Source organism: Cupressus sempervirens, chromosome 11, assembly GCF_028749045.1.
Source record: "Cupressus sempervirens isolate cs-2001-9-10 chromosome 11, ASM2874904v1, whole genome shotgun sequence".
In the NCBI taxonomy this organism is placed as follows: Eukaryota; Viridiplantae; Streptophyta; class Pinopsida; order Cupressales; family Cupressaceae; genus Cupressus; species Cupressus sempervirens.
In genome coordinates this window covers 766,485,366-766,557,454 of record NC_143128.1, presented here as the reverse complement: position 1 = coordinate 766,557,454, position 72,089 = coordinate 766,485,366, and the positions used below count along the sequence as shown (strand labels likewise).

Genomic DNA, 72,089 nt, shown 5'->3' with positions numbered 1-72,089 from the left:
CTTAAGGGAATGGACATGTATGCTTATGTTAGCAAACATTTCAAATTGGTGCTTAAAATGAACTCACACAATCTTGAATGCCTTAAGAGAAATTGATTTCATTTTCAACATTTTGCTTATGCACATGCTCGATTTACTTTCTTGTTAACAAATTTGCATTTTCATTTACGTTGGCACTATTTCAAGTTGGAAAGAACATTGTATTCTTTAAACATGTGTGTCTTCAAGTAGATTACAAAACTTAAAATTTCATTGAGAACGAACGCGTGTCTTTTTGAATCCCAAGGCCACTTACGTATTCTCTCCCCTCACACCTTCAGGTGATCTTGGGTGCACAAGAAATAAGTGGTCTTGTTTTTCTTTTTTTTAGGAGGCCTACTTGGGGATTTCATCACCCCTTGGGACGACCTCAACTCTAGTGTTCTGGCGGAGTATAAAAATCAGGAGGTGAATCGAAAGACACCTCTCTTGGAAGAAAATTATTGTCACTCTTGGCTAAGCCCCAAAGAACTTTATACCTTTGGGAAGTGAAGGAGGAGATTTGGGTTACCATCTCTCCCCGGCTGTGTGGTAGTATTTTCTTTCATCTACAGATTTGGGCCTCACGTACCTTGCATATATCAAGGACTCCCTTTAGTTCATCCTTGTACATCCTAGTCAAACCTTATAGGATTGTTGGTGTATTTGACATTCTTGAGTGTTTGAAACAAACTTTCTTTGTACATATTTCATTGTATATTTTTTTTTTACATCTCATATTTGAAAAACCCAAAAACATCGTAAAACATAAAAACCCAAAAAAATCATAAAACTTCAAAAATCTAAAAAAATCAAAACAAATTTCAAAAACAACAAAAACACGTCTTGGTCTAGGTCTTCTTAGTCAAGTTGTCCACATCACTTCCACGTCACACCTTCTTTCCATCCAAGTCATCACCCTCATCCATCTCTTGTCTTCATCATTCAAATCATTACTTGATGCCTTCATCATCTCTATTCATCCAAATCATTTCCTCATCATTCAATCTACTTCCTAATCTTCATCCTAGTCATGCTTCATCATCATCCAACTTCAATTTCTTCCGCCAATCTCATAATGCATTCTTAATTCAATCCTCCACATCATCATTCTTCTAATTCAACCCCTTGTCAAATTCATGCATTTCTAATCAATTTCTAATTCAATCCATTTACATATTCCTCCATAATCAATCTTCCTAATTTCATTCGGCTTCCTCTAATTCAACTTTTCATCAAATATTCTACTTTGGTCATAGGAGCATTTTCATAAACATTGGACTTTAATTCAAATACCACATTCACTTGGTTAGGGTTTTTTTATCAAATCAAATCAAACCCTTATCCATATCATATCCAATCAAATCAAAATCAAATCAAATCAAATTCAATCAAATCATATCAAGTCCAATCCAATTCAAATCAAATCAAGTCAAAAGTCCAACATTTGCTCCCAGTCCTAGGTTTGTATCTCATCCTTCATCAAATCTTTCATCACTCTTCCTCTAACATCTATGGATTTGAATTTGCTTAATCAAATGGTTGACAATCTTCAATGACAATATGGAGTTATACCTCCCGTTCAACCTGAATATCAAATTCATCCTCAACATTTCATATCCGAATCTCATCCATCTCATGTTCATTATTCTTCTACCTTTGACAAGGGAAATCCACCTCATTATCCTTCAACTCCATGCTATTCCATTCATAGCCCACACCATTCCTCAAATGCAAATGATCTTGCCAAGGAAATAGAGCAACTAAAGAATTATCTCTTAGCAAGCCAACAGCAAGAGGCCACCTTCCATGCCATGTGTCCTCTTCCCCCATGTTTCGAAGATCCTAGTCCTCATGTCTCATCCAACCCCAACTCTCCATGTAATCCCCTACCCATAGTTCCACCTTCACACAATCCTAATCCTCCAAAAACCTCAACCCCACCTCATAAGGGGTTTTTCACATCACTCTTGGCTAAGTGTAAAGAACAAGATAAAGTGATCCAATCACCCAAAGTGATACCCCTAATTCCATCTCATGACCTTCATCCAAAGCATGACATTATAGATGCTTCTTCTCCTCTAGATCTGAGCATTTCTCCATCTCATTTTTCCCTTATTCCTCATTATCCATTTATCCCCCCTAGTCCATCTCATGATCCCCTTCCTAATCAAGATCAAGAAATTCCATGTACCACGCACCTTACCACTTCCATTCCATCTCAAGAGTTAGCATCCATAGACCCTCTACTTCATGCAAAACTTCCTTCCATGCCATCCATTAATATTCCTCCATGTCAAATCAAATCACCCTATCTCATGGCTCCATTCCCTCCACTCCATTCAATGATCCTATTTCATCTCATGATCCATGCATTCCACTCCATGAGCCTCTTCTAAGTCAAGATCAAAGCACCCCTTCATTTTCCTTTCATGATCCCACTCCATTTCCAAATCCTATTATCCCCCATAATCCCCTTCATGATCATAATCCTCCACATGATCCTATCACACCCATCCAATCCCCTCACGAATCCCATCTACCTAGATTCGCATCTTGTATTAAAAATAATAAGTATCCCATTGCAGAAATAATGTCTCAAGATGTTGGTACACCTTCCACAATTCCTCCATCCAAACCCAAATGTGCCCATCTTCCATATTCCAAGTCCATTCTAGGTCCTTATCTTCCATCCATTCTAGGTCCTTATGTTCCATCATCAAACCCTTCATCCCTTCCATCTATTTTGGGTCCTTACGTACATCCATCCACCACATCCATGTTTTCCCCTTCATTCTCTCATGCTCCTAAAGATCAACAAAGGCACACATCCTTGACTTCCTTCCAATGTTCACCATCCATACGCTCTCCATCCCACTTACCTTCATGCACCCATACCATAGCCAATGGAAGCAAATTGGATGCTAAAGAAAAAGTGAATGAAGCCAAAAATCCACAAAAATCTAAGGATCAACATGTCCCTTCTAAACGACATGTTCAAGAAAAGAAAAATTTGATCCAAAGCAAAATCAAAAGGCCACAAAGGCTGAAAATCAAAAATGCAAAAATTTTGTGGATACCAAAGCTACTTAATGTAGCAATGATTCAAAAAAGAAAGATTCAAAATGACATCCAATTTAACTAATCCAAATGCTTCCACATCCATTTTGGGTCCTTATATACCCAAGTCCATCATCCCAAACCCATCATCTCCTTCATCTATTTTGGGTCCCTATATCCCAAAATTCAAACTTTCTCCTACCTATCCTCCACAATTTCCTCCTTTCCATCACCCTTCAAGGTGTGTGCCAATGAAGATCTTTCCGCTTCCTTCACAAGTCTTCCAACCTAGGATCCATCAACCATATATTCCTCCCACCCACTCCACCCCCTTAATCCAACCTTTTTCATAAGCCATTTTCCTTCTTTTCCCTATCCTATCAACATCTATGAGCAAATAGTAAAAATTCCTTGAAAATAAAATTGAAAATGAAAAAAATATCAAGGGATACCATACATATATCTAGATGTTTGAGTCCTCCCTTCATTTTTCTATCATGTGTCCATTGCCTTCCACTTCCACTTATCCATCCATTCACTTTTCCTCTTCCACTTGCACTCTACACTGGGGGCAAGCTCCATCCATACCATTTTCCCTTACATATATCCCATACTTCCATTTACCATTCCTCATCCTCTTCCATCTTTGATCTTGACTTTCACTTTTCATCCATCCATATACACTTTCCATGTCCCTTTCTTGTTATCCATACATTATTCTACATACTTCCATCATCCTTCCATATCTTTGATCTTGACATGATATTCATATCTTGCATTCCAAAGTCCTTCTCATGTTCATCCATTTTCCATCCATACTCCTACATGCTTCCATCATTTTTTCATATGTCCTTGATCTTGGTCATCCCTTCCATTTCATCCATATCCTTCATGTCATTACCCATCTCTTTTTCATACCCTCCCTCCCATATCCCTTATTCAGTCGCTTTCGTCCCCATGCTCGTGATCCATACTAGAGGCACAATACCAAAAGGTTCATACATGCTTTGTAAGAGCACATGCCTCTCTTCCTCCACATGCTATCTTTCGTACCACCTTTCCATTTTCATGCATCATTTCCCACCATACTTCCTTCTATTTTCATACCCTTGGTATGGGGAATTTTGGACTCCTTTGAGACCTGGTCCTTGGCTCCACATTTTCCGATCCCATATCATTTGGCCCCTCATATCCTTCCACCATTCCTTTCATCCACCACCTCACATTGCTTTTCCTCCATTTACCATACCTTGACCCTCCCTTTTCATTGGTTCCATTCTATTCATTCTATCTCACATTCATTCAATCCATTCATTTTATCCATTCTCTCACATTTGTCTAATCAATTCATTTCTATCCATTATATGCATTCATTCATATCACATTCAATCTAATTCTTCCAATCACTTCAATCAAATTCATTTATCCTCTGATTCAATCCTTTTCAATTCTTCTAATCCTTTCACATCAAATATATTCTACTCTCATCATTCTTTATCCTATCAACATCATTCTTCCAATCTTATCCATGTTCATTCTTCTATTCGCCATAAAATTGCCAAAATGTGTTGCATAAAAATGTAACTAAAGGAATAATCATTAAGAAACTAATGCACATTCCTAAATTATCATGTAAAACCTCAAAATATGAAAGAAGACATGTAAATAAGCAACATGAAACAAAAAAGAGCATAAATGAAATCAAAATAGCACTATGAAAACCTCACAAATCACCAAGTGGAGATGATTTTCTTGCTCATGGGATGTGGTTGCTCACAATTCCTGCAGCATAACAATGGGGTAGATAGTGTTTGTGAAAATGAGGAGAGGGCTCTCCATTTATAGGAAAATGGATGCAATGGACGGCTAAGATTAAATGCAAGATGGAGGGCTAAGATCTCTCAGGATTGATGAGGTGTCAATGAGCTGGAGGCCAAGTAGACTCCACATGGATTAGGGTATTGACCATTCAAAGGGGGCAATATGCTCACACATGTGTGAGAAACCTTTAATGGTGACATGATTAATGAGGTGTGAGAAGCATGGCTTCTCACACATGTGTGAGACAACTTGATTCTCATGCAAGAGGACAAGTGTGCAAGGGGTGTGAGAAGGCATGGCTTCTCACACATATGTGAGACACCTTGACTCTCATGCAAGAGGACAAGTGTGCAAGAGGCATGCAAAACATGAGGGATGAGGAAAGTGTGAACATCTCTCACACATGTGTGAGGATTCCTCACACGTGTGAGAACACACTTAGGATTAAGAGGTGATTAGCTAGGTGATTATGCAAAGCAGGCATGATTAAGGAAGTGGGTAGGTTTAGCAAGGTGGGTTAGGTAGGCTAGTGAGGTTAGGTGAGGGTTAAATGTAGGAGCCATGTGCTCAAATAGGATTAAATGCAATATTTAATTCCTAGTGGGATTAGGAGGGAATTAATTAAGTAAATGACATACTTAATTAAAGTGAAAGGGGTTAGATGCAAGTGGGAATAGGTTAGGATTTAAATAAACTTTAGTTTATTTAAATCAAGGCAAGGCAAATGTAATTAAATAAATGCAAATATTTAATTAAGGTAGGGGAATTAAATAAATAATGAATATTTATTTAATTGGCTAGGAACGGGTTTTGGACAGTTTTAGGTGTCTACAGGGGGCACCATCGACTGGAGAGGTGCTCAGGCGGAGTGGAGTAGACCTCGACGGAGGCGCAGAAAATAAGTGGAGCCACCAGCAGAGAGCTACAAACGAGTGGTGGCTGAAACAGGCGGTGACCGAAACAAGCAGCAGGGCCAAACTCTGGCTGAGCGCGAGCAACCTCGCGGTGGCCACTAGGCGATGTGGTGGCGCGGCCCAAAAAAAAAAAATTAAATTAAATCATCCATACAACCATATAGTAGGGGCCTATAAGCAAAAAAATAATTTGCCTCCCAGAGCTCTGTCTCCAAAATTGACAAGTTTTATATGAATCCTGACTGTAAACGGCCTTCTGGATCTAATGGCAATGTCTGTTTGGGCCCAATGTGCTCTGAAAAATGTTGTTTCCCCGGATTGAAAAAAAATGCACAAACAAACTAGGGTTTGTGTCTTTGAATTACGGCTTCAAAAATCCTTCAAACAAGAAGCAGCAGGGAGGCTCTGATACCATGTAGGAGTTGATGAAATACAACTCTGCAGTCACCAAGATCACCTACATGCAAAATAACCTGTCGAAGGGAAACCAAGAAGGAAGAGGTGGAGCTTGGAAAAACCCTAAGCGGACATGAGAGAGAAAATATGTAAAACAATGAAATTGTATTCATAACTGAATGCAATGTGATTACAATGAGAGAGAGACCGCTTATAAAGGCCTCAAGGAAGCTTGTAGAACAAGCTGGAAAGTGGTAGAAGATAAGGTTGACAAATAAGCACTCTTCCGCAAAAAGGTGGAACATGCTAGAAGGGAACAAACTCCCGGGTTGTCAACAACTCATCACTACATGCAGTAAATACTAAGTATTAAATAAATGCATTAACCTAAGTAAGTTTAAGTAAATATAATAAATAATTAATTATTAATTATTTACTCTAACACATTCAAGTTGTACAAGGCCTGTGCAAGGCTTTGAAAAAAATTGGCCTTTTCCTTTTTTAATTTAAAAAATATGCCCTTCATGCATTAATAATAAAATGCATGTGTCCCTCTAAAACAAATTAATTTTTTTAAAGAAAACATTTTCCAAAGACTTTGTCGCATAAACCTTTTCATAAAATAAATTGCCACCTTGACTTTTGAGCCAAAATCATTTGGCCAGGGTACAAAAAAAATCCTGAAATTTCAGCATCGTCCAAACTAGATATATTTTATATGAAAATGTGGGTTTTCGAGAGCTCTGATCTCAGTAGTGATGTCCACTTAGACTCAAAGTGACCTAAAAAATAGTTTCCTCTAAATCCAGTAAAAAATCTTCTGAAAGCCGTAGATCTTTAAACTGATGTCAAATCTTTCACAAACAAAATAGGGGCATGAAGATCTAGTGCTCTGATACCATGTTGAAATTGATAAAAGATCAACCCACAACTCCCAAGAATCGCTTGCATGCAAACACCTGTCACAAAAAGAGAGGAGAAAAAGCTATGGAGACTGGAGTTTCGAGATCCACAAATGAGACATTCTTTAAGAGTAAAAAAGAGATTGTTATTAATCAAGAGAATGAATTTGTAAATAATAATGAGGGATCAATCCTTATAAAAGGATATCCAAAACCCTAAAAGGTAAAACCTAGGTTGCATTATAATAATTAATAAAAGAAATAATTATTAGATGCCTAAAGTTTAACTTCAGTAGAATACAATCAATTAAAAATATATAATTACACTAACATTAATGAAACGCCAATTTATGTTTCTTTAATTAAAATAGTTAGATGAGTTTAAGAAGTAATTTTACAGACTAAAAATATTTTTAAAAAAATTGAAGATGGTGGAATGTTGCAACCAATATATATATATATATATATATAAGTTAATTGATTAGAGAATTCTAGAGTCGGTTAAAAAACAATGTTGAATTCATGATAAAAATGTAGTCTTTCGCATGCAACACCACAAATAATTCAGCTAAACTATCTTTATTAAAAAAAAGTTTTGTTAAAAGTCTTTAACTCAAACCAAGGGTTATTTAACGTCTCAACTGAAATCATTGTTTATTTATTTAGCTGATAGGCTATGTGTGGGAACTTTGTTCCCATAAAATTACTTTTTGGCCAGAAAATTGTCAGCCCTTGTCATTAATTTTTTTTGACTTGTTTTCATCTCAGTCCACTTTTAACTCTTGTTTTTTCTATTTATTTAATTTAATTAACTTTTATCTACATTATTAACTCTTATATTTTTCTTATTTATCTAACTTACAAATTATAACTATAAAATAAATAAGATATGTCATACCTAATTGAAATATTTATATTTATTTAGCTTAATTATATATTATCTCTACTATTAACTTTCGTTTTTAAATTAGGGAAAATTTGAATGGCTCGTGGAAAATCTCTCATGTGTAGTGCCTCTCATGTTTGTAGTTTGGACCTCATTATATTTTGATTTGAGGGATAATTGATACTCTTGTTATGTTATTTTGAGATGACCTGAGGGTCGGATGTTATACTTTGATTTTGGTATCATAGATGCTTTACTGTTATGTTGTTTATTTTATCATATTTGCATGTTGATATCATTTTGAGATGATAGTAGGTCTATGATGATATTCGGTTATTTGGTATTTGGACATATCTCTGATTCTTTTATGTTATGGATATTTACTTCATTCTTGTTTCATTATGTTTTATGCGAACATGAGTGATGTGAATGGATTATTCCAATACAACTGAATAAATAGTTAAATTAGGTATTAATGCATTTATTGCTTCGACTATGTTATTATATGCAATTGCACTTGATTGTGTGTTTAGTGTGCAAGATTTATATCCCTAATAGTGGCATCTGGAGATAATGATTCAGTTATTCATATTTTATCAATGTCATCCCTATATGGTTGATGTATCCTTATTTCATTATTAAATTAAACCTTTTAATGATTATTAAATCCAAACTCATTTGCATTATGTGACTAGACCAGTGAGTGTGTCTATGCATTTAGCGGTTCACATTGTCACAAAGGTTGTTAAGGAAATTTCTATGATTTTTGGTTTTCAGGCTTTAAATTTTATTGAATTTAATTTCTAGCAGCTTCTCCATAGACGAATTCCTATTTCTAGGAATAGCCTATTTTTGTTTGGGTCGATTCAAGGTTTAACTAGGTTTGCCAATTATTTGCCCTAATAGATTATTCACTTTAAAAGTGAATAAGTTTTGAAAGAGGAAATTAATTCCTCACTTTTCACTTTTGCAATTTAGAAAATTGAAAGCTTTTTCTAAAATCCTTTTCTGAAGGATTGGTTTTATGCTCCTTGCGAGAGCTATGAGTGTGGGATCTTCATGAGGATGAACTAGTAGGGCCCATCTCAGGGAGACCTTACTTTGCCATCATTTTCATCTATATTTGTGAATTATTTATTTTACCTAGTTGTTTTTCATTTTAGCCCTTTTGGCTGTCAGGTGGGGCTCTCTTGTTTTCTTGTTTCAACACAGATTTTGTATCTATTTTTTGTAGTTATTTGTCTAGAAGCTGAGAACTAGTGTTCCCCTCTGTTTATATTTGTTGGTTCTGCCTGGTTGGTCGAGTATGAACATTTTTCTTATTTTTGGGATGAGGGTTTGAGGGTTTGCACTGTTATGCTGGTCGTTTTTGCATATAGTGTCTGAATCCAAATTTTATTGGATTTTTGAAGCTTTCGTGCCCAAAGACCAAATAGGTTTTAATTTTGAAGTTTTCCAATTTTTGAAGTTTTTACCTCATTTTGTGTGCCACCCTATTTTCTCAAGTTTTCTTGGCACGATGATTGGTCGTGGACCTGGACCATCTATTTGGATGTCAATCGGACCATTGTTGCACTTTTATGTTGCATTGGGATACGTGTCCATCCATTCTCCTGAATTGTTTCGGTTGAGTGATTTTTTTTGTGTTCTCATCCAGCACATGTGTTGATCTTCGTGATGGTGGTGCGCCACACACAAGCATGTGCGTGTGTATTTTTCAAGTGACTTGCAAGGCCCAATCTCCCGTTTGTATTTTGGTGGAGTTATGTTCATTTGGGGTTGGGTTTGGAATATGCATGCCTATAGGCATTCATTGTGTGATGAGTATGGGTATGTAGGGTAAGGTTGGTGGAGGGGCTTCTAACGCAACCATGGTGTCCTAACCTAGGTTGGCATTGAGGAGTTTCTAATAAGTGATAACTTAATTAATTGATAGAAAATTAAATAAGATAAGAAATTATGCTCAGCCTCCCAAGGGTGGTGCCAAGGGGAATGGTTATTTATTCTAGCACGTTAGCCTCCTAAGAGTGTACCAAGGAGAACGGTTGTCCTTGTGCTACAACTTGGGTGATTCTAAGTTACCAAATCTCCACTAGAGTCCCTACATAGTTACCCATAGAGTGTCTGACCAGGACCTGTTGTACTTGCATTGTTGCATGATCTTGGTTTCAGTCATCATTACTATTTGGCGTGAGTGATAGCCATGGATGTTTGCTTTGGCGTGTTTGTGGTGGGGTCATTGTCTCCATCAACATGGCAGTAGTGGGCCTACAGGTTCCACATGGCTGGGAGGCATAACTACCTTCACCACTGCTAGGGACCAATGTACAGAGATGGTTCTTTATTCCAATACGACTGTTGCTTGTGTTTCAATTGGTTCTTCAGGTTCCGGAGTATGTTATCTTGTGATTTATGCTTTCATTGGAATGCTTGGATATCATGTTAGATGATGTTAGTCTAATTGACGCATTCTTGTATTAGGATATTTAGCATATGTTAGATGATGAGTTTGATTTGTGGGAATATCTTATGCTTTACTTCTAGCATGTTAGATTTCCTTATTCTTATGGTGTAGTACATTTTAATGGTGACATCCTCATAAGACAGCTCTGACGATCTGGTTGATAGTCTAGGATGTTACATGCAGGGGATGGCTAGGACCTTCGAGGTCTCATGATGCTATTACGGTTGGGAGGAAACATGTACTTAGTTTGGTTGTTCAGTTCACTGCGATGTTGTTTTAGTACATTGTGATGTTGCTTTCTATTATTTTTCCTTCACTGCTATGTTAGATGGTTAGACGCAATTTCTGTCTAGTAGTTATTGTTTTGAGTGTATATGCCTTGGTTGTAGATTTGGTACTCCCCAGTGTGGAAGTTTTAACTTCTTGTTTCATCCCCGTGTTTTGCCTTGGTGTGTTTCTTTCTTTTCGTGGGCGACCATGCATCAACATTGGGTGATACTTTAAAGTATCGTATGCCCTTAGAAACTCTATTGTGCGACACTTTGAAGTATCGCATGCCCTTTGGAGAAAAGTCATACGATACTTGTGAAGTATTGCATGCCACCTTAAGAAGTTTTGCCCAAAACCTAAAAGTATCGCACTCCTTCATTAGAAAGGTTGTATGATACTGGAAAGTATCGCACAGTGTTAAATTAAAGTATCTCTTGGGTTTAGGAAAAAATTGTTCAAGCGGACAACGAGCACTTTTCGGTTTGAACAAAAAAAATTCGAAGGTGTTCTAGATACCCTTTACGATGTTCTTGAATACCTTGGAATTGCATTTTGAATTTGGAATGTTTTTGGATTTGAAATCGTTTGCATCCTTTTGTGGTTACTTGTTTTGGTAAGTAGTGGCATTTGGAGATCCATTGGTGTTTGGATGTTTGTTTAGTCTTTTGTTGTGATTGTTGTGATCCTTGTATGTTGTATGTTGTGTGCATCCATACTTGTTTATAAAAAAAATAATCTTGGCTTATATTTATCCTTACATGTAGGCTACCCTCCACTAGTCACAATTCTCCTGGGCTCCAACCTGCTACTAGCTCATTGGTGGAAGCGGGTTTTTTTCGTGGTTGTTCCTAAGGTGTTGGCTTCGTAGAGTAGTGGATTTCTTCCTCCCTATCCAAATACTACTCTTCCCCCTCATTCTAGGTACTTCTCTTCTCTATCGAGAGGGATTTAGAATGGTTCTTTGGTCTCTCATTCTGGGGTGGATGAGGCAATCTTGAATGAGGCTATTGCATGGAAGGAGGTTGCTTTGGGGGTTTGGGAGGCATGAAAGGGTGTGCCCATTGTGGTGGTGGGGGTTTGGGGATTGGTTCTAAGCCCTCTATTTCCAAACCCTTTCCCACTTGTAAATATATTTCAATTACAAATATTGCTTCTGTTGGTGTAATTAAATATTCACTAATTACATTTACTTAGGATAATGCATTGCATAGTAGTTTGTGATTGAGATACTTGGAAGTTTGCACCTCAATTAAACACATGGTGTACGAGAATTCCACTCTAGGTGGTCATAGTTGTTATCTCATTCCACCTTTAGTGTACTTATCACATTATCATCCTCATCATCACACATACTTCATTGCATAATGGAGGATGATCCACCTTTGGTGGACATATGATTCCACCTTGTGTGGGTGATAACTTATCATTGTCTCTTATCACCTCTCCTATATAAGGAGGCATAATATGTACATTTCAAATCAATCAATTGGATGTCAATCAAGTCCATTATCAATAATAGCATTCTTGCATCTTCAAGCAATTGTCTTGCCATTCTCTTGTCGAAGTTATCTTGGTCTTTCATTTGATCTTGGGAGTGTTGTAGAGTCACCTAAAACTCTAACAGTTTCGAACATTCAACAATGCAGTGCGGCCCTTGAGGTGGATGCAATTATCTATTATTTTAGGGGCTTCTAGTCCTTGCTAAAGAAGCTCCACACCTGGACCCAAGTTTTGGGATCCATAGCTTACAAACTTTATACAAATCTTTCCTCTAGTTAGGGGTTTTTTTATTGCCAGATTTGATAATGCGGACGATAGGAGAACCATTCTATGTGATCATTTCTTCACATGGGGAAATCATTTCCCTCTGACGATGAAACCTTGGCATAAAGACTTTAATCTAGCAATTGAATCATTCTGCAAAATACCTATTTGGGTGTGTCTTCTTAACATTCCTCTTCATCTCTAGCATGATTGAATCCTTGAGGAAGTAGGTGATGCTCTAGGTGATTTCTTGATAGTAGCCTCTGAATCCTTTGACATATTTCTTTCTACATATGCAAGGATTCTTGTTGACATCAATGCCTATGAGGGCCTTCCAATGTAGATCAAACTATGTAGTTCTATTGGTTCATGGATCCAATCTTTAGATTATGAAAGTCTTCCATTTAGATGTTGGAAATGCTTTAACACTGAGCATGTTGCAATGAAGTGTGAGGCTGGATAATCCAAATCCAAGAAACCCTCCTCCTAGTGGCAGGGTGCTTTATCACAATACTATACGCCTGTAAAGAAACCCACTTCGGATAGGGATGTCACCTCATATGACTATGTTGATAATCAGCAACAAGAGGATGGTTTTGATCCTGATCATGTTGGTTATGCTTAATTGTCTATTGTAGATGTGGTACTTCTTGTGTTTGGTGTTGGAGTTTCAGATGGTGCTAAATAGATTTCGAGTGATGTTGTTGGCTCTACCCAGCATAGTGGTGATGACCCTGTTTGAAGCCTAATAGGAAAATCTTAGATGTTGGTTCTGCCAAAACTTTTTGTTAGGAGGGTGGACCTTTTAGTACAGTTCAGAGTACTATTGTTGTTGGCAATGTTTATGCAGCTAGGGATACTTGTGTGGTTATTGCCCCCATAGGGAAACTATTGTCTCTGGTGGTGCTGCAAAAGTTACTTCTATTGGAGCTAGCTCTAATTATGCTAACTTTAAAGATGTTTTAGCTTAGCAGGCTAAGGCTGTAAAGGTGGAAGATGGATGGTTTAGAATCAAAGGTAAACATTCAAGGAAGCCTTCTCTTTCTTTTGACATATCCCTTAGATCTCACAAGTTGGAATCCAAGGGGAATTCTTAAGGTGGTTGTTGCTTCTTATCTGTAGGGTGGTTAGTGCTTAGTTGCTTCACTTTTTGTCACTGCTAGTTTATGATTGTGGGGTGCAGGTCCTTGTGTACAAAACTCGTTTTCATCTTGTCAATGGGTTGGACCTTCTTTAGTGTCAGGCCTTTTTTTTTAGGGATTCATTCTATCTGAGGGCTTTGTTTATCTTTTGATGTTTTGGTATGTTAAAGGGTTTTAGGGTCCTTTCAAAACCTATTTTCCTAATTAAAAATTCTTGTTTTTAAATTTATTTATTTAACTTAATTAGTTATTATTGGTTGCTTATTTAAAAGATTTTTTGAATATTATTTTATTTTAGTTAGAAATTGTTTATAATCTACTATAATCACATAAGATTTAATTTAATTTTTGAATTTTAATTTATCTAACTTTTAATTATTATTATTTTAATTAGTTGCTATCTCCACTTTTAACTCATGTTTTACTTCTTATTTATTTAACTTCAGAATTTTAAAATTGATTAAAATTTAATTTTTTAATTATTTTAATTTAAATTTTAAACTAGTTTAGTTTTTCGCATTACGTATTATTTTTGTTTAAATAGGATATTTGTGGGAAGAGTTGCTATTTTTTTAATATATTTTTTTATACTTCTCATATCAAAATTTTATATTAATTTTTCATAATAGATTTTTTGATGAAATTTTTTTTTAAATGATTATTTTACTCAGACTTAAATTAGTTTAGATTTTTAGTTTTTATAATTATTTTAATTTATTTTTTGCTCTTCACTTTATATATGTTATTTTTTCATGTTATTTTCCTATTAATTTTTCATAATAGATTTTTTATGGAAAGATTTTTTTAGAAGATAATTTGTTAATATATGATAATTAAATAAATAGATAATATTTATTTAGTTTATTAAAAATAATTTTATTTTACTTCAACTAAAAATTAATTTTAATTCAAAAGCACTAGCCAATAGACTTATAAGTACTACCAATGTTCATTTCGGAGGAACACTCAATAGTATTATCACAATCTAAGAATTAAGTAATTATGTACAAATTAATAAAGGATCTTGTATGCTAATGAAGCTAGATATCCAAAAAGCATATGATAAAGTGGATTGGAGATTCTCATATAAAACACTTGAAGTTCTTTTGTTCTCACGAAAATGGGTCAACTTGATCATAGAAAAAAAATTCTTTCATAAATGGCACCGTTGAAGGCTTTTTTTGTGTATTTAGAGGTATTAGACAAGGGGATCATATATCACATTTTTTCTTCATTATTATCAAAGAAGATTTTGGTAGAGATATAATTAAGGCTCAAACTGAAGGGAAAATTAGAGGAATCACAATAATTGAGGTCCGTAATAACACATCAACAATTTGTATATGATATAATTCTACCAGAAGAAGGCACTTTAAAAGAAGCTCAAAATTTTAAGAAAATAACATATAATTATATAGAAACAGTAAACGCAAACAAATCAGAGTTATTCTTTATTCTTTATTAATACCAAAGAAGAAGTTGAGAGATAAATTTGTAGAATACTGGAATTCAAAAAAGGAACCTTTCATGCAAATACCTTGGTATTCAACTTGAAAAAGACATTAGAGAAAGTAAAGCTTGTGATACAATTTTAAAATTAGAGTAAAAATGGAAAGTTGGAAAGGGGAATGGTTAACTAACGCTAGTAGAATGACTATGATCAAAGTGGTACTATCGACTATCCCCGCATATCACATGTCATGATTTCCCCTACCCAAATATGTAAAAAGGAAATTGGACTATAAACCTAAAAACTTCTTCTGGCAAGAAACTGGAGATTTAAAAAAACAAGCTTTTGTAAAATAGGGAAAAAAATATAGACCTAAAAGAATTTGAAGGCCTAGGCATACAAAATTTGAGTGGCAAAATGAGTCGCTAGGGGCAAAACTTATTTGGAGAATGTTTAAAGAACATAATAGTAAATGGGCCAATTTTTATGTCATAAATATTTAAACTATAATAATCCAATCTTTGTTTAGAACTATTAATCTACCAAAAGTATCAAGAATTTGGAACTTTTTGTTGAGTTGACGCCTATTAATAGCTAAGAACTTAACTTGGGATATTGGTTTAGAGTAGGATGCTTTGTTTTGAGAAGACTCATGTGATGGGCTCCCTTCCTGAGACAATGTAAATCTACCTATAAACATTTAAAAAACAATCTTTCATCTCTATGGGATAAGAATGTAAGTGATTATAAAAATAAAATTAATCATAATTAGTATGGAGGATGGCAATGGAAAGCCCTAGATGAGACTCCACTTTCATCACAAGATGGGTACATTTTTAATCAATTTTTAAAAAGTATATGGTCATACCAAATAGAAAGGAAAGATAAATTTTGGGAAGTCTCAAAAAATGGAAATTGTAAAGTCAAACTAGGCTATGAAAACTTATTAAATTGTCAACAATGGGATAAGATTGAAATCCCTCTAAATCTATATTGGGATCTAACATGTGTTCCGAAACCAGGCATCTTCCTTTGGGCCGCTCTTATGAAGAGAATTCTAACAGATAGGTTCACCAAGATGGGTTTTAAGGGTCATCTAGATGCCCACTTTGCAAAAAAAATCTAACACTTATGAACAATTGCTTTATGATAGTCCCTTTGCTAAGAATTGTTGGTATTGTTATAACCTATTAATTTTTTTAAAGTTGGCCAAAACATGGTTGTTATAAGGTTTACAGCAATTTATGGGAAATATCCCGTTTCATACTCCTACGTGAATTATGAATAGAAGAATTTTATGTAATGAGCAGGTGGATCTAACATCATTTTTTAATAAATTGGGGGCTTGTATTATGGAGGTAGCTAACAATAATATCATAAACTCGTATAAGGAGGAAAGTTCATTTTCATACTAGGATGTGGTTATGCGTAAAAATTGGTTCAAACTAATTAACCCGCCAATGATATACACAAAATCCAATAAGATTGCTAAAAAAGAATGTAAAAGGGAACCTCCTCCAACAAGATGGTCAAAGTTAAATTTTGATAGGGCCTCTAAAGGCATTCCAAGACCAGCAAACTTGGGATGTATTATTTGTTCAAATCACATATCATGCCTAACTAAACGCGTCAAACCTTTAAGAGTAATGTCTAATAACTTAGTTGAATTAGAAGCCCGAATAGAAGGCTTGATTCTAAGTAGAGAGATAGGTATTAACAAATTAATTATCGAATGAAACTCCCAAATTATCCTAAATGTACTAAGAAAAAGAAAGACCCCAAACTAGATCCTTAATTCTAAACTTCAATATGCCCTAACCATCGTTGATCAATTCGAAGAAACAATCAAAGAACATATTTATAGGTAAGGTAATAAAGAAGCAGATAATCTCGCTAACAAAGGAGCAAATGAAGAATAAATTCTAATAAGATAAGCTAATATAACAAGTTAGATACATGCTCTTAGAGTGAAATTGGTTTTAAAAATTTACTATCAAAATAAACATGTTAAATTTAATTGATATCATGGCAGTTTAATGTTAAGCAACAAATTTTCTATTACTCAAAACTTTTCATTGTATACCAATTGATTTTAAAATTAAAAATAATAGGAAATTAGTATCAATTTTGATTATGAAGCATATTTCTTTTCATTCTAACAATTTGATCATAGCCAAGTTTAATTTTCAGATTATATTCACAATGAAGTATCAAGAACCAAATTATTAATTTGGAAATAAAAAACGGGCGTTAAAATTGGATTAATCACGGTGAGATATTTATGTTAGGGTTACACCAAAGATACCTATCCATCTCTAATCTTTTGTGTGCTCAATTGAGATTATTTTTAGTCCTCTACACAATCTTGGACACGTCTTTTTAGCAATTAAAAAATTAACTAATTTCATTTACGCACATTACATTATAATTTTAAAATATATTAGCAAACACCTGTCAGCTCATCTTTACAAGCACAAAAGCTTGCAACTACTAGTTTTATTATGCAAGAAAAAAATATATCATATTTTATTAGACAAATTATAAACCGTTAAACGTAGTTTTGAGAATTGTGTATATATTAGAGGAAAAAACATTTATCAATTGAATATTGTATGATAAATTTTAATTTCAGTAGAGCTACTACTTATATAACCCCTTTAGGCTGTGAAAAATTCAGACTACATACAATATTAATTAAATTTAAATTTATGATTGCGTAATTTGGTTGCATCTATTTAGATGATCGATATAAATTTCTTCTTGCACCGCAAGACGATCTTGAGAATCAAAAATGGTTTAGTCCCATACGATTCCTGAACCCATGGAAAATTGTTAGAAGTTGTAATCTTTCCTTGGTGTGTTTATAAACCAAAGTTAGACCTTCTTCCTTTATTGTTGTAATATATTAGGATATAAGCCAAGGTATCCTAATATATTTCTTTTTTGTCCTTTTTCCACTACATCTTATTTTGTCCTCTAGTGGAATATGTGAGGACAAATATTTATTGTAAATTGTAATTTAGATTATTCCTCCTTAAGAGGAATCTCACACTTGGCCTCACACACTTATGAATGGTGGCATTCATAGACATGGGAGTTACATTCCAACTCCTCTCTCTCATCTCTATTTAAGAGATGACCCTCCTCTCTCATTCACAATGAGGTTTCTTCCTCTTCTCAATTATTGTAAGAGCAATTGCTCTCTTGCTCTCTCTCTTTTTCTTCTTAGGCTTTTCATGCCTCATTCATAATGTCACAAAGGGTTTTCTTTGCTTTCCCCTTTCCAAATATCTTGTCTCATGGTGTTGGAGCTTGAAGCTTTCTCTCTCCTATTTTATGGTAATATCTTTTCATGCATTTACTCACTTAGATTCTTTCCTGGTATTGCTTATTTACAGATTTCTTTTTCCATTTCTAACATGGTATCAGAGCAGTTTAATCTTTGTTTTGAGTGTTTGCATGAAGGTACGATTCGAAGGAGACTGTTGAGAGAGATTTCACTAATTTCTTCTTTAATCTTCTTAAGATGGAAGAAATTGAATTTTTTTTTGAGTTTGTCTGGTTTACCGCCAAACATGATTAACTTCTGTTTGCTCTAATTTGTGCAGGTTACTTCTTATTCTCTATTAGTTTTTATCTAACCCCCTTTGGCAGACTTGCCGCCAAAAGGGTTTTCCTATCTAGATATCATTTTTTTTACTCTTGTTTTAATATATTGTTGATAAAGAATTTTTTTTTTCCAATTTTTCTTATGCCTAAAATGTTGGCTGTGCTTGCAAAGCTCGTAGGCTGTAGAACTATTGTTCTTTAGTTTTCCTCTCTCTATTTTTTTTACATTCAGTTGTAACGTTTCTTTTTAAAAGAAGCCTCTGAATCCGATTTATCTAGGCCCATTCCTGCCTCCCACAAGGCCTATGTAGGCTGGCAACCCATCAGCCATGGTTTTCCAGGGCGTTAAGAATCAAACGTCTTCGGGTTTCGAACCACGAAACCCTCGCCCGTAGATTCTCGCTGGAGAACTTCTCCTTGGCTTCTTGGCCTTCCTGTCTCCAAGAGGTATTTAACCCTGAATGGCTAGTGACACTGTTCGAAGAAGAAAGTAGATGTTGTGTACTAGAACTGCTCCTTGTCCTCCTTGTCTTGCTTCTCTCAAAAATCTCAACATGTGGAGTCTTCTTATCCAATGTTGGAAATAGTGGAGTGGCTGGTGGAGTTAGAAGCCAGTTATAATCGGTCCTTCCTGTGTTTGCATTGAGTGGATCAGCATGCTTTCCCAACAAGTAAAACTTGAAGCTGGAAAAGCTCCCCAGTTTTATAGAAATATATTCATCACTGTCATCGGAGAAGCGACGCAGGAACTCTTGCCGCACCAGAGCCTTCTTATCCATAAACAGAGCCAACTCTTCTTCTTCCTCCTCTTCTTTCCCGCCTTCTCCAGATGAACTCGTACTTCTCTCCTCACTGCACACATCATCTTCTTCCTTCATATTTGACTCCATTGATCTCTAATCACTCCATGAACGACCTTGGATGTTGTACTTGGTTCATGTGAAAATCGATCAAACTTGTGTGTCGTTTTTTTTTGGTTGAATCGATTGAAGTTCACGTTCGTCCCTGACTTGAAAGCTGAGGAAGCTAAACAGATCAAAAATATGTAAAGCCAAGCTGCAACTTGCAAAAGGTTGGTAAATAGCCGTGCTCTGCGAGCTTTCAACATTTTAATTTCTCATCTTCATCCAGGTTTAAGGATTTCGAACAGAGCAGAAATGCATCTGAAATACAATCCGCTCAATTGCATAAGACCAAAGCCTGCTGCTGACATCGTCTCTCCTATCTTAAGATTCAAAAAGAAAAAAAAAGATTAACTTCTTAAGATTTTTTTTTCACAACTCGGGGATATTATCCGCCAACTTCTCTTCGGTTACCGCTATCTTAAGATTTGCAGGGTTGTTCACTCTGATAGCAAGGCCGCCGTCAAGGGCTTGCTTGAAGTAGAGCTCCTTGATGGCCACTTTGGCTCCCCAACCTTCAGAGGCGGTTCTGTTCCGAGTAAGAAGCCCGAAATATCGTACTCCCCATGGCAGTTCCGAGCACAAGAAGCCCTCGACTGGTGCAATTCGGCCTCAATACTTGCTTGCCTGGGGCTAACCTGGAGCGCCGCTTGCAAAACCTGGCACACCTGGGGGTAGTCTTTGATTTTAGATGATCGGGTTCGATTTGGATACCTTGGTTCGAGTCCTCCAAAGCTCGCTCAAACTCGCCCATCTGCAGGTATGTCTCCACCCGGTTGGAAAACTTGCACTTTGTAACATTTCCTTTTCTTGCAAGATTCTTTCTCCTTTTTTAGCTCTAGTTAGAGGCATCATTTGCTTTTATTATTGCCTCTTGTCAACCTATTTTTGGCATGTAATCATTCATTGTCAGACAAGTGCAATATTTTAAATCTCTCTTACTATTATACATGGTTTTAAGTAAGAAAAAGGAGAAGTTTAAGGAGGATTTTTTCTTTTTGAGAAGTTTTCTTAAAATTAAAAATTAAAACTAATCAAAGTTTTATTTTTAACATAAAAAGTTAAGTTTTTTTAAATATCCTCATTTATAATTCCTTGTTGAGGATTCTTGTCTTTGATGGTGGGCCCATGCTTTTTATCTTCTCACTTGTGTTCACCTTGCATGGAGATTTTAACTGATAACTTATGCTTATTGCTCTTCCAAATACTTTTTTTTATCTCAATTATTCAAGTTTATGAGTATCTTACACTATTGCCTTCATTATTTAATGATTTGAATTAATTGATCTATCTGCACATGGTTGCAATTTTATGCTTTTATAGCATCGTTCCATGCCCATGTTGGCACTTTATAGTTTTATACCATTGATTTATATAATATTTTGTTTTGTAAGTTGCATCGGGAGCCAATTTATCAAGGTTAACTATGGTGGACCCGACAATTTTAAATTGACTCGTAGTTGCCTTATCTAGCCCATGGAGTATCCCTCCAACCTATAATTGGTGTGCACTTACTTCAATGGAGTTTCTCTCCATTTGTTCCACTTTGTTCCTCAATGCGAGGATGATATTTTATAGGGATTTCCCATTTCAATCTCTTTATCTCCTTAGTGTATGCTCCTAGTTTTGATTTAATCATGGTATGACTTCCTCCACTTTGCTCATTTTTTAGTGTATAGGTGACGAGGCTACCATATCTTGGAGCACTCCTATGTTGGAGACTTTATTTGAGAAAGTTGTTTTGACTCATGTTGATCTGTTTCCTCATGGCAATGATGTTGCTTGTCCATGATGAATTTCTTATTTGAAGGCAATATGTTGTTACTCCTCATAAACCCTTCCTTTGGTCCACTTCAGCTATAATTCTTGAAAAAACTGTAACTTGAATTATTTGGTGCTTGAGGCACATATTCTACTTATTTATTTTTTGTCTCTTATATTTCTTTGATAAATATACAATGTGATAATGTTCTGCATACTTTATTGCCTAGATCGTGGGTCATGTAGGTGATGGAGTCATGACCCATTCACCTGTAGTGGGATGACTCATTAGTGGACTGTCTATATCCATGAGATTGACGCAATGTTGATGCAAGTTTCATTAGTTGGCCTGTCTGTGGTCATTTGTGCATTAGTATGTTTCTTTCATGAAAGACTTATTGCATAAAGCTTGGTCATTTTGACCCATATTATGATCATTTTGAGCTTATGACTTATTTTAGATATCATGTTAACTCCATTGCATGTTGGTGAACACATTCATTTATTCTCATCTCTCTTAGTTCATTTTGAGCTTATGACTTATTTTAGATATCATGTTAACTCCATTGCATGTTGGTGAACACATTCATTTATTCTCATCTCTCTTAGTTCCTCCTTGATTAAATTATTATAACTTCATTTTCTTTACTAATATTCTACTTGTGGATAGTTGTCTTGTTTTTGTTCTCTACTTTTTTTCCAGGTGATCCATCAAGGAACCTTCTCGAAAATGTGTCTATGCTTCCACTTGATCACATTCAAAGGACTCTTGTACTTCTCTTGGATCTACAAATGTACCATATGACTTGAAGTCAATCAAATTACTTCATATTGAAGATTAAGTTGCAAATTTTTGTAAATTATGGATTTAATACCCTTTGATGTAATTACCCCAAGTAAAGATTAAAGGGGGGTGTTAGAAGTTGTAATCTTTCCTTGGTGTGTTTATAAACCAAAGTTAGACCTTCTTCCTTTATTGTTGTAATATATTAGGATATAAGCCAAAGTATCCTAATATATTTCTTTTTTGTCCTTTTTCCACTACATCTTATTTTGTCCTCTAGTGGAATATGTGAGGACAAATATTTATTGTAATTTGTAATTTAGATTATTCCTCCTTAAGAAGAATCTCACACTTGGCCTCACACACTTATGAATGGTGGCATTCATAGACATGGGAGTTACATTCCAACTCCTCTCTCTCATCTCTATTTAAGAGATGACTCTCCTCTCTCATTCACAATGAGGTTTCTTCCTCTTCTCAATTATTGTATGAGCAATTGCTCTCTTGCTCTCTCTCTTTTTCTTCTTAGACTTTTCATGCCTCATTCATAATGTCACAAGGGGTTTTCTTTGTTTTCCCCTTTCCAAATATCTTGTCTCATGGTGTTGGAGCTTGAAGTTTTCTCTCTCCTATTTTATGGTAATATCTTTTCATGCATTTACTCACTTAGATTCTTTCCTAGTATTGCTTATTTAGAAATTTCTTTTTCCATTTCTAACAAAAATATTAGCCCTGCTTTACTTTTGCAAGGAAACCAAAATGTCTTTAGATTTAGAGAATTATGCCATCTTAATTGGCACATTTACGTTTTGTGGTAAAATTATGTTTTGTCCTCCTAATAACCAAACAAAGAAATCATAAGTTTTGTGAATTCATAATGGGGAAAAGGATAAAGCGGATCCCTTCAAAACTTGGATTCAAACTAAACAAAGTGACAGCTTTAAAAATGAACTTTAAATTTTTATATCCACGAAATGACAGAGAAGCCTGGTATTGCTATATACAGCTTTTAAAGACGAAATTAGACTATAGTTGAGAAATGTAAATAAAATAGAACCTGCATTTTTTATATAGATCTTCAGCAACACCATCCAATCCAATCTGTCAGGACCACTTCTGAGTCTAACAAAATGAAATGTGCATCCCAAGTGCTGCCCTTAGCATCAAACGACTTATGTTTATTTGCTAGCTTTGTCAATCACTTTGAATCAACTAACAATATCCTTGTTGCTTTCTATGGCTATTAGATGTACTCAACATGAGCAATGCTTAAATGGTGTGAAATGATAGATCCACAAAAAACAGTGAAAGCCAGTCACTTTTATTTCCTCCACTTTCGGTGTAGTTTGTCAGTCGTCTATGAATCAGATTTTATTATATGCAAATATAATTTTGCTAGTATTATTGAACACTGTCCAAGTTTCCTTTACACGTGCAAATAAACCTTACATTCCACAAAATGACAGATTTCACTAATACATGCATGCAATATCCGCATGTGTGATCCACAAACAAGAAAATTATTATATTACAGCATAATCTGCACTCTGAGAAAGTTGCTTACAAGATTACAAAGACAACCTGTACAAGTGTAGTTGCTCAGGAAGAAAAGCAATACATTTCAGTCCCTGTATAATGTACCACACAGATTTCTACAGTGCCTTAAAGCATTTTTAATAGTGCAATTTTTCTTTTCGTTTTGTACATTCAGGTGAAGCCAACTATTTTGCAATAAAAGAAATTTCAAAAATAGATATCATATATATTGTACTAATAACATCAATATAATCATGTAGGATAATCTGCATTGATTCCGAAAATTCTTACTTTGTGCATGTTCGGAAATTTAGCGATAACCAGCACCAATACAGCAATTGTGTTCAGCAAGAGCCATGGATTTTGATAATCAGTAGTATGAGATGCAATCAAATATCTGTTGCATAAGAAGCCAGAGCTGTTCAGAATTGCATGCAAGAAAAAACTTACACATAAAGGGAGAAAACAAAGATAAACACCAGGGCAATACAGTCTCCTGGAGAAAGAAAGCATCATACATGACACAAGATGATTGCCATAAAAATGCACACGGCAGCAAAGGTATATGCTACTCACATCATCCAAACGACATAAAATTTAGACCCCAATAATTTGATTAGAAGGATTACACATAATAATTGCAACAGTTGGATACATAGGACTTGGATTGAAAATAGAAAATAAATTAAATTAAAACAAATTAATATGAAAAGCTACAAGAGTATCCAGTATTTTTACAATTCGAATCTTCCATGTATATGGAATTAACTACTTTGCAACCAGTAAAAAAATTTGCATTAAATTTTCAAATGGAGTGTGAAGTAAAAAATGGTCTACTCTATGTATTGCAGCCATTTTGGTGTTCACACCTATAGCACATTATAGCACCTTTTAGGTTTAATTTAAGCCAAATAATCAATCTTTTACTAGAACTCAAGGAAGGTGTAATGGGCGCCCTGGAAATGCCCAAGAACTAAACCAATTGCTGAAAGAGATTGTGATGTCTTTGCATAAATTTAAACCACACAACATGAGCATAAACAAAGGAATTCATGCAAACAGAAAATTTGACTACTGCTGAAATATTATTAGTTCTCAAACTAATAAAATCAAATACATATCAATGAATTCCAAAGGCCAAACCCCAAGGGAACAACCTCTAGAATGTCACAAGGGAGGATGAACGTCCTCTAATGCCAAGGACAGAATTGTACATCCAAGTTACTATCAAATGCAATTCACCATCATCCGATGCTAAACAATGAAGCTCCCACCTCTATTTATACTTTCCCTACACCCTTCTAGAAGGAAATCAAATATTAATTAATTGCAAGTACTAGAAGCTTCCCGGACCTTCCAATAATTAATGCACTCTCTAGAAACTCCTCCCTCGCAATACAATAATTAATTGTACTTCTAAAAAATTTAAATTACTAGAGGCTTCCCCCTTTCCAATAATTAATACACACTCTAGAAGCTTCTCTCTTGTAATACAATAATTAATTAAATTAGTTAAATATAAAGTCACCTTTTAATTTTTAATTTATTCAATGACTTTATAGGAAATTAATTTAATTTTCCTCTTATGCGGCTAAGAACTCCACTTTGTTGCTAAAAAGATGGGGACATTACAGCTTGCCCTCCTTGAAATTGCTTGTCCTCAAACAATCTCAGTCTTGTTTGTTGTAGCCCCTGCTCACTCTCCCAAATGGCATCTTCCTCTAGCACATATCTCCATTTGACTAAATATTCTTTAATCAACTTGTTTCGCAGAGTCATTTCCCTAGTATCCAAAATAGTCTCTCAAGAATCAATACGAGCTTTCCCTCCTCATCTAATGGTGGCAATTCTACAAAAGGCACAACTCTCTAACTGATAGCTCTCTTAAAGCCTTGACACATGAAACACATTATGCACCCGACTGCCCTCTAGAAGCTCAATCTCATAAGCAACCTCGCCCACCTTGCGAATCACTCTGTAGGGGCCATAAAACCTAGGCTTCAACTTCTCTGCTCCCCTCTTCTTGAGTGATGATTGTCTGTATGGTTGTAGCCTTAGGTAAACCATAACCCAACCTTGAAGTTGCACTCTATCCGGTGTTGGTCAGCATACATTTTTTGCTGATTTTGAGCTTGCTGAATATTCTCCTTGAGCACCCTCAAAATATCCTATCCTTCAGGAAGTGCTTTGCTTTGGGCACTCTACTATCCCCCAAAACCAGATCTATGAAACTAGGTGCTTCATAACCGTACAGTGCCATGAATGGAGTCATCTTGATGAACATATGATAAGTGGTGTTATAACAGTACTCTCCCATATGTAGCCATTTGACCCAAGCCCTCTATTGTGCGGTCACATAGTTCCTCAGATATCCTTCCACCCATTTATTCACAATCTCTGTCTATCCATCTGTCTATGGATGATAACTAGCGCTGGGTGTAAGATCTGTACCACGCAACCTAAACAATTCCTGCCAAAAAGTACTCATAAATTTACTATCTCGATCACTGACAATAAAACTAGGTAGCCCATGTAACCTGAATATCTCTCTAAAGAAAAGATCGGCCACCTATGCTGCTATGTAAGTGGATGGAATAGCAAAAAAGTGAGCAAACTTTGTCAGCCGGTCAACAATCACATAGATGCAATTTTTCCCCTATACTCGCAGTAACCCGGTGATGAAGTCAATGGAAATACTTTCTCATTTCCTATCCGGAATGGGCAAAGGTTGTAACCACCCTGCAGGATGTGTGTTCTCCCTTATTCTGCTGACAAACTACACACTCCTTGACATGCTTCTAAACATCATCCTTGAGCCCTTTCCATGTGAACCGCTCACTGATATCCCTGTAGGTCTTAAAGACCCCTAGATGTCCAACTATAGATGCATCGTGAAATGCCTTCTGTATTACTTTCCTAAACTATGATGAAGGAATCAAATATATCCTACCCTGGAAATTAATCAATCCATCCATCACCACGTAACGATCATCATGTATGGTGCCTACAATTACTCCAGAAGCCCAAGTGTCCCTCGCATACTCTTTTGTGATCTTATTTCTCCAATCCCTTGTAATCTCAGCTAGAGCACAAATATGAGGTCTCATAGATAAAGCATCTGCCACCACATTCTTCTTACCTTTGACAAACTCAATGTCAAAGTCATAGGCCTGTAACTTCGTAATCCACTTCTGTTGTCTATCACTCAAGTCACATTGGCTCATAAAGTATTTGATGCTATTGTGATCAGTTTTGATAACAAATTTTCCCCCAACTAGGTAGGGCCGAAACTTAGCCGATGCATGCATAATAGCCAACATCTCTCGATCATAGATGGAATAGCTCCTCTCCACTCCACGGAGCTTCCTGCTCTCAAAAACAATGGGTATATTTTTCCTGCATCAAGACTACCCCAATCCCATCTCCTGACGCATCACAATGAAGCTCAAATGGCTTTGTGAAATCTGGTAGAGCTAGTACTGGACATGATGACATCACCTTCTTGAAATGATCGAAGCTTCTCTGAGCTGAACCTGTCCATGCAAAGACCCCTTTCCTTATAAGGTTTGTCAAGGGTGCAGCGATCTATGAAAATCCCTTAACAAATCTCTTGTAAAACCCGCAGAGACCAAAGAATCCCTTAAGCTATGTAAGATTTGTAGGAGTAGGCCAATCAACAGTAGCCCTAATCTTTTCAAGATCTACCCGAACTCCTTTTGCGTTGATGATATGCCCAAGGTATAGTAGCTCAGTCATCCAAAACTCACACTTAGATTCCTTGGCATACAGTGACTCTTTCTCCAAAGTGGACAACACCATCTCAAAATGTTGTAAATGCTCCTCTCAATGGCATAACCAAAAACTCTAAGTGGTCATGGTGACACCGAAAAGCTATCTCCTCAATGTCCTCCCTCATCCTGATCTGATGATACCTTGACCGTAAATCTATCTTTGTAAAAAAGCATGCACCATGTAATTCATCAATTAGCTCATCTATCCATGGGATGGGGTATCTTTTCTTAATGATCTTCTTATTTAATGCCCTGTAATTGATGCACATGCAAATCGTCCCATCCTTCTTTACCAACACTACCGTTGAAGCAAAAAGGCTCTTACTAAGAGGCCTAATATGCCCTATTTCCAACAACTCCTTAATTGTCTTCTCTATCTCATCCTTATGTTTCTTAGGATGACGATAGGGAGTAATCATAACTGGTTTGGCTCCCTCCTCGAGCTCAATAACATTCTCTATCCCCCTGTCAGGAGGAACCCCATGCAAAATCTTGCCAAATACCTTAGTGTGCCTGTCAAGTATCCCCTAGATATCTGGGGGATGACTCTTCACCTATGGCTCTTGCGAAGTTGGCATAGTCTAACATTCTGCTGCCCACTCTATGTTATTATGCCGAAAAAGTTTTTGCATTCTCCTCAGGGAAACTACTCTGCAACTCCCATCTGAAAGTCCTCTAAGTAAAACAGTTCTTCTCATGTTGAAACCTCATCTCCAATTTTGCTAGGTTAAGTGTGAACTCTTCTAGCGAGGCCATCCATGTCATGTCGAGGATGACATCATAGTCTCCCATGTCTACCACATAGAACTCATCCTCCAACTCAACCATCTCCAAACCTGATGTGAAGATTAGATATCTTCTGAGTGCATAACAGTTTGTCACCATTAGCTACCATGACTCTAAACTCGGCGTGCTCCTCGATCTGTAGACCTCTCTTGGCTACCAATTGTGCATCTATAAAATAATGTGTAGCCCCAGTGTCAATGAGTGAGATCACTTTCTGCCCTTGGATAGTACCCCTGACCTTAAATGTGATTGCCTTCTGAGCCCCCGTTAATCGTGTTAATGACTTCTCATCCTCAAGAATGCCTCTCCTCTATAGTGCTATCCTCATCTGAATTAGAGTGTTGATCCTCCCTCTCTGACTATGACTCCTCTGTTGAGAAATACTCCATTTGATTTGCCCTAAGCCTTGAGAGGACACTTATGAGATAAATCCCAAGGCTCTCTGCAATGAAAACATAACTTCTTCTTTCTTAAATCATTCAAGGTGTCATTATCCAACTTATCTCTTTTTGGTTGAGCATCCTTGTGAAAAGTTTTTTTGTCCTTCTCCTTGTCCTTTTTCATGTAAGAATCCTTGTGCTGAAATCTGCTCCTAAATGAAGAAGGTGCTAAGTCACAAGCCTTTTTAGTAGCTTCCTGCAACGTAGTTGGGTCATGCCCCTTGACCCAACCTCGCAAGGGTTTTGAGAGTTCATCCATAAACAACACTACTAACCTCCTCTCTGAAATATCTGTGACCAACACAACTAACCTCTGAAACTCACTAATATACGTCTCAACTGATCCCCATTGCTTGAGTTGTGCCAACTCCTTAAACTGTAATTCGAGATCCCTGGTATCAAATCTCTCTATGAGCTTCTCAGTGAACTCCTTATAAGATGTGATCTGATTATGTCCCAAGGTTACCATGCCATGGTGCCACCACTCATGTGCTGGTCCATCCAAGTGAATAGCTGCATACTTTATAGCCTCCTCCTCAGGGATAGGATTCAGCTGCAAGTATGTATCCATCTTCTGAACCCAAGCTCATGTGGTCATCTTCCCTGAAGCATCATAATAAGGTAAAGAAACTTTACCAACTTTCTTTCTCAACTCAAGGTTTTGACTTCTTCCTCCTGACCTAAGCATGTGTCTCATCCTCAAGTCCATGTAATCTCTGAGAGAAATGTCCGCCTGAAACTCCAGTGCACTAGCCTCCCAATCCCTCCTGAACTGATCCTGTAACTCCATAAACTATGGTTCATTAACCGGTTGAACTGGATCTCTAGGTGGGAAGGTGGGTAGAAGAGGTCTCGAGCTGGCTGTTCAAGCTGGGCGTGCAACATGTCTAAAGTTATCAGCCTCATTCCCATTGTTGTCATGTCCATTATTACCATTAATGTTGCCTCGGCCTCCATGATCATTGCCCCTATTATTGTTGATTCCATTGTTGGCATCACCTGGATTAATATTGATGCCCATTTGTCTAGCCATAAGCTGCAACATCATATCCATTCGCCTATTCTACTCCTATTGCATCATATCCATTCACCTATTCTGCTCCTGTTGCATACGCTGCCCCTCCTCTAATGTACCCAGTAACCTGAACATTACATTTTCCTGATTTGAACCGGTATTCCTGCCTCCATCTAATCCTATATTCCTATCATCTCGGCCACCCATACTGCTGTCTTGTTCAAAGAATATCTCCTCTCTCCCTGTATGACTAGATTGTATGTCCCTCTGCACGGATGAACTACCCTATTCATTCTACAAGTCTGAACTCCTACTTTGTCTTGCTTTGGTATTGTAGAAATTACAAAGCCCTTGTCACATGCTCACACATAATTGCTTAAGATCTCCACAGGATGGCAAGACTTATAGCTCTGATACCACTGTAATGGGCACCCTAAAAATGCCCAAGAACTAAACCAATTACTGAAAGAGATTGTAATGTCTTTGCATAACATGAACAAGAAGGAATTTATGCAAACTAAAGATTGCACCACTGCTAAAACAATATTAGTTTTCAAACTGATAAAATCAAATACATATCAATGAATTCCAAATGCCAAACCCCAAGGGAATGACATCTAGAATGTCACAAGAGAGGATAAACGTCCTCTAATGCCAAGAACAAAATTGTACATCCAAGTTACTATCAAATGCAATTCACCATCATCCGATGCTAAACAATGAAGCTCCCACCTCTATTTATACTTTCCCTACACCCTTCTAGAAGGAAATCAAATATTAATTAACTGCAAGTACTAGAAGCTCCCCCCTTCCAATAATTAATGCACTCTCTAGAAACTCCTTCCTTGCAATACACTAATTAATTGTGCTTCTAGAAAATTAAATTATTAGAGGCTTCCCCCTTTCCAATAATTAATACACACTCTAGAAGCTTCTTCCTTGTAATACAATAATTAATTAAATTAATTAAATATAAAGTTACCTTTTAATTTTTAATTTATTTAATGAATTTATAGGAAATTAATTTTATTTTCCCCTTATGCTCCACTTAGCCTTTGGAGAACGTGAAGGCTAAGAACTCCACTTAGTTGCTAAAAAGATGGGGACATTACTGAAGGCAGCCTATCTTTGTACTCCATATTATTCCTGTACAATTCTGAATCCCTGTGGTAGTGAAGATGTTAACACGACTACAATACAAGCTCCTTCACCAACATGATTTTAGTACCATCTATTGGACCCAAATCATTCTAAAATATTTACAAGCTAACTTTATTGGCATGTTTTCTTTTTTAAATAACTCATTTGTGCCACATAAAAAATTGGCAAACTTGACCCTTCATAAACCATCTTTTACTATATTTTGAATATAATCTCTTGGAATTTTGCAATCTTTTATATCTCTAATACAATTTACTCATTATCGAGATATTTTTCAAATGAAGAAGCATTCTTAGAAGCTGATCTCAGACTTACAAATATTACCACATTAATCGAATGAGCATTCTTCTATAAAAAAATTCAGTTTCAATTATGACTCTCTCATGTAGCTTACCTCAAGTATCTGTTGCATAAAAAGACAAAGGGCTTGTTCAAAGTGACATCCACAAAGGAAAAAAATTACACTAGAGCACAACTCCAAATCTTCAAGTTGACAAAATCTAACCACGTTACTAAATAATGAGAATTATATTAGTTATCAACTATCAAGAGTGATTGTTTCACAAAAGGTGCGAACAGGATAATTAACAATGGTTTTAAAGGACACTCCATCTCACAAAATAATAATTTCCTGCTATATATAAATGATAATATTAAATTTTGGCCCATTAATGGGCCTTTGAGAGTTGAATCTCTTCCCAAAAGCCCTAGTGTTTCATGGTTTCCACCTGATCCAGGGTGGACTAAGATCAACTTTGATGGGGCTTCCAAGAGTGCCCGCGCCCCTCTTGTATTGGAGTTGTGGGCATATCTAATGATAGAAGCATTTTGGCATTCTGTGGAAAATGGGTTGCAGATGGAACTAATAATCAAGTTGAGTGTCTTGCGGATGTTGAAGCATTATTGCTAAGAGGGAAGCTCGGCATCCGAAAGCTACACGAAGAAGAGAACTCTCAAATAGTTGTGTCGATGGAATTGCAAAAGAGAGTATGGATGCATTGTATCTTTATAAGTATATCAAACAAATCAGAAATTTGCTTAATGAAGTGGATGAAATTTAAAAATCCCGTGTAATAATAGGGGCTAACTCACTAGTAGGCAAACTTTCCAAAATAAGTGATGCTGGAGCATCCTAGGTTGCCTCATTATCTTGTTCATTTTTGTGCATTCTGTCAATTATTGTTGAGCTGCAATTATTGCCAATTTCCTATATTAGTTGAGCACAATTATTGCCAAGTTGCAGTGATGACTGAGTTCCCCGTGCTGGCCGAGTTCCCTGTGCTAGCCAAGTTCTTGTTTTGGTCGAGGCTTGTGGTTACTAAGATCCTTCAAGTGTCGAGTGAGCTCGCTGGTTTGCTGATGCCTGGTTCCTTCTTTGATCAAGTTTGTCTATGATTGGTTCTTAGTGAGAGCCGACTTGGTTATTTAATTTCAGTCATGAATTTAATATAAGGATCGTGCATTGGGATGTGTGCAAACCCAATTGAGGTCGGCCTTCTCTATTGTAAAGATCTAGAATCTTTTGTAAGTCATTTTGGAAAGTAGCAAGTCTAGTTTAGGTTTGGAGAAGAGAGGAGTGCAAGTACAAGAATCGTAGAAGTTAGCAAGCGAGAGTCAAGATATCTAATCACAACTATATCATGTTGGATGCGTTTTGATGTATATCTGATTTTGTATTGGTCATAACCCGAAAGGCCTCACATCCAGGCATGTTTGTTAATATTTGATGAATCAATAAGGATATAGTATTGTTTCTTCTCTCCTTGGTGTTGTTTTTTGATATTTACTTCCATTGTGTTCAATAAACAAGGTGTTTTGGACATTTAGCTGTGCCTTTGGCCCTAATCCTCCATTCATCTTTGCGTCAGGTGGTATCAGAGCTTGAGCTTTGTCCTTGAGGAGATTGGATCGTGTAGAACCCTGATTAGTTTTTGGTTGTAGGGTAGGAGATCTACAAATTTGACCTATAACTGGCAGAGGGTTATAATCTTGCAAGACCCTGTTCGACAAAATGGTTTGAGGCAGAGGAAATGCTAATAATGCCATATTGGACATGTTGAGACAAATTACAGCCAGATTAGACGTTGTAGAGATAGCCCAGAGGAGAGGAGAGCATCTTGATGATGTGAGTGATGATGAAGCAGTGGCACCAAACCCTAATCCTGAGCCTGAGGAAGATCAAGACGAGGAAAGATTGTTGAGAGTGTTGTCTAGGGCACATTTAAAGCCTACTATGGAAGTTGTTCCTTATGATGGAAAGTTGGATACCAATGTTGTGTTGGCCAGATCTCTGATATGGAGAAGTTCTTTGAGTTTGAAAGAATGCCTAATAATAGGAACATGAACATTGCAATCACTAGGCTAAAAGGTCATGCCTCACTATGGTGGGAACATTTACAAACTAATAGATAGGGAAGAGGAAAAGAAAAGATCAAAACTTGGTTGAAAATGGTGAACAAGGTGAAAAAGTTCTTTCCTGCTGATTACCAAGTAGCTTGTTAAGGAAGATGCAAAATCTAAGACAAAAGGACATGACAGTGAAGGAGTACGCTAAGGAATTTTATAGATTGGACATCAGATCCGGACATGTGGGTGATGAGGTTGAAAAAGCTGCAAGGTACCTGAATGGATTAAGATCTGGTATTGGGATGAGATAAGCTTTGTGAAATTGGATAGTGTAGAGGATGCATATCAATATGCTCTAAAAGTTGAGGAAATCTTATCAAAGAAGCATGAGTGAAGGCAGAGGTAGATCCTATGGAAAAAGTAGCAAATCTGACAATTCTACGCAAGATAAGGGTAAATCTGAGTGGAAAGGTGGTAACTCTTACCAAGGAGGCACTAGTTCTTACCAAGGAAGACGTAATTCTCACCCTAGAGGTAGCCTTCGAGGTAATTGTTTCAGATGTGGTAAAGAGGGGCATAGATCCTTTGAGTGTAAATACTTTGGCAAAAGTGAAAATAGTAACAGAAATGGTATAGTTCAAGGTGAACCAGTGAATCCTTCGAGTGATCTTGAGGCTCGAGAAAACTTGATGGTGCAAAGAACTATGTGTAGTGAGAAAGTTGATGAGGAACCTATCCTTAGGAGAAGTCTTTTCAAGTCCAAATGTAAGATAGCTAGGAAGTGTATAAAATAATCATTGACAGTGGAAGTTCAACAAATTTGGCATCTGAGGAGCTGGTTACAAAGTTGCAATTGCAGAGATTGAGACACCCAAAACCTTACCATGTTTCATGGATCAAGGATGAGCATAAGATATTGGTAAATGAGCAATGTGTTGTTCAATTCAAAATTGGAAACTACTTTGATGAAGTTTTGTGTGATATTATGCCTATGGATTGTTGTCACATTCTGTTGGGTAGACCTTGGCAATATGATGAACATGTTGCACATGATGGTAAATTGAATAAATATACTATTTGGGTAAATGGAATCAAGAACACATTGTTGCCTTTGATTGAAGTTCCAGATGAGATAAATTGTACTACTGTTAGAATCTATATGGTTAATGGGAAACAATTTGAGAAGCAGATGAAGAAGAACCAAGTTTGCTTTGTTGTAGTTCCTAGAGGATCAAGTTGTAATAGTAATGGCCGAGTGAGAAAAAACAGTAATGGTTGAGCAATAGAAGACAATAGAGGTTGAGAAATAGCAGAAGTTGACAGTATTGGCCGAGTGCCAGCAAAAATTGAAAACTTGTGAATAAGTACAAGGAGATTACTGCAGAAGTATCCCAAATGGTTTACCGCCAATAAGGAGTACATGCCATTGTATGGATCTAATTCCTAGAGCTAGTTTGCCGAATAAAGCACCATACAGATTGACACCAACTGAGAATGAAGAACTTAAAAGACAAGTGTAGGAGTTGTTGCAAAAAGGTTTGATTAGAGAACGCTTGAGTCCATGTGTTGTACCTCCTGTATTGGCACCTAAGAAGAATGGAGAATGGAGAAAGTGTATTGATTCCAAAGCTATTAACAAGATAGCAGAAAAGCGTAGGTTTCATATGTCAGGGATGGATGACATAATGGACTGTTTGAGTGGAGCCAAATATTTTACCAAGATTGATTTGAAGAGTGGTTATCATCATATCAGAATCAAAGAAGGTGATGAGTGGAAGACTACTGTCAAGACAAAAGATGGTTTGTATGAGTGGTTGGTTACGCCTTTTGGTTTGACCAATGCATCGAGTACTTTCATGAAGTTAGTGAATGAAGTCCTAAAGAGATTTTTGGGTAAGTTTGTGATTGTTTATTTGGATGATATTCTGATATTCAATAAGACTAAAGAAGAACATCTTGAGCATAATAGGCAAGTGTTGCAGAGGCTAAAAGAGGAGAAATTACTAAGTAATTTGAAGAAGTGTTCATTCATGCAAGAGGAGACTATGTATTAGGGATTTGTGATTTCAATTGATGGTTTGAGAATAGATATTGAGAAGGTTAAAGCAATCCTTGAATGGCCTACACTTGAGAATGTGGGTGAGGTAAGATCATTTCATGGTTTGGCTAGTTTCTACAGAAAGTTCATATGGAATTTTAGTTTTGTTTGTAATGTTATCCCTGAGACTATGAGAGGAGATAAAAAGGATTTCAAGTGGACACATGGAGCTAACAAGAGTTTTGAGACTTTGAAACAAAAGGTTGTTGAGTTGTTTGTATTGGCTTTATCTTATTTCAATAAGGTATTTCAAGTTGAGTGTGATGCAAGTGGCAGTGCAATAGGAGTTGTGTTGAGTCAAGGAGGTAAACATGTTGCTTTCTTTAGTGAGAAGTCGAATGATGCTAAAAGGAAGTATTCTATGTATGATCAAGAATTCTATGCTATTGTTCAAGCTTTGAAGAAGTGGAGGTATTATTTGATCCCTAAGGAGTCTGTGTTGTATATTGATCACAAGGCTTTACAATATTTGGGAAGTCAGCATAAATTGAATTAGAGACATACAAAGTGGGTAGAGTACTTGCAAAGTTTCACATTTGTGATAAAGCATAAGAGTGAAGTTACTAATCGTGTTGCAATTGCATTGAGCAAAAGACGTTCTTTGTTGACCGAGATGAAGGTTGAAGTTCTTGGTTCTGATGAGATGGAGGAGTTGTATGACACTGACCCTAACTTTTCAAAGGCGTGGAGAGAATGCAGAGCACCGAATCTATCAAATCAACCGAGTAAGTATGATGAGTATTTCATTCAAGAGGGTATATTCTTCAAAGGAATTCAGTTGTGTATACCAAGAAGTTCTATGGGTGTTAATTTGCTTAAGGAAAAGCATTGTGGTGGATTGGTTGGACATTTTGGTATTGATAAGACATTGAGTTTGCTTAAAGCAAAGTATTATTGGTCACAAATGTATAAGGATGTTCAGAAGTTTGTTATGAGTTGTGGAATTTGTCAAGTTGCAATAGGAGTGAGTGAGAATATTGGATTGTATACACCTATTTATGCTCCTAAGAAACCTTGTAATGACATTAGTATGAATTTTGTTCTTAAATTACCTAGGACAAACAAATGGTATGATTCCATATTTGTTGTTGTGGATAGATTTTCTCTGATGGCACATTTCATACCATGTAAGAAGACATCTGATGCAATGCATATAGCTGAGCTTTTCTTCAAATAGGTTGTTAGATTGCATGGATTACCAAAAAGTATTGTCTTTGACAGAGATAGCAAGTTTGTTGGTTATTTCTAGAGGACTTTGTGGAAGAAGATGGGTATTAAACTAAAGTTCTACATTCTATCCGCAAACAGATATTGTGAATAGAAAGTCAGGTAATTTGTTGAGATGTTTAGTTGGAGATAAGTTGAGTAAATGGGATATGGTATTGGCACAAGATGAGTTTGCATAAAATAATTTTGTTAAAAGGAGTTCTCAGACAACAGTTTTTGAGATTGTTATTGGGATGCAGCCTAGAGGTATATCAGATTTGAGGGATATTGTTGGTGAAGAAAAGATAAGTGTTGAAGGGGAAATGTTTGTTGATTTTATGAAATCTTTGCATGAGGAAGTGAAGTTAAGGTTGGAACAAAGTAATCAGAACTATAAGGAGAATGCAGATGAGTCTAGAAGACATCATTTTTTTAAGTTGGTGAAAAGGAGTTCTGGGCAAACGCCTTTTGAGATTGTTATTGGAATGCAGCCTACAGGTATATCAGATTTGAGGGATATTGTTGGTGAAGAGAAGAGAAGTATTGAAGGAGAAGTGGTCACTGATTTTATGAAATCTTTGCAAGAGAAAGTGAAGTTGAGGTTGAAACAAAGTAATTAGAAGTATAAGGAGAATGCAGACAAGTCTAGAAGACATCATGTTTTTGAAGTTGGTGATGAGGTGATGGTTCATTTGAAGAAGGGTAGATTTCCAGTTGGTACATACAGTAAGTTGAGATGAAGAAGTCTGAACCTTGTAAGATCTTGAGAAAGTTTCACAGTGGTAATGCTTATGAAATTGAGTTACCTAATGGCATGGATATATCTCCTATATTCAATGTTGTTGATTTATATGAGTATCATGAGTCAAAAAAATGAAGTTGTACCATATGATTATCCTAAGAAGCAAACTGAAGAGGTTGAACAAATATTGGATTAGTGAGTTGGTAAGAGCACAAGAGAAAAAGACTACTATGAATATTTGGTGAAGTGGAAAAACAAACCAGTGGAAGATGCTTCAAGGATTTCTCAATTTGAGTTGGATTCAACTTAGGTTGTCACACTTTCATGATTCAGGAGAATCATTTCTTTCAATTATATTTGTCTGTTGTAGGAGCATCTTGGGTTGCCTCGTTATCCTGTTCATTTTTGTGCATTTTGTTAGTCATTGCCGAGTTACAATTATTGTCGAGTTCCTATATTGGTCGAGCACAGTTATTACCAAATTGGAGTGATGAGTGAGTTCCCTGTGTTGGTCGAGTTCTTGTTTTGGCCGAGTCTTCTGGTTGGCCAAGTCCTGTGGTTGCCAAGTTCCTTAAGTGCCGAGTGAGATCACTGGTTTGTTGATGCTCGATTTCTTCTTTGACCGAGTTTGTCTATGATTGGTTCTTAGTGAGAGCTGACTTATTTATTTAATTTGAGTCATGAATTTAATATAAGACTCGTTCATTGGGATGTGTGCAAACCAAATTGAGGTTGGCCTTCTCTATTGTAACAATCTAAAATCTTTTGTAAGTCATTTTGGCAAGTATAAGTAACGAGTATAGTTTAGGTTTGGAGTAGAGAGGAGAGCAAGTACAAGAATCATAGAAGTTAGCAAGCGAGAGTTTGGATATCTAATCACAATTGTATCATGTTGGATACATTTTGATGTATATCTGATTTTGTATTGACCGTAACCTAGAAGGCCTCACAGTCGGGCATGTTTGCTGATATTTGATGAATCAATAAGGCTATATTGATATTTCTTCTCTCCTTGGTGTTGTTCTCTGTTATTTGCTTCCGTAGTGTTTACTCAGAAAGGTGTTTTGGACAGTTATGTGTGCCTCTAGCCCTAATTCTCCATTCATCTTTGTGTTAGTGGGGGGTGGCAGGTCCTTTACAAGAGAACTTGAAATCAGGAAAGACTTCAGCCAAATCCAACCTTTGCATTTGGACTTGTGAATGACCACAGATGACATTACAGTGTTTCATATCATTTCCTATGGCATATGTTGATCATCATGAGGGAAATTATGATGAGGATTGGTAACCTAATCGTCCTTTCTTAGGAGATATTTTGGGAATTACCCTATTGTGTCACGGAGGTTGAATATCTACATGTTGTAGCAAGATTGGTTATCATTTTTTTAAAACAGGCGGTCCGTGTTTGTGGAAAGATAATGAGGTGGCGAATTCTCTGCCAACATGGAGAACATTTAAGTCTTGCTGAGGATTTTTGGGATTTTGTCCCATATGAGCTAGAGCCTTCATCACATCAAACTTTGTAAAGTGCGGGGATGGAGGCGCGAGTGACAGCAAACAATTAAGAGTTCGTGCCTTTGGAATGTGTGTGAGATTGGGCAAGTTTTTGTAATGATGGAAGTAATCTTTAAGAATCGAACATTCTCGATGTTTTGATCACTGTTTAAAAAACTTTCACTCAACTTTCCTTCCAACAGCAGAAATTAGAGAAGTTGAGAACGAACAGAATGTAGGTGCAGAGTGATGGATGTAAATTTTTCTTTGTCCACTAATGGGCAGATGCCTTCTTTCAAAGGGTCGATCACAGTTACCTGAAAGAGGAATGTACTTAAGCTTGATGATGATCTGTTCTGAGAGGCTTTGAAGTTGCTCTTCAGAGAAGACCAATTGGAGAAGGATTCAGGGCCAAGGTCTAATCTGGATATCTTGCTCTGTTTCTGGCATTAGATTTGATGGTGGCTGACTCCAAGCCAAAGGTGATGTATGTAGCTAGAGCTTTTGTGGAGCCAAAATGGGGTGGTGGCATTGAACATATTGTTCGCAAAGCAGAGCTTGGTGTTGGTATCCACATGGAACAGCATCCTTGGAGGCTAATTGGTAGCGGTCTGGGTGAGCTACAATCCCTGTTGCTTTGGTCTTCTGATGCACCTGTGGATGTACATCTTCCTATGGCACAATTGAGATGGTGCAGATTACTGTCCTTTGTTTGGTCTATGGATCAAGCACGGGCTTTGGTGCGTGACAAAGTGGTGAGGAAGAGTAAAACAGCGCCAATGAAGTCAAATGCATTGGTGGGTGAGGATGGTAGGTTGAGGACTCGAAGGCAGATTCCAGTGAGGTTTCGCAAAAAGGATTCCAGGGTGGATAATGGTGGGTTGCGGGTCATGATGATGTGTCTGTGGTGGTGAGTACTAATGTGCAGCCAGAGTTGGCTCACGGTGGTGGTATGGGGTCAGGTCCCTCAAATCGGGGTTGGACGTGCGTCCGTGGTAGGGGTCGATGCATCCTTGCTTCCTGAATGAGCGGTGGTGGCAGGGAGAAAGCTGGTTCATGGTATGGGCGGTGTTGTTGTGGCCAGTGATGGCATTCCCAATTTCACCAAGGAAGAAGCTGCTAAATGTTTCTCAGGTTAGGTGGTTGGTGGTCTGTTTGGGTTGGATGTGGGGGGGCTAATTCTCTAATACAGGATCACAGTTTTTTAATTGTCTGTGATCATTTTGTCAAAGCATAGCATATCGTATAAGGGCCATAGTTTCTGGTAGGGTTGGATAGTCCCTCTTTCTTCAGCATATTTTGTAATCTCTTTTTCCAAATTATCATTATAAAGATCTTTATTACAGATCAAAAATAATAATGATAATATTAAATTTTAATATATAATAAGTCACCTAATCCTACCCACTTAAAGGACCACTGGACAAATGTCATTTTCAGGAATTTATTTAGGCAGCAAGCTCTTTGCTACTTGCTGAAGGAAAGCAGAAACATGGTCCTGAAAACCAATGATTAAAGAGACTAATGCCTTACAATCTTTACAGATCCCAGATTTTAAGCTCAAATTGGCTTTGGGGGATAATTCTCTTGCAGGTCTATTCAAAATAAAAGGCAATGGTGTTGTGAATTGATACAGGTGGACAGTTGTCCCAACTGGGGAGTGAATGAATGATATTGAGCTCCAATAAAGGGTTCTAAAAGGCAAGAGGCATTCTCAGACATCACCATCAACAGTTGATAACGTGGTATGTGATTGGATTCAGTATCCAATCCAATCATCTTGCAGAAGCCATCAGGATATGCCAAGCCTTCTCATGGACCAAACAGTACAATCTATAACTAAGGACCCCGAATCCATATTCCTTGTGTCCTATCTTAAACCTCAATTTCCCCAAAACAACAGAAGCATTCATATCTGGTTTTGAGCATGAAACTCCAGCTCACTAGCTGAAGCACTAGTAAGATCATCAAGCTTATGCTGTAGAAAACCTTATCCATTTAGAGGAGCTACTCTTAAGTAAAGAATTCATGATTAACAAGAAGCTAATGACACATGAGAGCTAAAGTTCTTCTTTAAATTCAAGTCATACTTTTAGCTTTCATTAGGTATCACACCAATCTAGATCTCAAAAATAGATGGCCAATTGATCATGCTTCTCTTCTTTCTACAACTCCACATGATCGATTTATCCTTCCACTAACATGATGTTATGCCCAATTAACTCTGGCAAAAGTTTGTATTTAAGCCTCTTCTGAACTAATGTTTGAAAGATATTGGGGTTGAAAGGAGGAGCTCTGAAGGGCAAGATGAAAATTCATTCATTGGAACTCACTCCTTCCTCATTTTCTGTGTTTGATCTTTTTCTTGTATCTTCGTGTTTTCCCACTAATTTTGGTTCTATTCTCTTTCTTTTTAATAATTGAGTTTTGTTTACCTGTCTTTTTTATCTAGGAGGGTGAAACAGGGCCCACTCTTATGAGCTGTTTTCACATGCAAACTGGTTGGAAATGTCCAAGCAAAGTGGAAAGAATTGAATGACAGAAAAGATTGAAAAGAATATGCTAATCCAAAAACAAGTATATTTTTTTAAGATAGACGTAAATCATTTGAACAAGCCCTTAGCAGTAAAAAACAGAAGTTCCTTCTAGCATGCCTAAGTTTTTGGTTGCAGCAAGCCATAGAGAACCTTCATGAGGAGCAGGCAAAGGAGAAGCTGAAAACGATAAAGTTCCTTATGTCTTTGCCTTTGCCCCAGTGACAATATTAAGAATGTTTCGGAAAAGGAAAAGAGCACACTAAAAATGTTGGGAAGTTCTGTTAAGTCCAAATCAGGAAGCATTGTCTTCGAGGAAGGTTTTTGATGATTGGATCGCTATTGTCAGGGAGAAGGAATTAAGATTCTATGTTTCTTGTTGCCATATGAAACATGAGGGTTTGTTTTTCTGCCTTCTAAATCAAACAATGTGCTAAGAAGAGTTGTTACTAAGCATTTTTGAAATCTTGAAATTTCTGTATTCATGCTTTTCCATGGGGTCCTTAGCTGATTCTAATCATACTATTCTCCATGCTGCACCCCAATGGTCAGAAATCTGTGAAGTGCCTCCACAAATTGATTTCTGCTCCCTCATGTTCTTAAGCCTTTGGGAGAAGTAATAATGGTGGAAGAGACCAGATCTTTTCCTCCTCACATGAATGCCAAAGCTTCATTCTCATTAAGACCTGCATCTGGTTTTCCTCAAAATCTCTATTTTCATCTTCATGGTTCTAATTTTAACAGTAATATCATGGCCCAGGTTTTTTCCCAATAAAGAATTGACATGTCCAAAAGGATTCATTTTTGGCCAAGAATAGGTATCATAATTATCCTGATGCCTCTTGTCTTAACGATGAACCTGAAAGGAAATCTGATACCAGATATTTGACACCAAGAAATGTTGGAATGGGTAAGGAAAAGAAACTGTTGGCCTTTTTTTTATGAAAAACGATTTTAAAGTGGTCTATGCACAAATGACCACATAAAATGTGTATTACGAAGGAATTGGTAAATACTTGCTTATTATTAACAGAGACCGAAAGCTCGTTATATACAAAAGAACAAAACAATGTTTCCTTAGGAAACGATCGTAAAGAATAGAAACATTCTATTCCAACTAAGAAAGCTAAAAAAGCTACAGCTAACTAAAGCTGACTAGATATTTAAGATACAATACCATTAACGAATAATAGATGATTATCTATTTGAAAAACGATTTTAAAGTGGTCTATGCACAAATGACCACATAAAATGTGTATTACGAAGGAATTGGTAAATACTTGCTTATTATTAACAGAGACCAAAAGCTCGTTATATACAAAAGAATAAAACAATGTTTCCTTAGGAAACGATCGTAAAGAATAGAAACATTCTATTCCAACTAAGAAAGCTAAAAAAGCTACAGCTAACTAAAGCTGACTAGATATTTAAGATACAATACCATTAACGAATAATAGATGATTATCTATTTAATAGATGATTATCTATTTGAATTGGTAAATACTTGCTTATTATTAACAGAGACCGAAAGCTCGTTATATACAAAAGAATAAAACAATGTTTCCTTAGGAAACGATCATAAAGAATAGAAACATTCTATTCCAACTAAGAAAGCTAAAAAAGCTACAGCTAACTAAAGCTGACTAGATATTTAAGATACAATACCATTAACGAATAATAGATGATTATCCAATGAGTGCTAAGTGTTCCATTTATTCTCATGAGAGATGGATTCATGTTGAATCACTACTCATGAAACATGGGTCATCGAGTTTGACTCAAAAATCACACAGTTAAATCCTGATATTCACATCACAATTTGACTAGCTGTGGAAATCATCTCCTACTTATCAGATGATTATCTATTATCGGAATACCCTCCCTTAATGGTTAATCCATCTAGAACACCAAGTTGTCCTTTGAATTTGACAAGCTTATCGGGACCAAGAGGCTTGGTGAGAATGTCTACAGTCTGATCTGTGGTAAGAACATACTGCAAGTGTATCGTCCCCTCCTCAACTAGCTATCGTATGTAGTGATAATGAACATCCACATGCTTGGTTCGTTCATAGAAGAGTGGATTTTGGGCTAACTTGATAACGCCTTCATTATCAACAAACAAAGTAGTCGGTCCTGCTGGTGACATCTACATATCCCCAAGCATCCGACAGAGCCAAACAACTTCACATCCTACCTTGACACTCCCTTTGTAGAGGAGAGAGAAATTGTTATTGCTTCTTACTGGTCCATGTGACTGCACAGGATGCCAAATTGAACACATCCACAAGTTGACTTTTTATCATCAATAGCGCCAGCCCAATCTAAATCTGTGAACCCACTAAGTTTAGGATTAGAACTTCAAAAGTACAAAAGTCCATAATCGAAAGTTCCCTTCACATAACGAAGCACACACTTTGTTGTCATCCGATTATCAGCCTTAGGAGCTATCATAAAGCATGAGATATAGCTGACTACAAAGTTGATATCAGGCCTAGTAGCAAAGAGGTAGATGAGGTTGCTTACTAGTTGCCTATATGTAGTATCATCAATGGAAGGAGAATCAGACTTTGCGGATAACTTGAGACCTTTCTCCATAGGTGTAGATGCACACTTGCAATCCTGCATACGAAAATTGTCCAATAGAGCCCTAGCATATTTGGACTGAGAGATGAATATACTAGAAGATTGTTGCCAAACCTCAACACCTAGGCAATAATGCATAAGCCCAAGGTCAATCATATCAAAAGACTGGCATAGATTATGTTTGATTCCCTGAATCAAAGATGTCGAACTGTCGGTGATGATCAAATCCACATAAATAACCAAAAGGATGATGTTACTATCAGTAGTCTTGATGTACAGATTTGAGTCTGAAGAACTCCCTTTGAAGCCTTGATCACTGAGGTACTTATCAATTTTTATGTACCATGCCCAAAGGGCCTATTTCAAGCTATAGTGAGCTTCTGCCAATCCAAGAACCTGATGGTCTTTACCAGCAACCTTGAAACCAGGAGGTTGCGTCATGTAGACCTCTTCATGGAGATCACCATTCAAGAAAGCACTCTTGGCGTCCATCTGATGAACCTTCCAGCCAAACTGTGCTGCCATAGCTAGGACTTATCTAACGGTGCTCATCTTTGCAGTAGGAGCAAAGGTCTCCTCATAATCAATGCCCTTACGCTGAGAAAAGCCCTTCGTAACTAAATGAACTTTGTACTTATCCAAAGTAGCATCCGATTTGTATTTGATTTTGTAAACCCATTCGCAACCAATGGGTTTCTTCCCTGGTGGGAGATCAGAAATGACCTAGGTGTTGTTCTTCAGCAAGCTCTGGTGTTCAGATGTCATGGCCTGTTCCCACTCTAGAATTCCTTTAGCCTTGGAATACATTTGAAGTTCAAACACACTGTGAATGTTGACCATGAGAGAAAAGTTAACAAACTCTGTAGGTTTGCTCTTTTTCCCGAGCAATTCTCCCATCAATGAGCTCATCATCACGAAGATCAGCAAGTGTCTTAGCCCACCACTTAGGCCGAAGAGTAGAACGACCAACATTAGTATCAAGAGATGCTTGGCGATCAGGTTCCTCATCAGAAGAATCTGGATCAAACTCAAGTGAAGCATCTACAAATCGAGGTGATCCTACAAGAGAATCTTGAGGTGTTTGTATAGGGATCACTGATATAACTAGAGCTATAGGAGCTACTAGAGCCCTCCCATTAGGTGGACCTAATGGAAGCCGAACTCCCAAATCATGAGCCTTCATAGGCTGGTTTGTTGGATCAGGAATAGGAGAAACAGGCATGAAAGATCTTTGTTGCTCATCAAAGACTACATCACAATTGTAGATGAGACAAGATGTCTCAACATCAATCAAGCGGTAGGCTTTGTGAAGACTGTTGTATCCAGCAAGCATGAGTTTCTGACTCTTGGCATCCAACTTGGTGCATGACGCATCAGGGATCCAAACAAAAGCAAGGGAGCCAAAAACCTTCAAGTGACTAATTCTAGGCTTGCGCCCTGACCAGGCCTCTTCTAGAGTTTTACCTTTGACCGCCACTATAGGTGACCGATTCAACAGATAAACTGCAGTGTTAACTATTCTGCCCAAGACTTCTTCGAAACATGTCTATGTTCGAGCATAGATCGAGCCATCTCGGTTATTGTTCAGTTTCGACATTCAACTACAGTATTTTGTTGTGGAGTGTGGGGTGTTGTTAACTAGCATTTGATGCCATGAGTATCCAAGAAGCTAGAGAAAGCATTAGAACAAAATTCCCCCCATTGTCTGATCTAAGAGTAATAATAGATTTCCCAGACTCTTTCAACTAAAGGTTTAATCTTTTGAAATACAAGAAATGCATCTAATTTCATTTTAAGAAAATACACCCACATTTTTCTACTGAAATCATCAACAAACAACAAAAAATACTTGAACCCAAGAATAGGAGTGGCCATAGGGCCGCAGATATCAGCATGAACAAACTGAAGTACCTGAGAAGCACGCTATGAATCGCCACTAGTGAAAGGTGTGCGATGTTGCTTCCTAACCTGGCATGCATCACAAACTCCAAGCTGTTGAGTCTGAATCTTTGTCAATCCAAGAACAAGCTCATCCCAAGCAAGCTGTGAGAGATAATGCACATTTAAGTGCCCATATTGCTAATGCCAAAGTGTGCTAACTGAAGACCGTCGAGCAGCCATAGCTTAGTCCTAAGAATCACCAAAATCGGTAAGTTTGAAAAGACCATGATCCTCAAGACCCACTGCAACAGTAGATTGAGTCACCCGATCAATGATGGTGCACTGATGTGAACTGAAGGTGACATCCAAGTGTGGAGAATGTCGCAGCAGTTGACTGACTAAGAGTAGATTTAGTTCCTAGAACGTAGTACACGTCAAGAAAAATGAGATTCCTCCCAGCAAACTTAATCTAAATGTTGCCTTTGTCGACAACCGTGTACTCTTCTCTACTACCGACAATAACAGACTCTATATAAGGCTCGTAGGCAGTAAACCAATATCTATGGTGAGTGAAATGATGAGAGGCACCTAAATCAATGTACTATGCAGACGACTTCACAGGATTTGCAGGTCTTTTAGTCATACAAGCGTAAAAGGCAGACTCTATCTACTCATTGTGCTCTGCACTATTTGCTTTGGATTGTGAACCTGATTGCTTAGATTGTGCAACTAAGCGTTTCCAATATTCAACCTTAATGTGTCCAAACTTGTGGCAGTACTTGCATTGAATGTTTTTTCAAGAACCATCTGATGCTGGAGTAGAAGACTTCTGTTGAGATGGCTGTTGAAACTTGCCTTTATCCTTCTGAAAAGATTTAGCAGCAAAGGCTTGCTCTGTGGAGCTGGAGCTGAAGCTGCTACCAAATTGTTGTTTCCACCGATCTTGCTGAAGCAGAAGTGTGCAAAGATCAATGAACTTCAAATCAACACCAGAAGACGTAATGTTGAGAGTCTCGATAAAATGCTCATAGGACTTTGGTAAACTTTGAAGAGTAATAACCACAATATTCTCTTCCTCCATCTTGTAACTAATGGCAAGCAACTGATCATGGATTTCCTAAATCCTATTCAGGTGTGCCTGGAGCGAGGTTCCCTCATCTATGACAATAGAAAACAAAGTGTTCTTCAGAAAGAAAGCTCTGCTTTTGTCAGAAGTCTCATGAAAACCTTTGAGATGTGTCCAGATCTCGGCAGCTATCTTGCCGAATGGAATATGAGAAAGTTGTTCATCAGCCACGAATAATTTGAGAAGCATCACTGCCTCTCGATTATTCAAATCCCATGTATCTTGATCAGGACCAGGAGTAGTTGGACGATTCATAACACCCAGAACAAGTTGATCAGTGTTCTAATATTCAAAAATTGCAATAATCCACTGCTTCCAAGTGCCATAATTTCAACCATTGAATTTGGAGTTGTGCTCGAGCAGAATGTTTGTCAGAGATGCCATGGCACGTTTTTCAATGAAAAAATGTGATAATCTGTGAAAGCATGTTCTTCGAGGCAAAAAAATGGAAGACTCAAAAAAATTGGAGAGTGGCCTAGAAGAGAGCTCAAAAAACCCAAAAGGAATATGTTGTCGTTTTCTAGAGCCGCTGACTTGAAAATTGAGGCACCCAGAAAAATCTCGCAACCCAATTGAGCTCCCGAAAAACCCACCAAGAATCTGAAATCAAAATAATTTTTCAAGCTCAAAAAATTGGGGTTTCGAGCAAAAAACAGGTCTACGGCCATGGAGGTCAAAATTAGCAAAAAAGTGGCAGAATGTTGTAAAAACATGCCCGAAAATGGACGATGTTGGTGCTGAAAGAGGCGTTTAGGTTGTAGCAATCAAGAAACAACCCCAAATGTTGCAAGAAGTTGTGATTTTTGTAGAGGCAGAAATTGCGATTCATATCAGACATTGCATGGGTTGAAAACACCACTAGGAGGCTATAGTAGGTTGGGTGGGACTAGAGTTCTGGAGGCTATAGATTGCAGGAATGGGTGGGCCCCTACCATTCTAAGGCCCCTGCATCTGCATGCATATATGGCATCTGTCACGTTGGGGTCATGAGGCAGGAGAAAAAAACATAATTTGACGCTCGTGATTTCCGCTGCCCATAGAGTCCCAAATGGAAACCCTAAGACAAAACCCTTGTTCGAAAAATAGAGGATTTTGATATGACAAAGCAAGGATGACAGAAAAATAATTTCGAAAAGGAAATTATGATTTTCGAACAAAAATTTAAGAAGTAGGCTTTGATACCATATTACGAAGGAATTGGTAAATACTTGCTTATTATTAACAAAGACCGAAAGGTCATTATATACAAAAAAATAAACGATGTTTCCTTAGGAAACAATCGTAAAGAATAGAAACATTCTATTCTAGCTGAGAAAGCTAAAAAGTTACAGCTAACTAAAGCTAACTAGATATTTACAATAGATTACCATTAACTAATAATAAACGGTTATCTATTATCGTAATAATGTGTAATTCCTGTTGATATTGTGGCAACTGATCATGTAGTGGGGGTTATTTGTGTTCTGTGAGTTTTCTTCTATTGTTTCTGCATATAACTGTTTATTCTTATATTGTTCCGGATCTGTCAAACCTTAACAATTCCAACTGTCTCGACCCGCCAAGAGTTAATCCCTAACTTGATTGATGCTTGTTCTTTTGGAGCTAAAACGAAAGGTATCAATAATCATTGGTTCCTCTCAAGTAGCCTGTCCTTCGGATTTGGACTACCAATCTCCAAGCTTCCCAAGCAGCCAGTCTAGTTGGAAGAGCTGAAGATAAGTCTCTTGAAGATTGTGAGGACACTGTCAACAGCAATCCAACTAAAACATCATCTCCAGAAACACCCAGAATATTGAGAAATAAGATATTCCTGATCTCAAAGAACCTTTCCAAACTATGTACGACAGTAATAAGCTTGGATAGTTCCACCTGTCAAAAGCTTAATGTTTAATTCTAATATAGGAGACAGCTCTGAGGATATTTAAGGTTAGAAAAAACAATCACCACCTTGCTTTGCAAGGTTGTGCAAAGCTAAGAGCCTAGCTCTCCCTCTTAAATCTTCTCCAGGCTACTAGATAAGAAGATTATCAGCAAAAATGTGAAAGGACTTGAAGCCCTGATAGAGGAACCATTGTTCAGTTTTATATTGGTCTACCATCTAGAAAAGAACGGGACTTTCGTATTCTTCAAAAGGTAAAAGCAATTGGTTTGAGGCTTGAACATCCTTTGCACACAATTTGGCCTTGTGGCATCATGTTTCTCCAATAACCACTCTGAAGGTACTGGGAGTGCTTCCAACCTCATCAATTCAAAGTGATCTGCTGCTATTTCTGATGTGGGATATTCTCCATATAGGAGAGCCATTCAAAACCTAATGGACGTTGATGGCAAGAAATTTGGTCTTTGTTCTGTTACAACCCAAATGATTATAGAGAAAGGGTGGATCTTTGTACTTGGTTAGAGGGGAACCTGGAGGATATAACATGGGTCACTAGGGGATATTTTAATGTAGTTGACAACAGAAGATAAACTGGGTGGAAACAGAAGTGTTTGGAAAGGAAATTAAATTAAATTTTGGAGATAAGTTCAAAAGGATGAGAAACCTTGTGGATCCCTTGTCAAAGCATAAATCTGACTACTGCGGCATTGGTCCACTTGGAGCAACTTTCAGGTAAGCAACCAAAAAGTCCACACAAACCTTGACAGAATCCACCTAGACTGCTTTTTTTGAGTTTTGCTCTAGTATAAGTTCAGAATTGATGAAGATTATTCCTGTTAATCTCTCTGATCATTCCAATGTTGAGAAGAAGTTCCATATTAATTCTTAATTGACAACCCTCTGGAATTCAAAAGACTACATAATATTTATGGCTCTCACCTCAAGGATAAACAGAGAAAGACCTTCCATTTGATTTATGTTTGAAGTTGGGAAATACAGAGCATAAAATGTTCAAGGAGAAGATTGTACTCACAGGACTACAGGGACTACAGTCAAAAACTTTCTGTTACGTGTCAGCTGTTTTCCATTATCTATCTGTTCCCACCATGTCAGCTTATTATATATTCCCTGATCTTCTGAAAAAGGGGTACCCTTCTTCCAGTGAAAGAAATGGTAAGTGACCTGCAAATTTATAAGAAGAGAAACATGCCAATTATTAAAAGTGCAACAATTTGAACATTATAATTCAAATATTTCATTGAACCATGAATTAAAGATATATGTATCAGATAAAATTTCAACAAATAAATGACGACTACTCCAGATTGCAAACTCACTAAGTTTAAACTATGGATTAATTTTCTCAAATATACATTGTGCAAATTATGTGCTGAACCCAGAGTACCTCGCATATCCACAATATAACTTCAACACTAAAATTTTTGGGTTACATATGACATGTGATGCTCCCAGGAAATTCATATTAATACTGAAATCTGCTATGTTCCCCCAACCAAATTTAGAGACCAACTGTTCTTAACAATGTCTTTACCATCCCCTATGTTGCCATACCACTGGAAATTATTAGAAACAATAAAGTCTTTGTAAACTGATTTCAGAGAAAAATATAAATTGTACATTGTCTCTTGAATATCAATATTATAGTGGAAATCCACAAGTTCTACAAGCATAAAATGTTACATCTGAAGTTTTTATCATTTATGTAATAAGGTAAGGCCAAGGAGAATATTCATCATGAACAACTAGTATATTATCATGCATAAGATGCATAAGAGGTTTACATAGTAGCCAATTTACAGCACACATAAGCCCTGGTTCAATTCATTGGATCTAATGCGGCTTGTAGATTTTGTTACATTTTGTAATATGCCAATGTGAATTACGGATTCTAATCTCCCAGTATTATTAAATTATTGGATTATTGGTTATGCATAAGAAGGCTTAAATCATAGGCATCATATTGATCAAGGAACTTTGAGATGGTGAGTATCATGGTTCGGCAATTGGCTCAGGTATCATATTAAGAGATTTGCTTGACTAATTCATTTTGTAAAGAACATTGTACGGTCTACCCATCCCCTATCTTGCCATACCATTGGAAATTATTAGAAACAATAAAAAATTCTTTGTAAACTGATTTCAGAGAAAAATAAAAATTGTACATTGTCTCTTGAATATCAATATTCAAGTGGAAATCCACAAGTTCTACAAGCATAAAATGTTACATCTAAAGTTTTTATCATTTATGTAATAAGGTAAGGCCAAGGAGAATATTCATCATGAACAACTAATATATTATCATGCATAAGAGGTTACATAGTAGCCAATTTACAGCACACATAAGCCCTGGTTCAATTCATTGGATCTAATGGGCGGCTTGTAGATTTTGTTATATTTTGTAATATGCCAATGTGAATTACGGATTCTAATCTCCCAGTATTATTAAATTATTGGATTGTTGGTTATGCATAAGAAGGCTTAAATCATAGGCATTATATTAATCAAGGAACTTTGAGATGGTGAGTATCATGGTTGGGCAATTGGCTCAGCTATCATATTAAGAGATTTGTTTGACTAATTCATTTTGTAAAGAACATTGTATGGTCTAAGACTCCAATACAAACATGGTAGCATTTTCTACAACTAAATGAATATTTGAAATCCAGTCTTTAGATTGTTTGACTTTTAATATTTTGGATAAAATAGTACACAGCACATTGAGTTGCATATTTTTGCTATTGTTTTACATATTTTTATATGTTGGACCTTTTCTATTTACAAGCGTTAACAACGTCAATTTGGCCAAATAGGTATTTATCAAGGTTACCAGGAGACTGGGGTACTTGGAGACCTTGGAGACTGGTACTGGTACTGGTACGGCTAATTTCCAAAAATAGGAGACGGGGGTACTTAGACATTAATTGTTGTTTAATAAAGAAATAATTATACATCATTGACAAGTCTTTCTAGAGGCAATTAAGCAAATTGATTGGAAAACTATAGTGGCTATCATTATAATTACTAACATATATGATATAAGTAATAACAATTTTTTAAGGGGTGATGATAGAGGATAAGATTTAGGAGTTTTATGATGCCTTATGCTCAATATTTTTGGTGGGAGACATCAATTGTTGGTTGGGGGACTTTGGAGATGGCAACCAAAACCTTTTGCATCCAAACATTTTTGGGGACGTCTCCGGTACCTAGAGATGTGTCTCCGGTGCTGGAGGTCTCCAAGATGCGTCTCCAGGTATAGGAGATGGGTCTCCTGGTAACCATGGTATTTATGTTCCAAAATATAACAGCAATCTACAACACAAGATACATATAGAAAGTACCTGTGCAACAGCAATACAAACCCAGTAGCATTTCCTACAGCTAAATGAATATTTGAAATCCGGTCTTCAGATTGTTTGACTTTTTGGATAAAATAGTACACAGCATATTGTGTTGCATATTTTTGCTATTGTTTAACATATTTTTATATTTTGGACCTTTTCTATTTACATGTTAACATGGCAATTTGACCAAAAGGGTATTTATGTACCAAAATATAACAGCAATGTACAACATACTTAAAGAAAGTACCTATGCAGCAACGTACCCTGTGGACACGTCTCCCCACAAAATCTCCAATGCCTTTGAGACAGGGACAACGCAGACGGTGGGACGTCGTTCTGGCATTTCTGGCAGCACCGGCCATCTGCCACCATTCAAGCAGAGACATGGGGAGATCTTGGCATCCCCTGAGTGGACAGGGAGACAGAAACGTGCCCCTCAATCCCTCCAGAGGATAGACCAGCATCCCCTGTCATAGCAAAAAATGAATTTACTTTAAAATATCATTTTTTTATATTTTATAGGTCGTTTTGTAACCCTATGGCTGGGGCCTGTGTCGTGATATATTGCTTGAAAATTCACTCTGTGGCTTCATGTGCATTCATTTTTTGGTTTCTTACTGTTTGCAACAGCAGCAAGAAGCAGAGTGAAGAGCTGAGAAAAGGGTGCTTGTAAGAGGGAAAAGAGTGTTTGCAAGTCAAAGAGGAGTAACAAGGAGCATGAAGAAGCAGAAGATTCTTCACCTTGCTGAAGAGATTTTTCAAGCAAAATGATGCACTATGAAAAAAACAAATTCAGAAACATTGAAGTGCTTAGAAGCTATACAATTAATTGTCCATAAGGCATAATAATCATGGACACTTTTACATATGTAGTAGCAAGCTAAGTAGACTGAGTTACAATTGAACTCAATGGTAAAACATTCTCAGGGTATTCTTGGCCCATTAACCAACACAAGTATACCAAGTAAACCTTCACACTCATATTTGTGAACCAATACTTATGAAAGATGGGTTTTTGTGAACAACAATTTGTAAGGGAAGCTCAATAATTATTTACACTTGAGCCAAAAGAAAGCAGACATGAGTGAATCATGTGACATCAGTAATGTTGTCAAACTTTTGAAATCTGCTTGGTGTGTGCCATCGATACACTTTAAGCCCCAATAGTACTATGTAAACTTCACACAATGTCACCTTTAGAATGAATGACTGCCATGTTGACTCCCAAGCCAGTCATTCCAATGTCTTGTGCTCAAAATGATGGACTGACTGACCCTTATGTTCCCTAAAGAATGGCAGTGCATAAACAATACACCAACTTGGAGCTCATATGAACTGTCCAGTACATTATTCATCCCTACCCATATCATAGCAATCAATTTCTGATGCAGGAGCACCCTGGGTTGCACTGCTATCCTGCACGTTTTCAGTTTTTACCTAGCTGCTGAAACTGTGTTTTGCTGAAACTGTGGTGCTGTTCTCTTTTGTGTTTGCTTCCGTTGTGTTAACTCTTGCATGATGGTTTGGGTAGCTGAGTGTACCTATTGGCCTTAGTTACTCCCAGCCTTCCCTGCGTCAATTTCACACTTCTATAACATCATACCCTTGACTTCATTTTGGCATCCTCTTCTCATGTGGCAACCTAATTCGAGTATCATTCTCCCTCTAAAATTCATTGATGGTGTCACTGTCCTCCTCAATCATCCAAACAAAGCCATCCAAAAAAACCTTTGAAACAATGATGGACCCATGGCTTCATTACATGATAAATTATAGAGCTTTGATCATTGCAACAAAGTATTAACTCTGCCTTGTGGAAGGATGGAAAAAGGTAAGAAAGGAAAGTTATCTTATGAATGGGTAGAGAGAGTGGCAGATACCACAGAATGTCAAAACTTCATATGTATCATTTGTTTCTAAATTGTGCATGGGTCAGATGCTTCTCAAAAGTTAACAAACGAAAAAAAAAAATTTACTCTGAAATCAACTTCCTTGATTCTTGATTTAAGATCTGATTTTTCCTTCCAGAACTTCATACAAACAAGTTAAAACACTGCATCTAATACAGAATTTAATCTCCTGAAAATAATTAACCAGAAACAATTAAAACAATCCTAAGATAATTAGCCTTACATGCAGCTCTCCAAAGGAAAATTAAATAAAAAACACAGAAACTAGGAAAATAAAGCAGAATATAAACCCAATGTATAAAGTACTCCCTATTTAACAAAAAGGTTAAAAAGATATCCTAAATATAGTGACTGACTTTCTGAGTTTCCTCTGAACACACAAACTAATTAACAAAATAGAGAAAACTAATTTTAGTTTTGTAACATCAACTTATGCAGCTAGAAAATAACCCCCTAGAATAGATTGTTTTATGAACTGGTCCCAAAACTACCTCTAACTGTAGAATGCATAAAAGTGTCTTCAAGAGTGACTGTTGTAAGCTTCTACAAAAAATATCTATCATCTTGATGGAAACTATCACGTAGCTTTTGAGCACCCCATGTCTCATACAAAAATTGCTAGCAGCGTCTAACTGTTAACTTTATGGCACTTGGTCATAAATTACAAGGGACGCTCAATTAAAATTCATCAGTCCCTATCTGGCAACACGCTCTTGGCTATCACTATTTTGGCTGCTTCTCTTCTTTTTGTCTTTGTAGTGTTGTAGATTGTATCCTTATACAACTTCTTGCTTACTTAGGCCCTATTTTAGTGTCCTTGGTCTTCCATATTTATTATGCTTGATTCAGCCTTGATTCCATTTACCACAGCCAAATTCTACCTATTTTTTGCCATTTTCTCTTCAATTAAGACTCCTAGTACCAATTTGGAACCTCACTGGGCAACCAAATTACCCTATTCCCCAATGATTGGCCCCAAATTGAAATCCTGTTGCTTTATTTAAGCAAGCAATCCGAGCCTGTACCAGCTTTCTTTAAATTTTGCATCCTGACATGATGTGAGGTATATAAACAAGCTTACCTCCCTCATTTCGAGATACATACAAAACCAAGCATACAAGTAAGAATATCGTTCAAGCATCAAGACCAATTAAGGAAATTCAAGCAATCAGAAAAAACAGGCAAGAGATCAAGTATTCTGAGCATTGAAGATCATGGAGTAAAATTGTGAACATGTCCATGATACTATTTTCAACTATCATATCAATATCAAGTACCTTCATGGGCACTTTGACGTCAAGAATGTTATGAAAGTATAAGCATTTCATTTTCAGATCTAGCCTCTACCATACCTTATTACACTTTTCTTTCAAAGCATATTTCATTTCTATTCCAAGATTGACTCCAAAACTAGGGTTTGACAGAGAAAATCCGCTTTCCATACATCATCCTCTCTTTCTTGAGTGCAGAAATAGGCAGCAACAATACAGATTAAGATTCAAGAAGATCAAGAGATTGGCTACACTCTACAACTAAGTTTATTGGAAAATTTAAGGAATAGGGTAAGTTGGCCGCCCCATTCCTAGGAATAGGGCAACCAAGTCACCACATTACACCCCCCCCCCCAAATCTCGGCATCAGATTCGGTCTGCAGATGTGCTATAGTCTCCGATTTATGTTTCTAGTCCAAAAATCAGCATTTCAAATCCTTAATTGTCCGTGCACATAACGACCCATCTTTTCTCCCTATCTAGCCCTAAATCTTGCATTTACATTTCTAAATCACATTTATGCATGCAACTCTCCATTTATAGCAAAGGATCATTGCAATCACTCAGCACTTGAGCCTTCTTGAGCCTAGTGGATTATCTTCATTCTAATGTGAGAAGAGTCAGGTCTAGGCTCCCTAGTTTGTCTCTCCAAGCTAGTGGATACCTACCTTACTTGCAACACATTTCTTTCATTACAATACAGTTATAGGAAGTGATGATATCCATAAAGTTCTCACTCAAATGTTGCAAATCCGATAGGAACTGCCCTTATGGCAGGGCTGTTTTCTATCCCACCTATGTAATGCCTTCTAAATCATGGATAGGATGACCCTAAATTCCATAAAACTATTTTCAGAAAAAATGATTTTGCTAATATTGGAGCTTCGGTCACTCAAGTCTCCGTTGATGTAGGCTTTAAGCACATTTCAGATGCTATAACCTTCAACTGGATCTTGAGCAGGTCCATCCCCAATAAGGAGGTGATCATTCTGAGATCAAATTGTGGGTTGAGCTCTTTTTGTTGGGCGTCAGAATAACCTTCTCCTACAACACACTGAAGATATTGTCAAAGTCAGCTGTCTTTCCAAGTAATTGGTGAAGAAGCATTTGAACATGGCCTTCTTTTATTAAAACTTGGCTTTATATATTGATGATTTGAAGGTTTCTTTTATGGGATAGGAGGATAAAAATATCAACTGCCTTGACACACATTTCTATCTATTAATGGCTTACTAAGAGCTAAATGTCACTCCTTTTTTAAGCCAGTGATAGATTTGAAGCCCAATCTAGTATCTGACCTAGGCTATTATGATGGTTTTATGTCTTAAGTTTTTTGGTTATTTCCTTTTTACGGATTTCTCTTTGAGGGTGTTGTAGATGGTTGGCAACGTAGGCATTATCTTGGTTTTTTTTGGGTGGCAGAAAGTTGTTGCCTGCCCCATTTCTGCACCCTCAGGATTTGTATATACTTTTAGGGGTGTGGACTCCAATAAAGCCCACACTTAACTGAAGAAAAGAACCTAAGTTGCTGAACTGTAGGACTTTTCTGGGTGTTTCCGGGTATGAAACAAATCGGAATCTGATTCTGAATGAATCCCTTGTGGGTACACATCTGGGATTTGTATTTTTAAAATCCTGGAATGTTTAGTGATTCTAGTTGATATTTTAGATATTTTTAAGACCAAGACTGCTGATTAGCGAACTCTAAACTTACCTATCATCAGATTCTGACTTGATCTTTTTTTTAAAGAAACATGAATTAAAATTAGAATGATATGTTTTAAAGTTTGAAATTTGTAATGGTTTTGTTTAGCACATGTATAGGTATATGACATTCTAAACTTAATTCTAAGATAGATAGATACGTACATACACACACATAAGCATATGCATATAACACAGTGCACACACACATTTGTAAGAAAGTACCAAAAACGCACACAACCTCCTAAAAAAATTCTGCCGTACCAGTGTTTCGTACCCACATACTCATTCTTGTTTCCACTCCCGATTCAGCAACTTAGAAAAGAACATTGAAAAGAGGTGGTTCACATATAAGTAGTGCATCAACTCCTACCCATAATGATCATTTCATCTAAATGATCCGTAGACCTCAATTGCCTCCAACTTACTAAAGCGTGAATATGTATAACTATCATGAAATAGTATCAAAGGAGGCTTCACAGTTGTAAGTTTAAGTGAGAGTCCCTCCATGCATGGAGCTATATATAAGTGACAATACAATCTCTACTGAATTCCCATTTGATAGCTAACGTATAAATATGTTAATGAAATCACCATAAATTTGCACATATCAACAGCCCTGATAGCATATCAATCACTATTGGTGAGGTAACTTGAGCTAAAATTGTTTCCCAGAAGTTAGACAAGTAGATAATAAATATTAAATATTAATTACAAGATATCGAATAGACAAGGTATCGAAAAGACAGGGCATCTTATTAATAAATCTCCATGGAATCCAACGGATCAACAGAACGGACAGATTGAAAATAGTCTATGATCAGCTCTAAATATTGGGCACCAATCTGGATGAGCTCCCTGTTGAATAAATTGGATATAGAGGATGAGGCTATTCAATGCAGTAACATTAGTACAGGGTGCAAACAGATCTGGACAGATATCTTCTAAACAGATAACTATCTCAGTGATATGTTTCTTGGTTATCACCAGTTATAAATATACTTTGATGGTTTTGGAAACCTTGTTAAACTGTGCCCTTATGTCTTTAACATTATTGGCTAATAGGTATTTCAGCAGACAGGTTTGTTTTAGAGCGTCTATGCAGCCAGTGGAAGTTCGATCAAATCCTTCATATATTAAAATTTAATATTGATATATAGATATTATCATTGACATTAACCAAAAATTCTTTAATGAAATTAAATAGGCATCCACATTTGTCAATTCCAGTAGCCTAATTCCCCATGCCCATGCAAAAATACTAGTTACATTTTTTTTTTGGCAAATTAAAAAAATTTAAAACCTCAATCCAGTTAATAATTACTGGATGAAATTTACTTTGTACGGCATTTAATAATTAAGGCAAAGCATTCAAAATTTAACCAGATTAATAATTGAGAAATCAAAACAACATAATCTTGTAATCATCTTTCAGTTACATCTCCCTCATATTCTTGTCATACCCATACAACAGATTACACATTTTATAAGGTGAAATTGCAGCATCTACAAAATAAAATAGCGGCACCTTTTAATATTAAACCTGGGTGATAGAAAGTAATAGGAGGCCAGCCAAATTCAAAGAAAGCAGATAATAAATTAATAGAAGGCAGCCAACCTTGATGAAATTAAAGAATTAATAAAGGACTGACACAGCAGACAGATTGAAGTTACAAATAAGGAGGCCAACCAAGATAAATAATCACCAGCACTTAATTAACAAACAACCTTATATTAAGAGTTGCACCACTTGTGAAGGATTGTGACTCCCACACCTTGAGGAATATAAAAGAGAATGGAATTATTGATGAAGGAATCCATAAAGAATTCAATTGATTGAACAAGAAACAAGAAAAGCGTTAAATAGGTAATCTGATCTTGATTATGAGAAAAATCTGAATTACTATTATCAGCTTAGGATAAGTGAATCTATGTGTGGAAGTGTGGTACAATTTATGAACGCAATATTTATTCTTTGCTGAAATTATAGGGATAATTAAAGGTAAATTAATTGTAATTCTATTTGATATATAGGTGATGACATATTCATATAGTTTATCTATTTCAAATTGGGTAGAAATGGATGCAAGATATAAAGGCTGATAAAGCTTTTTGAGTTTGCAATGAAGACTCGACATACCTGCCAAGAAGTATGTCCCACGTAGGAGGTTAAGCCATGAGGATTGGGAAGCATATGCATGATCTTGGGGTTGGATGATGGGAGGTAATCTTCAAAATCTTATCAGTCATGCCACTCGTCGCGGGTTAAGTCTCATGGACTGGGAGGCTGATTAGTGCTTCTAAGCTTGATTGAGAACAATAGAGTGCCTTCAAGGTGAATTGATGGATGGAGTGAACCATTTCCCAGCCATGCTCTCGCAATACAAGGATAACTATTCTTGAGATTGTGAGTTTGCAAAGTTTCTTTCTAATTTCTAATATGGTTACTATAGGAATATGCTTTGGATGATTATTAATAACATCAATAATATATTATTGGATTCTTAACCCTTATGAAAATAGTTGGCCTTATTGATTACATTTCAAATGTTCACTAACATGATTGCAACTCCTAAACCAGTATTTATCTTGTCAAAGACTTTTCAGATTGGTGAATTTATACTCTTAACTGTATTATATTTCTTATTTTGATTAAAGCTATGGTTTTAGGGAAAAATATAAGAATATCCCCAAAGGAGGCATTACAGTTCAACAGTTCTTCCAGTTATCAGTATATGAACAGCATGAGCAGTATGAAAATCTATGGTCGCTGTAAATGATAGTCAAATCAACAAACTGAGAAACCAATAAGACAATCTTTAAAATCATCTTTTGATCCATCTCTGTCATACTTGTATAAACTTAGCATGGAATGAAGTTCAAAAGTTCTTCCAGTTACCTTTCAATGAATATATTGTAATAAAACAACAACATAAGCAGTAAGGAAAACAATGATTACAATTTACGACAGATGGGCCAACGAAGACTTAATGATAAGGTGGATGACAAATACAACAACTGCTTGATAAACAACATACATATGCATTTGGGAGATTTTAAGCGAATATAACTCTAGATCTATAATAATAAGTAGTATACACCCTACAGCTGTGGTACAATGGACCTACTGATACTAGTTGTTCAGTCCTACTACTCTTCCATATTTAACAAACCTTCAAAATAAATAGATTTTATATGGACATCTAAACATCATTTCAAAATGCTTTAGTCCAGTAAAATAAAAAATTATCAAGGATGAAAACAACAGAAAGAGATAAATGCAAAGTTACAGGAAAAGATTGCATATTGTTGAAAACCACAAGGCTCCATTTCAACACATATAAAAATTTTATAGGTGATATTTTAGAAAACACAAGAGAAAACTTCAATTTACCTTTCGCGCATATTGTTTAAACTATGTACCTTCAAACGTCCATTTGATGATCATGTTCAAGAGTCGAGCAAACCTGACTAATTCATCTACACACAAACATATTTACTTTCTGACTTTGATGCAAGTAACGCCCAAGTCTCGTGGCATTGAAAAATAATCAATTAAATTAGACTAGGTGGGGAGCATGGGAAAGCATTAGGGCTCCCATGGCAGAGCAGATATAAAAAATAAAGATAAAGCATAAATGAATAAGAAATCACATCCAACAAACTAGGTGCAGCCCATCTCAATGGACGATGCCGGACATAATCCCCAAAGCCATCCCTCAAACGAGAATTTAGCTAACCATTGATTTTAAAAAAAAGGAAATTAAATTTTAATATTGTAAGGTTTGAATGAATTTACTGACCGCAAAATGGCAGAGACTAACGACGGACCAAGCTGTCCCAGGAGTACATCCAAAGACCGAGAGCACGATGAGCCAAGCGAAAAAGAGGATGAGAATGTAAGTTGTCCACACGCCCGGATACATGAACCATGATGTGTTCTTATTCAAATCTGCTGGTGGCACCGCCTGCACGTAGAGATTCCCCATGCCCCGGATCAATCTTTAAGCTTTCGTCTCCGACAGCAACAATTTCTATCTGCTGCAAATATAAATTGCAAATCTGCTATTTTCCCTGCAGACGGATATTTTGGGTAACTGCGCTGTACAAAATAATTGTCTTGATGCCCTAAAGCGGATTGTATCCTTCCCCAAACGTTTACGGGTTAAGGGATATTTTATTACTTTGCAAAATGAAATGACAGCTCCCCGTCAAATTATTTGTCATTAATCCACTTTAATTTTAATTTTTAATAAAACTAGCATCTGCACCTTTGAAGGGTACAAGGTATACACAGATAGTGTTATATATATCACATAATGTTGCACGATATCTTTGTTGTAGAGAGTCTCTCTTACTCTATTTTGTTTTATAGTGGAACATTTGATGGGAAAATGTCATCTTTATTATTATATATGTGAAAAATAGTTACATTTCAAGCAAGATCCCTCTAATTTTAGGATACTTGCATATGGATTATTAGAACATTTGATGGGAAAATGTCATCTTTATTATTATCTACATGAAAAATAGTTGCATTTCAAGCGAGATCCCTCTAATTTTAGAATACTTGCATTTTGGCATACCTATGGAAGGTAAATGTGGGTTGAATAAGAGGACTATCTAGTCTCTCTACTGTAAACATAGTTGTAAATGTCATCCTTTCTCTTTTTATTTTACCGATGTCAATTATTGCCCTCTAAAGCACGAGACCCTATAATTTATGTATAGTAAGAGCTCATGACATGGTGAGTGGAAGTTTTCTTTACCAGCGTAATGTGATAGGTGTAATACCCCAAAATTGGCTCATTGCCATTATACCAATTCTGGTCTATTCCTGATAATTTCAAAAGTCCTATTCTAATAGGCAATTCTCATTCTGCTATTCACTACTTGACTTAATTGTCAGATGCAGAAAACCTAAATCTACATTCATCATGCTTATTATTTAATTCCTATAGTATTTACTCATATTAGTCACATTAAACTTATTGATTAATATTTAATTTAATTATTAAAGTATTTATACTTTAATTAAATTAAATTATATCCTAAGGCTAATGTACTGTGGAATTAAATTTATTTAATTTAATAAATACGCCTATCTTAATTAATTAAATGTAATTATTTAATTAAATGGGAAAGGTGTTTCTAATTAATTAAAAGAAATTATTTAATTAAATGGAGTACTTACTTCTAAATAATCAAACAAAGTTATTTAATTAAATGGGAAGCCATTCTCAATTAATTAAATGAAGTTATTTAATTAAACAAAAGTGTCTCTAATTAATTAAAGATTATTTAATTAAATAGAAAAAGTAATTATGAGAGCATATTTCATTTTATTAAATTAAATATCTCAAACAAAATCTCTCTTCAGTTCAAAAAAGGGGAATTTCCAGCTCACTATTGATCAAAAATGAGTTAACTCAGTTAACTCCTTTTTCTACTCAAATTAAAACAGTTAACTCCTTATTTTACTCAAATTAAGTCTGTTAACTCCCCTTAATTTGGGAATCTCCCTTTATGACTGAAACTCATCTTCAATCCTGACCGTTGATCTAAATCGATCTCAACCGTTGATGGATTCCAAGAGACTCTATTTAAGAGACCCTCATCTCTTCATTTTAGGAGGATGAATTGATTTGCTATCGAATTGCTGTTGAAATTCATGCTCATGTTTACTTACATTTCTTGCATACATTCTCATTCTTAGTTTGATCTCATTTTAGTTAATCATGCATATGCTTAATCTAGTTTGCTTCATTTGTTCTTAGATTACATTGCATCTTTCATTTTTTTTAGATTAATCTGTATACTCATTCTTAGCTTAATTCCATTGTCAAATCCTTCGTTCTTAGAGGGTCTGGTTGCCTGCACCTCGATTCTGAGGATATTAACAAGCAAAATCTCTTTAGATCGAAGGCAACAGGTTGCTTTGCAAGGCAAATTTTGGATGAACAATTCAATGTTCATTCCGTGATGAATTCGCAAATAAGGACCGTGTTGAAGTGTGTGTGTTAGCATAGGCCGCATTTTCACATACACATTTCTGGCGCCCACCGTGGGGCAAGAAAATCAATTTTTTTGGCCTCTTTCTGTATTTTTTTAATCATTTTTTTAATCATTTTTTTTGTTCTCTGTCCGTACTGTTCCGTACAGATTTGGGAATCTTTGCGCGAAACTGTTCATTTTCGTGTGAGGATCTAGAATCTTCGTGCGAAGATTCTTTCCGCATCGCACGAGAAAGTTTTTTTGGTGCGCGAAGCTTCACGAGACCTGTTTCTTCGCGCGAGCCGATTTTAATTTCGCGCAAGCCGAGTTTAATTTCGTGCGAGCCAAATTTAATCTCGCGCGAGCCGAATTTGATTTCGCGCGGGCCGTAAACTTCTTCGCACGGACTGTCAGAAATTTCGCGCGAAACTCTGCTAACAGAGGCAAATTTTTTGCATTGATTTGCGTGTTTTCTAATTTTTCTACTGACTGCTCGCAGTTTTTAGTGTTTCTGTGTTTTTTGATTTTTTTGAACAGCATAGCAGCGGTTTGTGGAACAATGGGAAAAGCGTGCTAAAGTTGTCAAAAACAGGTAAAAATCTACTAAGCGCGTTGTGAGGATCACCAGGTTATCTTCATCAGCTAATAACATTTCATTTGGATCTAAAACAAACATCTTTCATGTTGAGCTTGTGTGTTTCCTTCTGTATTTCCATTTTACAACACATGCATAAACTCATACTAGGGTGTGATCTCTATTAGTATTCATTTAGCAGGCTTAGTCTTTAGTGATAGATCTGATTAGCTATCTTGGGTTATTGGACTCGCTAATCCGTCGGCCCCTCGTTCCACCCTGTGGTTGCAAGCTCAGCACCACGTTAAATAGGGGAGGGGTCTACAGGACATAAGCGTTAAAGGCTCCACAAGGCAACCCTTTTGTGCTTTTTAGAACTCACTAATTTCTGAGTTGTGGACTCGTTTTGGCTTGTGTGAGGGGTTAAATGTTCCACATCTTTGGACTCACTTCACATTAGTTAAAGCATTAAGTGTACCACCTTGTGCTTTTTGATTACTTTTAGATAGATTTGCTTTCGAAAATTAACATCTGTACACACATAGTAATTAAGCCCCCATGAACACTATTCGTGGATCTTGAGGGAGTGGGTTCCTAGTGAAACTCCTCTCTAAGACGGATTCCTTATGGGTGGGGAGGATACTTTGAGCATCTCGTAGATAGATGAATCTTTGACTTATTGATTAAGGCATCCTTTCTCCAAAGAGGTTGATAGATCACAAGAAGATGATATCATAGATCTTTAAGAGATAATCTTAGTCTAGCGTGTCAGATTAATCTGTTTGTTTTGATTAGGCTAAAGGTGTCAAAACCTTGAATCTGGAAGCTAAGTCCCCTTGTGGTATACTATTGTGAGTCGGTCACCTTTAGAGAGGGTTAACCGTAGCAGACAATCCCTCTACAGGGAAAACTGTGATGACGAAACCTCAAGCGGTAATAGCCATTTTCGCCATGGTAGTGACAACCGTTATATAAATGTCCTTGTGGAAGAAATCTCCACAGGTGTGGTTCATTTTGGGTTGTCAGATCTCCCTAGCAGCTCTTGAAGATTAAGTTCTCAGTCTGTGTCAAAACCTCGGTGCGCCGGGATTGGAGGTCACCCCTGTGAGCCATAAAAGTTGCAGAGTCAAACCATTATTAAATACCTTAAAGAAGCCAACTTTTATTTTCTAGGAATGTGTGCAATGATTGCAAAACTCTTTGAAAATGTACACAAATAGCTCTCTTAGGGATTAGCATAAACTAAGTCACTTGATTGTCCATGCGCAAGGTTGCTTTTGCCCTTGCTCATTATTTTCAGAAGTGCTTGGAATCACTTGCTTGCTATTCTACGTGCCTGTTTATCTGCTTGGTTATTGGATCGATCAAAAAAATTTGTCAAAATTAGTCGTTGTTGTGAAACTGTTTTGTCCTTTCGCGCAAAATCTTTTAGTCTCGCGCGAAATCATTTGGCTCTCGCGCGAAATCATTTTGCTTTCGCGTGAAGCCATTTTTCCCTCGCGCGAAATTAAAGTTCTGTTGCGCATCTTCGCGCGATCCAGAAACATTCTCGTGCGAAATTAAAAACTGTTACTGATCTTCGCGCGAGACAGAAACATCTTCGCGCGGCCCGTAAAACTTCTTCGCACGACCCGTAAAGGTTTTTCGCGCGAGATTTTGTATCAGCATTTACAATCTGGGTCTGTTCTAGCTATCTGCAGCCTGCACGCTGTCCTTTTCTGTGTTCGTTTATCACTCTCTGTTTGCAAACAGTCCTAGAACAATGACACTTCACTTAACTGAAACTTGTGTCTTATACCTTGACTAGTCTCGTCTCATATGTAATCTTGGTCCTCGTCTTAATGCTTGTCATACTTTGTGCCACAGTGGTCATAATCTCTTGTTGTTCTAGCCTTTAAATCAGACCATTTGTGCCTTAGTGAACATCATTCTTGCTACTATCTTGTCCTTTTTAAGACTCAGTTTTAGTATAGTTCTTGTCCAGGTTCTAGCTTCTTGTCCTTGCCTATGACTGTCACAACCAGAAGCGACAACGTGTTTTATCCTGATAACATTGGACGTGGTCGCGCTAGGGGTCGTAATCGTGGCAGAGGTAGCTTACCTTTCGCTATGCAATCTATATCCAGTTTGGCTAGTGAGGCATCTTCACAGTCTTCCTCACCTGCAAGGTCATCTCAAGTTCAACGAACATTTTCCAATTTGCAACAAATTAGGAATCCTTTTTACCAAAAGGATACTGAGACAGGTAGGAGTCCTGCATTCTCAAACACAATGTATGACCCTTTCTCCACAGACCCTTTTGAAACACAACGTGCGAAAACTGAACAAGTTCCTATAATGACTAATCGTGAACCTAAACGGGGTAGCCATAGTCGATATCAAGAACAACCTAGGGATGACAAGGAGAAAGAGAAAGAAAATGACAATGATGAAGAACAAGAAGAGGTGGAAATCCTTCCTGAACACATAGCAAGATGTCAAAGAGACAAAAACTTTCAGAACGTCGTGGGAATCCTAATCAACGAAGAGAAAGAAAAGTACTTTCTCAAACTCGACCAAGAGGGAGCTAAACTGCCCACACATTTCAATGTGGAGACCATTATCACACGTGAAGAAGAAACTGAGACCACTAAACTCCAAAAACAATTGAAAATTATGCAAGACCAATTGGCTCAGATGATGCATGAGAAAGAGAAACCCAAAAAGACATACACATTGGACGCTCTTTGTTCATTTCCATTTGACAAAAGTATAAACATGCCACCTTTCCCAAGAGGTGTAGAACTACCCAAATATGACAAGTACTTTGGTACTACTGATCCCCAAGATCACTTGCGAGAATTCGGTGCTTTGTCTATGGAGTTTATACACAATCAAACGTACCTCATGCATTTATTCCCTAGAAGCCTAGGTGGTCAAGCTTTGGAGTGGTTCTCACATTTACCTCCTGGTATCAAGACATTTGATGAAATTGATAATTCATTTGTTCAGCAATATTCTCATAACATTTAACATCCTATAAATATTCGAGATCTATGCAACCTTAAACAGAAGGTTGGTGAGCCTTTTCTCACTTTCCTCCAACGGTGGAGACAGCTTTATACTAAGTACTCCCGTAAAATCCCAGAAACGGAGAAGCTCGACATTTTCACTGATAACCTCTTACCTAATTTCGGGTATAGAGTCCAACTACAAGGTCCACGTACCTTTGAAGACATGATTACACAGGCTATCCGTATCAAAGAATTTATGGTCAAGAAAGGTGAGCTCACTCTTCAGAGAGACTCAAAACAAGGTTCCACATCCAACAGGGATAAAACCAAACATGTCAACAAGAACCGAGAAATTGTACATGATGGGGTTGTTGATAATGTCACACCAAAACCTGCTAAAGCAGCATTTAATCTCACAGACTGCTTCAAAGCGGCCAAAAGTGCTGAGAAGCCTCCTCCTGACAATAAAACGTTTGGGAACAAACCGAGAAACTCATGGGCAGCATGACCCAAGCTAGAGTATACGCCTTTAGGAGAACCTTTGGATGTGGTTTACAAAACATTGCTACAACACAAGCTTATCTCACCAATGGATAACCCTCGTCCCTATGATCCACAACCACATCCACCATGGTGGAATGAGACCTCATTTTGTGAGTATCACCAAAACAAGGGACATAAAACCATCAACTGTATAAACTTATGTCATAAAGTCCAGGACATGATTGATGCTGGTGAACTTGTGGTAGATGGACATAACAAAAACTCGGACCACAAGGCGTTCAAAGAGCCTTTCCTAGCTTATGAAAAAGGAGAGACTTTGAAACCAGAACCCTACAATAAGGTCAACTATACATATTCCACTAATGACAATGTCATTCACATGGTTGAACCTGTAGATTCTGAATACTGCGACGTTATTACCATAAAGGGGAAGCAAGATAACGATAAACCCAAGACACCATTTGTCTTGAGAGGCCCTACTTCCAATAACATGGATAATGCGTCTCCGCAACACTGTGCTAACGCTATTACTCGCTCTCATGCAAAATTGTTGCTCAAAGGTCCTACACCTCCTACTTCAAATCTTGAACAACACAAGGACAAAGCCCTTGCTGGTCCATCCGGTAAAGGTGCAAAACACACGACGAACTTGACTGCAACCAGTTATAGTGTTCTAGATCAATTGAAATGAACCAATGCTCACATTTCTATATTTGAGCTGCTTAAAATCTCACCTGCTCATAGGCAAATTCTGGACAAAGCCCTCACTGAGGCAAACGTTCCTTAAGATCTTGATCTTGAATGATTTCAATCCATGGTAGGTCACCTAACCTCACCTCATCTTATGACCTTCTCTGAGGAGGATGACAACACACTGAATCACCCACACAATCAGCCTCTACACATTGAGGTTATGATCCACTAGACACGTGTTCGTCGGGTACTCATTGACAATGGCGCTGGCCTAAATATTGTTTCTGCGGCTCTGCTTAGACAATTGGATTATTCTGCGGACTCTGTTGATCCTCGATGAAAGATCACTATTAAAGCATACAATGAAGTAGAACGAAAGTCACTAGGTCTTGTGACTTTACCAATTCGCATCGGTCCTGTCGAAAGGGATGTCACTTGTCAGGTGCTTGACATTCCCTTAGCCTACAACATTCTGTTGGGACGGCCATGGATACATGAGATGCGCGTTGTGTCATCCACATACCACCAATGCATTAAATTCCCATTTCATGGCTCTGAAGTTACTATTCCTGCAACTACTAGCTACACTTGCAATATGCTCAAAGCTGCTGATTCTTTCATCCCTGCTAACCATGAGTCTACTGATTGTCACAACAATAAGCTGAAACAAATTGAGCAGTTATTTAAATTGAAAGAAACTGGTATGGGAGAGTACCACATGGAACCAGTGTTATCATTAACATCAATTCCAGAGTCCCCTCGACATTTTGGGAGACCCTCAGTAGCCAAGAAGCCATTCGTGTTGACACCTCAAACCAAGTTTAATGGCTCTTTTGTCAAAGCTACAGTTCCCTTAGAAGATGAAAGCAAAAACAGAGCCATTGTTGCATGGCTTTACAAAGAAGAGTCTCCAGTAGACCTAACAGAACAAGCTCGAGAAATCACTCCTAAGAAGTATGGACCCGGTCTTAAGCTTATGAAGCGTTTTGGCTACAAGGGAACCGGCCCTAGTGGGTGCAATAACAATGGTTTAATAGATCCTGTCAAAGCAACAGCTCGAAGCAACAGTGACACAACTGGCCTAGGGTTCAAGAAGGTCCCTTTCCATTTGGGATCCAATAAATTCATACCCGTACCTAGAGTTCATCTGAAAATGAGTCACAATCTGAATCAGGTACTCGAGAGGAAGAATCTGATGATGAGGATTCTTACCCTCATCCTATTCCTTATGATCTTGCTAAATTCTTTGCTGAGCCAGATGACTTTGTGCCACGTGTTAGCACTGTGGATGATACTAGTGACTCTTCTGAGGACAATACTGAGCAACTCAAATATCATTCAGAAAAGGGGGAATCTAGTCAGTCATGCCATATTGAGTATTTGTGCAAGAATCCAGAGGCTGAAGGAGAGTATGTCCCTATCACTGTTGGGGAGTTCTATAGTCTCTCACCATGTAGCACTGATTCTCATGAATATGAATTTGACAATCTTTCCGAAGTGACTACTAATAAAGACATTGACCAAGTGCATGTCTATGAAAATCAAATCGAAGTGAGTCAAATGTCTAGGGATAGGTCATAGGGGTCTGATCCAACTAGTGTCTTAGAGTCATCAATTACTAACGTTCGTACTCTGAGACATTTGAATACACCTGTGGGTGAGGTCGTCGTAGGTCTTGAATTGCTAGTCCACGCATTTAATAACTATACTGTGAACGCAATTGAACCAGCCACTACTCTCTCACTCGCACATCTCGAGCTTATAGACTAGAACCCCAATGCATCTAACGAAGTCCCCACGTTCTAGAATGACTATACTCTTGCCTGTTACCTAAATGCTATCGAACCTGTAACGTCTTCCACCAATGAGCAAAGCATCAACATGACTGAGGCCGACATCAAATATCTCAGTCACATAATTAAAAAGAAAAAATGCAAGAGGTCCGATGGTGAAAACCACATTGTGGCAGTGTCAGATCCAAAAAAAGTAAAAACAAAAGACGTATCCAAGGGTGAAACCCTCTCTGAGGCGCCCACGGATGAGATATTTGATGTCCTTCCCAGTCACTTTCAGGAGAGATCATCAGTGTTAATAGAGCCAACACAGCCGATTAACCTGGGCACAGAAGAACATCCTCATGTGATACATCTGGCTCAGTCATTGTCAACTGAAGAAAAGGAACAATTCATTGCCTTTTTTAGGGGAAAGAAAATAAATTTTGCTTGGACATATTCTAACATGCCAGGATTGGATCCTGATCTTATTATGCATCACTTGTCCATAACACCAAGCATAAAACCAATTAAACAGAAGCTTCAGAAAATGCATCCTCATGTTGCATTACTAGTCAAAGCCGAATTAGAGAAACTTCTGAAGGCTGGTTTCATTCGTGCAATTGATTATGCTGAATGGATATCCAATATTGTCCCTGTGTCCAAGCATGATAAGTCTATCAGAGTTTGTACAGACTTCTGTGATCTTAACTTGGCATGTCCTAAAGACGATTTTTCGCTCCCTAATATTGATATGATCGTGGACATGACAGCTAGTTATGAGATGTACTCACTTATGGATGGTTTTTCTAGATACAATCAGATAAAAAATGTGCCAAAAGATCAAGAGAAAATAGCTTTCACATGTGCATGGGGAACCTTTTGTTGGAATGTGATGCCATTTGGTGTAAAGAATGCTGGAGCTACGTATCAGCGGGCTATTACTACAATTTTCCATGACATGATGCATAGAACTATGGAGGACTATGTTGATGATACTTTGGTCAAAAGCGCTAAACACAATACTCATTTGCAAGATTTGGGACCAATCCTAGATCATATGGAAAAGTTTAGTCTTCGGCTCAATCCTAAGAAATGCGCATTTGGTGTCACATCAGGAAAACTGTTAGGATATATTATTTCTGCAAAGGGAATTGAAGTAGATCCAGAAAAAGTACAAGCAATAATGGACATGCCACCACCTCGAAACATCAGTCAGATGAGAGGACTACAGGGAAGGCTTCAATTTATTCACAGATTTATTTCACAATTGGCGGATAAATCACAACTCTTCACAAAGACCTTACATAAGGGTGTGAAATTCAATTGGAGCCAAGATTGTGAGCAAAGCTTAACACAGATTAAAGAATATCTTGTCAATCCACCAATCCTGATGCCTCCTATGCATAGGAAGCCTTTGCTTTTATACATTTCAGCCACTGAAACATCTTTGGGAATCCTGTTGGCTCAAGAAGATAATGATAACAAAGAAAGAGCTATTTATTACTTAAGTCGAACATTGGTATCTTATGAGAAAAATTACAGTATTATTGAGAAAGCTTGCTTGGCAATTGTCTTTGCTTCCCAGAAGTTGAGACACTACAGGCTTGCTCACACTACACGGCTTGTGGCTAAAATAGATCCATTAAAGTACTTGCTTAGTAAGGCAGCTCTCACAGGAAGATTGGCTAAATGGGTCATGATACTAGGTGAGTTTGACATCCAATATGTTGAACAAAAAGCCATAAAGGGACAAGCAATTGCAGATCAGCTGGCCGAGGCACCCATACAGAGTCTTCTACCAATAAACATTGATTTTCCAGATGAGTCAATTCTAACACTCACTCACCATACATGGGTTATGTTCTTTGATGGATCCTTCACACAACAAGGATCAGGTGCTAGATTACTTTTCATCACACCACAGAAATACTCATTGCCCAAAGCATACAAGATTATGTTTCCTTGTACAAATAACATTGTTGAATATGAAGCTTTGATCAATGGTATGAAAATTGCAGCTGAATGGAGAGTAGATCAGTTGGATATCTTCGGTGACTCTCAGCTTGTCATCAACCAAGTAAATTATGTGTATCAAACAAAGGATGAAAAACTAATTCCTTACAAACGCATGGTTGGTGACTTGACGAAATATTTTGCACACATCACCTTCCAACAGGTTCCACGCGCAAATAATAAAGCGGTTGATGCCATGGCCACTCTGGCCTCCCTTCTACAAATGCCAGAAAATGATCTTCGACACGAGTTCTTGGTGGAAGCGTTACACTACCTAGCCTATGACACACCTGATTCCAAGATGATATGTTCTATTATAGGACAAGAATCATCCCACTACCATCACATCTATTCCTACCTTCGTAATCAAACCATTCTGGAAGGTCTGACCCGGAATGAGAAATGTTACCTAATCTGTAACGCTTCACATTATGTCATTATTGCTGACGATCTATATAGGAGAGGTCTCCACGGAATACTCCTTAGGTGTTTAGAACCCGATGAGTCCAAACGTGCACTAATTGACGTTCAC

General features: G+C 37.1%; 1 protein-coding gene across 1 annotated transcript; it reads right to left on the bottom strand.

Moving 5' to 3' along the window:
- Positions 1-23,644: 23,644 nt before the first annotated feature.
- LOC149531866 (uncharacterized) lies at positions 23,645-61,171 on the bottom strand. The gene is made up of 3 exons (XM_089808533.1): positions 60,815-61,171; positions 49,795-49,943; positions 23,645-24,076 (listed from the first exon to the last, which is right to left on the bottom strand). The coding sequence occupies exons 1-3, from the start codon at positions 60,998-61,000 to the stop codon at positions 23,932-23,934; spliced, it is 480 nt and encodes a 159-aa protein (XP_089664659.1). The 5' UTR covers positions 61,001-61,171; the 3' UTR covers positions 23,645-23,931.
- Between the last annotated feature and the right edge of the window lie 10,918 nt (positions 61,172-72,089).

Coding starts and splice junctions, on each gene's coding strand:
- LOC149531866 (XM_089808533.1), bottom strand. CDS start 61,000: ATGGGGAATCTCTACGTGCAGGCGGTGCCACCAGCAGATTTGAATAAG. Junction 49,944..60,814: donor TTAGTCTCTGCCATTTTGCG/GTCAGTAAATTC, acceptor ATAAATTTGCAG/GTCACTTACCATTTCTTTCA. Junction 24,077..49,794: donor ACTGTAGTCCCTGTAGTCCT/GTGAGTACAATC, acceptor CTTATGCAACAG/ATATTTGATTGCATCTCATA.